We start from the raw sequence: 72,089 nt of genomic DNA on the forward strand, positions 1-72,089 counted from the left end.
GTTATTTTGTGATGTTATTTTTTGTATAATAACTGTGTTTTGAGGCCATGTTAAGGATATATTCAAAAAAATATGTCGGTGCTTTATCATAGACACTAAAATTGTATGATTTGTAATAGGGAATTAGTTTCTACAAATCACCTAATTTACAGTATTTTTTTTATTTGATCAAATATATAAGAATTGGAACACTAAAAGTGTTTGATTCGTAATAGGAAATTACCTTCTACAAATCACATATTTTCTAGTATCTTTTTTTTTTTTTTTATTTAATCAAATAGATAAGAATTGGAAATACACTCAAACTCTCCAAATATAAGAATTGGAAATATACTCAAACCTTCCAAAGAGATCCCATGTACGTGGGATTGTAGGATATAAAATACAATAGGTCTCTGCTTTAGTATATAGATAGTAGATTGCTTTAGATATATCTACGATATTTCCATATCAAACAAGGGAGGGGTTCTAGGGACATATTTTAGCTTAACACGTAAACAAACTCAAAATCGTTAGGGCATTTATAAGTTTTGAATTAGGCCAATTTTTTGTTGATATGATCTCCTAACTATTCTAAACATTCTCACAAATAATAAAAATATCCAAAAATTCAAAACTTGTTTAATGTAGTTAACAATTTACAAAATTTGGCTAATTGTAGACCGTTCATTTTCACCATTGTTGATATTGTATTTAGCAAGTTTATAATATATGAGCATATATTTTTTAAAATATTTGTGACAATGTTTAAAATAGTTAGAAAATCATATCCACAAAAAATTAGCCTAATCCAAAACTTATAAATGCCCTAACAATTTTGAGTTTGTTTAAGTGTTAAGATAAGATATGTACCTTGAACCCCTCCCATCAAACAATGTAAAATGTCCCCAAAGATGGGGATATATCCATGATACATATCAAGAAATTGAGTATCGATAAACACTCATATCCTGATATTTTGTACTATGGTTTGAAGTTTGAACTGCCCGATTCAAGTTTTGAACTGATGAACCGGTCAACTCGGTTGTTCAAATGTTAAAAAACGTGTTTAACTTTGGAGTTTTCAATTAACCTGGCCATGTTGATTCAACCAAATACTTCCTTTAGTTGCCTCAATTATAATTGAGCCATTATAATTACAGGTTATAATCATATCGCTAAATCTACGATGTGCTGGGTGCGGGCTGTACCAAAACTAATGGCGCGCGATTTTTCTCTAACAAAGAACCGCTCTGGTTTTATTTGAACTAGTGGTCTAACCTGATCCGGTCAAAAAACTAGTTCTGACTTTGACCCATATCGGGTAAGGTTGACGAAATTTAGTCAAATTTCCATCGGTTCTGACTTCTGATACTCAAATTTCATAGGGTCATACTGGTCAATGCAAATTTCAAAATTTTGCGAAAGAAGGAAACCAAAGCAACCCGAAAATTTGGCGAAATTTGGAAACCAAAAAATCCCGCTCTATCATTATTTTGAATCCTTTTGGAAACCTCAATATCCCCGCTCAATCGCTCATATATGAGGAAACAAAACCTCCCTTTCTCTCCTCTCTCCCTCACTGCCTCACTGGCTAGTACACACTCTTTTCTAACTGCTGCTGTGCGATATTCTAAACTAGCTAGGGTAAGTAGAATACTCCACTCATCTCTCCATTAATTGTTAACAAATTGTTTTTCATCTCTCTCTTAATTTATGGTTTTTCGTTTCTGTTGCTTAGATTTTGCTTGCATTGATTCTGCTTTGATTTTCTTGCTTCAAAGGTATGTTTTACGAGGATGTTTTATATTTTGTTAGTTATTGATGTGAATTTAATATATCGATACTGTTCCGGTTTTGCTTGGTTTGAAGATACTTTATTTTCATCTTATTTGTTTGAAATTAGTATCTTCATACTGTTATAATTTTGGTTGGTTCAAGGGTGTTTACTTCACAATGATTTTATTTCGCTTGAAATTATGGGGGTGTTCCAATTTCATAAAAACTCTAAAAATAATAGAGCCAAAAAAAAAAAAGTCTTGTTTCTTGAGTAAATTGGACGTATTTTCAAGTGAGCGGACAGAACGATCTAGGCTTTGGGGGGGGGTTACGCGGGACAAAAGGGAGTTTGGTTGGTTTCTGTCTGTCCTCAAGCGACCCACTTTGAAGCATTGGTACTGGAACGGACCTATTCACTCACAAGAACGAGGCCTCAAGATAGTAGAACCAAATACTTATTCACTTGCAACCCATGGTAAAGAAAATGTACAGTAGATTTAGCCATATATTAAGAAGTAGTGCGCGAGATGTGAGGGCCTTTGGATCAGTACTTTGTGATGCAATACACACGCACCTCCTGTGATGAGTGGCCGAGATGTGAGAGCGTACCATACATCTCGCGCACAGTATACTTATTCACTTGCAACCCATGGTAAAGAAAATGTACAGTAGATTTAGCCATATTAAAATGTGTCAGGTATTTAAGTTAGTTAAAATTCACCATCTGACCAAATCATGTCATATACATTCTACATATATGGTACAAAGGTTTAAATTCCATGAAAACTAGATAAATTTGTCCAAAGTATACATAGCAAAAATAAATATGCAACCCGCATAGGGTACTACCAAAAATATCTACAATATTTAGCCAATAATTAAAAAAAAAAGCGTATATATATATGCGGGGCCGAGTCCGATGCAGACTAGGACTACTTCACTTGGTCATCTATGTTTGCTTAGTGTGTTTACACTTAGGTGTTCATTCTGTGTCCGACCATACTTTTCGTAATTAGAGTAGGACTACATTAAATATTCTGGTCGTGTATAATTTTGTTGTTGTTCATCATGTATTTTGGACAATTTGTAGTTTCTTTAAGTTTGTTATATATATTAACTTGTGTAAATGGCACCACACGATGAAGCAGTGGTGTTTAGTTTTGTTACAAAGCTTTCGCACTTGTGTTATCTTTTGTGTTGTGGGTGGCAACTTGGCTTGTTCGAGGGACTCGGTCATCGAAGTCACCACAGTCGCGTCCATAACCAAGATGCCCCAAAGGGGACCCTGATAACTTTTTCTATATAAATGATGCATAAATTGCTTAGGCTTAAGAGTCACGGAAAATAAATAGATTGTTCCATGTTATGTGATTTCATTGCTACAGCTAACCCAATCCCCATATGTTGACCGGACTGGTACACATCGGTTATGTCATGGTGTTATATCCATGTCAGGATACAATACCACTCTCGCACCAAACATTTTATACTAGGTGCACGGGATGTGTTGCATTGCATATAGCCACGTCTCAAGTTTGTGAAGGTGAGATTAGGTTTGTTTACTTGTCTTGTTAGTGAGTTGTCTCTTTTGAGAGAAAGAAAATAATGTGGTAGACGGAGCAATTGAGACAGACTTGGGATGGTTGACCCAATTATGGTTGGATATAATATCCCCATTTGTTTGAATTGTATCTAAATTTCTTGATTTTGATGTACATTCTCTTTAACTTAAGTTACCTTTTTTCTTTTCTTTTTTAATCCTTGGGCAGTTCCTAGTATCTCATACCCATCATTTGGGATATGTGGCTAACTTACTAGAGTAGTTAGGGTTTCAAACAGACTTAAAAGGTAAATTGATGATATTGGAGGATAGTGTTTTGGGAACAATGCTAGGTCAGGGCTTTTGCTTGGTATAGCTCTAACTAAAGGCAAGTGATACTACATTGGTAGAAAATGGGTATTAAAAACAATAAGCTTTAATGCTCTATTGTCATGCGTACTAAACTATCAAATACTCAATATTGCTTATAAATATTATCTTCCATATCATTCATCTCTTTTTCAATTTGTAATGTATTTGAGTATGCCTGGGGATGCAATTTTGTACTCTACTCTCCACTGAATGAAAGCCTACAGTGTATTGTGGAAAAAGACTGTCTTGGGATACAACTCATTGAATGCAGGTTTGGGTCGCCCTGAACCCCTAACATTTTCATAACAAAAAAGAACAAAAAACATTACATTTACTGCATTCACACTTCTTAAACAAGCTGTTGGAGCTTGCTTGTGGTGCTCGATTTCTTGCAGTTTAGTTAACTATAAGAAAATAAGAGGTCAGATCTCTTAACACTGCATTTGACTAAGCCTTTCCCATTTACCGCTCTCAACGTAATATAATTGCTTGCACGAGTGTTCTTTGCATCATAGCATTGTACTGATTACCTCCATCTCTATGGAATCAGAAAAACTTGAAACGCTTATTGCTTGCATCTTTCCTTGCATTACCTTTGTTACGATAATAAGGATATTTAGGTCATTCTGTAAGGGTATTGTAATCAACTGCAGGGCATATATTTGGGGTATGTATATATTTGTATTAGGTTTCTAGGGTTATTGAACAAGTCAATAGAATGTAGCCTTTAGATTTGTAATACCTTAACACTATTGTCTTTGCATCAGGTGTTGGTGAGCTCTTACTATTGATTCTAAACATGCACATTTCATATGTTCTTCTAAATGTTGATTAAGCTAAAACCGTAGACCTACTAGGGCATTAGGTCTAGCTCAAGACTCTTCAGAAGCAGGAATTTCCATGGTTATGACTTCAATTAGTTACATGGAGTAAAGTATTTTACTTATAGTTCATGTTCAAGAATTAATATGTTGCAAAACGTTGCAGACTAGTGATAGGTAGAGCAATAAAAACAGTGAGATAATGATTGTAAACAAAATCGATAAGTAAGATTAACTACTAATTGTTTACTTGGACTCGAGATTAGATGCCATTACTTGGGATTTCATTGCTTCTCTTTTTCGAAATTATTTATATTTTGGAATTATTTATGTTCCGAAGTTACACACTTATCCAAAAAGCTTGGTGCCTAAGTATCATCTAAAATAGATCATCATATTTGTCCATCACTATCCAAACTGCTATTGTGTAGCTATTGGACTCCACCCTACTAGAAAATTTTCCCTAACTTCGTACCATTCATTATGTGTGCTGTGTGCAACATTCATTCCTCCAAGGCTCCATGGAAGCTGCAAAAATCCTAGCTCACTTCATTAACACTCAAAACTCACAAAGCATTATACGTAGTAAAGTATGCCATTAAAAACTCTTCGCTAAAAATTAGTATATACAAATAATTGTCTATATCAATATGTTTGACATACATGATAGTATGCCATATGAATAGTCATATCCAAGAAAGTATGTCATGAGTATCAAATCATACTCCTAGGGTTAGATTCTTTGCAAAATCCCATGGAATGTTGTTGGTGAATTCAATGGAACCATTATGTTTCGACTGTCAGATCCCAAATTCAACTCTGTAAGGCCTACCCGAGCAGATAAAACGAAGCTATCTCGCATCAAGTATGTTGAATTGTTTGATTCCCGAAGTTTGGAATGGAGAAGGTTGAACGCATCAGGAAGCAGCCCGCGGTGGCTGCAAAAGGATATCTTCACTGGTCTCTTTATGAGGAAGGCATATTGGTATTTAACATTGCCCTTGAATCTTGGACGAGGATGGCAGACTAAATCCCCACCAAAGTCGTACAAACTGTTTCAGTTTAATGGTACTATTGCTATTATGTTCAGGTTCTGAGGTGAGGAGAACAATGCTACTGAGAAATTAGAATTTAGGGTTTTACATGATTACGACAACAGGTTGTGGAGTGAACCGAGGGCGTTTCGTTGGACAAATTGTATTCACTATTCACTACATTACCGTCACCCGTTTTTCGTTGACCTTCCCACGAAAATATTGCAGTTTTTGAATGCAATGACGATCCTGAGGGTGCGATTTCATGAAGAGAAGTTATTATTTGTCAAAAGAATCCCAACCATCGGCAATCACTCCATTCTCCCATTCATGTCGGACATCAATCTTTCTAGTTTATTATCGATTCGGTTTTATTATGCTTGTTCTTTAAATAAACAATGTAGTTTTCGTTATAAGCCAATGTAGTATGCGGTTATCTTTGCAATTAAACGAGAACATAATCAATTTGTTTGTTTGTAGCAGTCCTAATCAAATAGCGAGTCATAATGAAATAGCCTAATCAATTGTAGAGGTTTGGTGTTTAGGGGACAACGACGATGACTTGGTACTTAACCGGGTGGAACACGACTGATGTGTGGACACGTGTCTTTGGGTGTAGAACGGAGAGTACTTACACAAGCTCCCTTTATTTTTTGGGCTAAATCTATCATGCGGCGAGATGTATGGTGCACGCCCTCACATCCGGGCCACTCATCCACGGGGTTGTGTGTGTATTGCATCACGGCACCGATCCAAAGGCCCCACATCCTCGCGCCGCGATACATCTTAGAGACCACGATGCAGTGCCATTGATGCAATACACGCCACTCCTTGTGTGTGAGTGGCCCCAGATGTGAGGGCCGATACATCTCATCTCACAAGACATTGATTTAGCCTGGCGACTACACCACATGGACCAGCACAAAAAAACCATCCGAAGTCGGCTGTGATTGGCTGGTGTAGAGAGAGAAAACAGGAGAGAGGAGATAGAGAGAGAGTTTAACTTGTTATTTTATTTCTACCAACCAATCACAGTCGACTTCGGACGTTTTTTTTTTGCTGGGTCATGCGTTTTAGTTCTATCCTAAAAATCCCCAACGATATGGCCACACCGTTTGGACTAAGTCTCCAACGATATGGCCACACCATTTGGACTTAGTCCAAAACGATGTGGCCATGTCATTTGGGATTTGAACTTTGAAAAAATATAAAGTTATGTTTTTTGGGCTCTTAGGTCGTTTGGGACTTAGACGGTGTGGTCAAGTCGTTTGTACTAAGTCCCAAACGACCTATCCGGGTCGTTTAAGTTTGGGGTTTCCAATTCAATTTTTGGGGACCAATGGCATACTTGTAATAATGGTTTTTTTTAGATTTTTGAAACCAATGGCACACTTGTAATAATTGTTTTTGTGGGAGTCCGACCTGGGGTTGGGGTCCGCGATCATCTAAATGGGACTCATAAACAACCAAAGCAACTAATGAACCGAACAAAATATACATTTTCAGCACCATATACAATGGATAATCACATTAGCATCCAAGATCCACATTCTAAATTTATAGGCAAAAACTAACTAAAGCACCGAATGACCCACGAAAAGATATGCGGTTTCAAGAACAAACACAAAATGGATCACCACTTTAGTTCCTACATTCCAAATCATTTTTTGGCTAGATGATATAGCAACCATTCCCTACGCCTCTCTAGCCTTAACACCATGAACACCCTTGCTTTTTTGTCATCATCAAGGAGCTCTAAAGCTTTAATGAAAGTAATGCTATCTAGGTCAGGCACATTTTCTAATTCAGCAATGATCTTTGCTTCTTCTGTATGTTCAACACTAGAACCAGTAATTTGTTTCTTCATATTACGACCCTTTTCAGAAACTAAAGCGGTTTCCATGCCATGAATTACCTCTTCCATACCCTCTCCAGTTGATTTTTCGCGGTTTCCTAGCATTGGATTGATTGCTTGATCGCGTTGATCGATTCCTCTTAGCATTAGTTGATGGGACTTGAACATTGTTCATCACCTTTTTTACCTTCGTTCTAAATAAAAGACATATTTACTTAATCGATCAGTTGATAACCTTAATACCTGACAGTAGTACGACATAGAAAATGACGCCAACAATACATGTGTTTACCAAGTTACCAACTAAGTCTGTATAGTTCATTTATCCTATTCATAATCCATAAACCAAAATGACAACTGAAAAGGGACTGACCATTTTGATCCTTACCATGGCCCAAAGCAGCTAATTCTTCATCTACTAAGTTGATCAACTGTTTGCATTTGGGGAGGAGTCTGATGCCTCCTGCTTCATTTCGGGCGCTCTTGCTGCCTCTATCTGATATATTGATTCAAGAAGAATCTGCGCCTCGTACCTAGACTGCCTAGAACGACGCATGATACGCATGATACGTTGATTTCTTTCTTGAAAGTTCAGACCATTTCCACTTCGATTTGTCTGAGCCATATTAAACCTGAAATAAAAAGTTTTTATAACTCTCTGAGGTACCAATCAACCACCCTACCTCTGCTAAAGCCTGTACAGTTAAATAAATCGCTACACATTTAGCTTGAAGAGCGAAAGTGAGTAGGTGTAATCGTTCGGGGATTAATTGGATGATTTTTCATAACACTACATTTCTTTACAAATAATTATTAAATATATTTAACTTTGAAATACCAACATAATGAAGCCAATTAAGAACCCAATCAATCAATAAACAATTAAAACACTCAATCAACTAAAATAAATATGATTAAAGTGTAGAACTTTACGTAATCGAGGGTTGGTCGAATCAGCAAAATGTTGAGTTCAATGTTTAACATTGAAATAGTGAACACAATTACTCGACTAATCGAGCCATTAGCCCTAATCGGCCGAAAGTACTTGGGGAGTTTTGAGCCGATTGATCGGGATTAAATTGTTAGTCGGATTCGGCTAAGCGTGAGTAGCAAGTACTCATTGATTACTTTCGGGAGTACTCAACGATTTAATAGCCCAGACTAAAGCTCTATAAAGATGTACAAATGCTCCAAAATAAAATGATTTCCAAAATGATATATTACTTAAGTTTGGTGATGTGGTGGATTTGGAGAGGGAGGAAATTTCCGTGATTTCGGGGAATGAAATTTTGCAAATTATCAATGGATGTCGTGCTGGTCTGGTGGGGAAATCTAAATTTGGTTAATGGAAGACCATTTACCTGAATTTTTGATTCTTGATTTAATCCCGGGAGTTGGGAAGATCTAAAATTATTCTGAATATACCTGGTTCCTCCTAGGTATTAGGATGAGGACTTGCGATTAGTACCAATGGCAAAGGCGATGAAGCCTCACCTCCACTACTGAACCCTAACATCTTCATCACTCAAAGTTCTCTCAATCCACTGATCAACATAAACTTCCCCACTCAAACTATCAATCGGGTCATTGACATTGCAAAATAAAAAGAAGAAGAAAGATCAATTTTTATTAAAAGCACGCGCCATAGCAAAGGATGGAAAAATTTCTTTCTTTCTAGCCTTTCCTTTCCTTTGATTGAAGAATGAAGGGGCGAAAACCTTTCAAAACCGAAAAGGCAAAAACCCTTACCTGCACAAACCTCGGCCTGACAAAACCTTTTCGCATTCCCATGACGAAAATGATAACTTCGCCCACAAAACCTTTTCAACACGTTGTTCCAAAAACTTTATTTTGGCTTTCTAAAGTCAAATCCCAAACAACATGGCCACATCGTTTGGACTCGATCCGGATGGTATGGCCATGTCGTTTGGGATTTGAACTTTGAAAAATTTAAAGTTCTGTTTTTTGGGTTCTTGACCCGGTGTGGCGAAGTTTTTAGGCTAAGTCCCAAACGGTGTGGCCAAGTCGTTTGTACTAAGTCCCAAACGACCTATCCTGGTCGTTTAAGTTTGGGGTTTTTAATTCAACTTTTTGGGACCAATGGCATACTTGTAATAATTGTTTTTTTGAGATTTTTGAGACCAATGGCACACTTGTAATAATAGTTTTTTTGGGAGTCCCGCCCAACACAAATTGGGGTCCGTAAGTAACAAATACTTTAGATTTTAGAATGTGGGGACAAGAGTGATGATCCATTTTGTCCATGTTGCTGAAAATGTCAATTTTGTTAAGGATAATTTCATGAGGATTTGATTACTCATTAGGTGCTTTGGTTTTTATGACTATGTAATTATTGGGTCATGACTTAATGAAGTTAGAATTTATTTTGGATTTGGTACTTCTTGTTGTTATGTTCTCTCTCAAAAAACCTCAAAGAAACCATCTAAAAGTTTTCTCTAACTCTCTCACAAAGGAAAGAAAATGTCATATCTAACTCTCTCACAACGAAAAAGTCATTTTTTCACTCTCTCTCTCTCTCTTAAATTAGATGCCATTACATGAGATTTCATTGCTTCTCTTTTTTGGATTCCACTCTTTTCTTCGAATTTCCTAAGAATCATATGAAACGAAAATTTGAACCAACTAACAAAATCCATATTCAACCAAATACTATATTTTGGAATTATTTATAGTTATTTATAAGTTCCGGTTGTTACACACTTATCCCAAAAAGCTAGGTGCCTAAGTATCATCCAAAATAGATCATCATATTTATCCATCACTATCCAAAATGCTATTGTGTTAGCTATTGTATTGGACTCCACCCTACTAGAAAATTTTCCTAACTCGTGCACCATTCATTGGACGCGTGTAACATTCATTCCTCAAGGCTCCAAGGAGCCGCAAAATCTCAAAACTCACAAAGCATTATAATTAGTAAAGTATGTGATTAAAATTCACTAAAAATTAGTATAGACAAATGTATATATATCATTCCTTTGACATACATGATAGTATGTCATCCAAATAGTCATCCAAGAAAGTATGTCATAAGTAACACCTTTAAAGGTACTATGTTTCAAAACGCTATATGTGATTATAAAGAACATACATAGTATCTACATACCCAACGCTGTACGAATGTATTATGTAAAAATAATTAATGGAGCGATAATTAAGAGGATAATTAATTGTTAGATCTTAATTGTCCAGAGTTTATATGGGCCTATAAATAAGAGTAATACTCGGCACACTCCAGAACTATGATCAATCACCGCTGATAGTCCACTGTGATATGAACAAAGAATGTTCATAGCTCATAATATGATTAACTCTTAATATCACTGTTCATAGTCCAATTGTGGTAACTCTTAATATGATTAACTCAAAACCAAAACTGAAAACTCTAATACGCACTACCAGCCTCCTTATATAGGCTTAAATACCTCGATTACCACAAAACTTGAAAATTTTCAAAATGGAAAGTTTTGGGATAACCACATATTAAGAAACTACTAATCAAAATATAACTAACACAAATGGCCAAATAAAAACGGACTCTCCTATCAAAAAGATATAGCAAAACAAAACTTTCCTAAAATGGCAAAAAAACGTGATTTATGAGAATTTCTAAACGATGGATTTAAGGCCCTGAGGAGGGTGGTGCCCACGCAAAGCAATGGGTTATGCTTATTTTGACGCTTTCTGATCAAATATGGCCGCGTCCATGTCTTTCCTCACTTTGTTGCCCGCTTTTCCAGTTCATTGACATATGCCAAGTTCATTGACATATGCATTGGCAACTTTAGACGCATCACATATGCCAAGTTCAATGACATATGCATTGGCTAATGCATCATCAATGGTTGTTCACATGAACAATGAGTGTTCATAGGTCATGTTAAGATATGAACAATGAGTGTTCATAGCTCATATTGGGGGTTTGAACAGCGATTGTTCATACCCCAAATAGGTATGAACAACCACAAAGATAATCACTTTCATATATCAAGTAGAGGGTCAAAAATACCAAAATGCACAAAGCATGTGCACCCTTCTAACACATATCATAGATTATGTATTAACCTACAAACCAAGCAACCTAGCAACCAAAAATACTTACATTTCTACAAATTACGCCTTATTTTTCTCTTGGACAATTTCTCGAGTCTTATTTTCCACAGTTCTACACATTCTTCCCTGGATTGTTTAGGGCTATTTCTCCGGGATTTCCATCTCCGCTTCTTCTTCCTCCCTTTGTTTGAGAAATGTTGGATTCAAAAATCAATATCAAAAATAAAGATTTGGAAGTCAAAATATATATTATATACCTGTAGGATGCCTCATCATATATAATGTTTTGCTCCTCAATTAATATTATATCCCTCTACTTCTGTGGATAAATAAATTCAATAATAACTCTCATCAACTATATAGGTCATGTTACATTTCGTAAATACTAGCCAGTTAGCCAATCCCTCAAGATCGCATTGATTCTGGAATCCAGGAAAAGGAAAGCAAACGCATTTGTGTGTAGCTTTGGTGTACATATGTGATAATGCTACCTTTTGACAAGACAAATTTCAATGCTTAACTGTTACAGATAGATATTCGAAAGTATGAGATGGTTATTTGGTATGTCTGACTTCCTCTAGTCTGTATTAAAAAAACAAAAAAACAAACATTAGTGCTATGATCAGATAAATCAATCATGTTTGATCAGTTCACAAGTCGCTTCAGTGAATGTTATTAGGTTGCAATTACTGAGAGAAAAACTTAATGTTAAAACTAGCTATCCTGCACCAAAATGAGCTACTTCTACAATTCTCTCTTGATGTCATCTTTTATTTTTTCAAAATATTAAATTATTCTCTTCACCTTTGATTTACAGAACTAGTGAGTGCCCCCGCTTATTTAATTTGTTAATGCTTATAATCCATATTTGTGAAGCAGATTCTCTTGTATCCCTAGTAATATTTATTTTATCCTTTGGAGCTGAAATGCTATACATCTTTTCCCATTTGTTCTTGTTAATAATTCTTTAATTGAATTGGTTTATCTTTTGTAGCAAGCCCCAGTCATAGAAGAATCAACTGATTTTATAGTAGGGAGCTTATTATGGCTATTCTAATCGCATCTAAGAACCATCAAGAATGGGAGAAAAGAGATAGAAAAATATGAGGTTAGATACTGTGCATCATGTGCTACTTTAAGTAATTGTATCCTTCAATGAATATGTCAACCTGGAGGATGTCTTCCCAGCAATTTATTCATTCAGAAGAAAAAAAAAGATTTTAAACATTTCTTTTCATCGCTTTTATAGAACAGCTTGACCAGATTAAGGAGATTATGATATTAACTTAATAGGCTTAAAAACATCTGGCTTAATAGATTTTTGATATATGGTAGCAAAGTCCAAAAGAGGAGCCGGAACCTCCACATCAAAAGGCTTGCAATGTGTTTAATTCGATTGACCACTGCCACAACATTTGCAAGTCGAAGTTTAATGACACTAGAGTAGATAGCTAAATGTAGATGGCTAAACCCACAAGACACTTAATGATTTGTTGTAAATGTGAGAACTTGACACTGATCAGAACTTGTGAGTAATTGTTGTAAATATTTACTCTGCTTTGCCCCAATAATAGCTCTATTTTGCAAAAGGTGGAATAGAATTTCACTCACTTGAAATTACTCGAAATAACAAGAAAAATACTCCCCAAAGCAATGTGAAGAGTCTAAATCAACCACCGCACATCTAGGCGTTAAAGGAAATTTTTTGTTTTTTTTTTTTTTTGTTTCTTTTAATACCATTTTTTCATTTCACATTTTCTTATTTGTGTCATACTTGATGTCTGTTTTGATGTGTATATTGATATAATGTAGCTTTTACTCATCTGAAGCGAGAAAATCTGATGGACACGTGTGTCCAAAGATATGACTTTTGAACCTAATTCTAAAGCATATGTTGATTTTGGGTTCGCAACCTTGCTCCTTGCAAAGAAGACAAACTTTACAAAAGAATTCATGGAGAGGAAACCTTCCTCTAAACCTAGGGTTACATTCCATTGGACGCGGGATAAGATTTGTCGGACACGGCAAAATATCAAAATTTGAGGTAAATTACATACAATATGTGTCCCACCACGGACACGTGGATCACGTAATATCCGACCTACAGTTTATTTCAAAATATGGTGTCCATGTAACCTAGCTCTAAACTGAAACTTTATTGTTTATCAAGCTCTAACTATGGCCAAAGGCCTACAACTCGGTTTATAACTTTCTACAATTTTGAAAACAGAAACCCAGTCTAAAAAATAATTCTTATGGAAATAGAAACATGAAATTTGTAATAATAAATACTGAAATAGCCAAAACACCCTCAAAACTAATTAGACTAAATTTCAAAAGCCCGAAAAATACTAATATTAATAGTGACTAATTTGGGGATGATCAAGGGTTGTAACCCTCGGATAGTTAGGATACATCAAGATCTAACAGCTTTATTAAAGAAGGTGAAAAGAGTGTTGTAAAAGAGTGTTGTGAATTAGAAGAGTCCTTGCTAAATTCAGATAACCAACCAACTCCCATCCTGCTCCCACACAGCCATTCACACAAAAGTATATATATTAAGGCGACGAGTCAATCAATCTGATTTTGGGCACAGTCAAACATTAAAAGAAAAACGATTCTTTATAGTTATGTACATGTTATGCATATTTTGTTCATCTTAAGCAAGAAGAATACTAAGTGCTTAAGTATAGAGGTGCAAAAGAAGGGTATTAGCTAAGTCCTTGCTAAATGCGATGGCGCCAAAAAGTACTAGAATATAATTCCAACCTTCACTTTCCATTTACTATATGTGATGCCCGCCATCTAAAACAGGTTATTATGAAGCATGCGGGAGCTTGTTCTTTGTCAGATTCATATTGCTTGATTAGTTTCTTTGAGCTTACCTCTTCTTGATTTGGATTTTCTGTATTCCTGCTTCTAATCTTCCTGAATGATGAGTAGATTCCTAGTGGTACTCGTGTATGCTAATAGGAAGATTTTAGTTAGTTATGGTTCGTTGATTACCCCTAGTTGGTTTATAATTTCCTGCCTGCGTGGATTTGAGCTGTGCAGGTTCTTGTTATGACACCCCAGATACTCTTACATAATTTATTCCACCGTCTTATCAAGATGGAGCTAATTGCACTTTTGATATTTGATGAGTGCCATCATGCACAAGCTCAAAGCAGTCATCCTTATGCAGAAATTATGAAGGTTGTCATCTCTCTCTCTCTCTCTCGTGTCTATGTGTGTGTGTGAACTGGGAGGAACTCACAACTGCTTTTATGACCCATATTATGTTTAAATTATCTGTAGGTGTACAAAACAAATGCCACAAAAGCGTCCTCGTATATTTGGTATGACAGCATCTCAATTGTTAGGAAAGGTAGTAGAATTCTACCATAACTTATATGGTTACAATCTATTTTTTTTCAATTCTTTTAACTGTTTCACAGTCTACTACATTTCTGCTTAGTTGTGTCCGTGTTCTCCTGCTGGTGCTCTTGCTTTTTAGCAAGTTGACATAAATAATTGAACTAGTTAAGTTCAACTGAATCAAGAAAAAGGAAATGTTGCTTAAGACTAAGTATTTAGATGTACAAATGTGTGGGTCTTCACGATCACTTACAAATACACGGAGTGATTTTTCTTGGCAATGAGGGATGATTTTGGCCCACCCACACCTCGTCAAATTTCTACCTGTAGGGAGTTTTCACAGGATCCACCAGTAAGAATCTTCCCGTGCATCATGATCCCAGCCGAATTACCAGCTCTGATACTACTTGTTAATCCACACAGACAGGTTATGCCGTATGGAGCAGACTGGCGCAATTAGCATACGGCATCACTCATCTGGGGTTTTAAATCTTTGAAGACTTTTGGCACTAGTCGGGTTTTTTAGGGTCACTTACATATGTGGTGTGATCTCCGCGTTTGCAATCTGAGAGAATTTCAGTTACCCATAGCTTGATGCATAAAAAAATGTTTTAGTCGTTGGGGAGATCATGACACTGATAAAATTATGCGCTTCGGCCTTGTTATGTTTTTGATAATGGCTGACCTTTGTTTGTCTTTTACTTCTCTACCATTACCTTTTTAATTTCAACTCTTGCATGCATTTAAGCCTTTGTGATGTTTCATGTAGATTATTACTCTTTCAGGTAGGGCCAATCCAGAGATTTTATCGAAATGCATCAATAGTCTTGAATTCTTATTGGACGCAAAGGTGGGATTTTATCTCTAAATTTGATTCAAACACACAAACACACAAACACACAAACACACAAACACACATCATTTATATTTTTCTTGAGTTTTGTAGGTTTATTCTGTTGAAGACACTGGAGAACTGGAAAGATATGTGGCTTCTCCAAACGTCAAGTGTTATTATTATGGCCCGCCGGGGATCACAGTTTTAAAAATTTGACTTGGAGGAGATAAAAGAACCGTGTAATTTGTAGTATTTATTTGAATCTTTCCTTTTTGATCTCTGTTACCCTCAACCAGTCTTTGCTTACTGCGATTCCTATTTTCTTAAAGCAGTGTATAGCAATGGCAGGGGACAACCAATGGCGATAAAATTCTTTAGTAACAGAAAGAAACTGCTGCTGAGGCTGCATGATAATCTGATGTTTTGTTTGGAAAATCTTGGGCTTTTGGGGCCAAACATGTGAGTGACTTTTTCATAAAAGACTCCGATAACTGGTGATTAAAATCAGATTTCTTTATGCTATTTTGTACCCATGTCCATATCAACCTTAATTGCCAACTTCATCTTTGTAGTTTCAGCATTTTGTGTTTCCTGCATTTTCCTGTTATGCAAAAGTTTTTAATTTGTCTTAATGTCTTATCTGTTATATTGACCGTTTCAGAATATATCTCTTGTTCTGAGTTTGAATATTTTCTTTGTTATTCTTATTTTAGAATGGTGTTTTGTATCCTTGCACTATTTACAAGTCCCAAGTCAAGCTTCCAAAGAGTTGGAGTGGGGGGACACCTCCAAGATATAGTTGCAGTTGTTGAGTGAATTGGTTGTTTCCTGTATCAAAGGAATGGATGGTAAGCTGATCCTGGAAATACATGTGACACCAAAGTAGTGCCTTCCTTTAAAGAGCCGTTCCCAACATATGCCATTCCATTACATGGCAGTTCAAGATATGGTTGCAGTTGTTGAGTGAACTGGTTGTTTCCTGTATCAAAGGAATGGATGGTAAGCTGATCCTGGAAATACATGTGACACTAAAGTAGTGCCTTCCCTTTAAAGAGCCATTCCCAACATAAGCCATTCCATTACATGGCAGTTAACCTAATGGATGGGCGGTGTCACTGCATCAGAAGAAGATAACTGATAGGGTAATGCATAATGTTTAAGTAGAAGGAATGTGACAATATCAGAAGACATGATAGATGTTGACTCAAATCAGTAGTATATTCAAATGGAAGCTTATTGAAGTTGGTAAGTCAATTAAATTATCCCCACTTAGAGATTGGAACATACAGGAACTATGGTGCTAGCACCCTAGATCTCATTAAGAGTTGCTTAAAATAGTTAATGCCACCATTAGCATAGGGATTGGAGAAAAATGTAGGAAAGTCATTCCTTAGTAGCAGGTGCACTATCAGCCCTTTCAACAATCTTAGAAGATCTTGCGAAGAAAACCGGAGCAGCTGTTAAGCTAACAGTGTTATCTAGATATAAAAGACTTAACCTAGATCTCGACTTGGTATGATCCCTATGCTAGCTTGAGCAACAAGATGGGAACAATTCCAAATCCTACGTAGTTTTTGAGTAGATCTGTTTTTTTATGTTTTATTTATTTATTTATTAGCTATTATTTTCTTATGTTTATTTTTTGTTATTTTTTTTCATTTACTTATTTAGACAGTAAATGAAATCAGAGATATAATTTTACCCCGTTAGCTTACTATGTTCAAATCCATCAATTTGAATGAATTGATAGAATTTTAACCTATACATATTTAACCTTCTAAATTCTTCCAACAAGTTATTCTTTTTTGATAGTATTTATACATTTGAAGTTTTAAACTAGTTGGTGGTTGTTTTATTGGTTTGAGGTAGTTGGTCTGTTCTGGCTTTGTAATAATATGGTATAATTACCCCTTGCATGTTGCTGATTTCTCTCTCCTTTCATCCATATCTCTCTCCTGTTGCCTCAATAGGCGTTCGGTTCCTCATGAGTGGCGATCGATCTGAATTGATTGAAATGATTGACATCGAAGAGCGATTCAACAGACAACTCTCTTACTGATCTATATTTGTCTCAGGCTGCTTCTGTTCTCGACTCGGAATCAATCAGGGGTATGAGTTTGCATTATGAAGATGATTAGGTGTTATAAATGTTGTTATATCGGTTATAACTAACTATAATAGAGTTGTATTACTGATTTATAGATGGTTATGGATTTGATTCATCTATGGAGGCACTCAAGGAACCATTTTTCTCAAAGAAGATAATGGCCCTTATTCAAATTCTTTTCTCTTGTCGGTTGGTATTTTAACTTATATGTTCTCTATAAATAGATTCATGACTGTTGTGCTGTAGAGTAGCTCAATTTGTTTCCTAACTAATATATTTAACTTGAAACTTTCTATTTGTGGATTTTTACTTTTGCAACTGCTGTCTTCACACTATCGTAAGACTATTACATTTTGTGGAAATGAATAAAGCTGTCTGAAAGTATTGCTGAAATGGATGTTACTTTTCAGAATCTGAAGGGATTAGCAAAAGAAACATCGGAAGTCTAAACCATTATCAAGTAGTACTATCCTTTTCATATGTTTAAAAAGTATGTTTAGTGTTTCATGTTCTTGTACATCATACATGAAACAATCAAGGAAAGTGATGTGAATTGAAGGCGGAAGCAACTTCAATCAACACACCACTAATAAATTAAGGCTTATTCTAATCCCAATTAAATGGAAAATGAGGATTTTAGTATAACCTAAAATCAAGACACTTTTAATTCGAAACTCGCTACTAGATTCTCAATAACTCAACCCCCCTAGTTTGTGACCAAAGTCTTATTTATACAATTCAATCCTTGTAGTCCAAGGAAACGGGAAACCAAAATAGAAAGCAACTAAAACTAAACCAAATCCTACTACAAAACAATTACTGATTAGATTAGATTACTAAATACTAAATATTACTAATTCCATCATTCTCCTAAGCCATAGAAAAAATTGGTTTCGAATTTTGAAGTTTGAACAATTCACACAATCTAATATGTTGACAGATTTATGATTGTCTATTTACTTCTTGTTTGGAGATTACATTTTTCTATTTTATATACAACTCATCCATTGAAAACTTCATTATTTGTTTGATTTTTTTGCTTGGAAGTGATAAATATGCAGTTTCTATTTTTGTTTTCTGAGATATCCTCAAATCATTCATGAAACTTTTCTTCAACAATTTTTTTTTTCAGGATACGACAAGATATGAAATGCATAGTTTTTGTGAATAGGATCATTATTGCAAGAGCATTGTCATACATACTCAGGAAATTGAAGTGTCTATCATTTTGGAAGTGCGACTTTCTTGTAGGATATCACTCAGGAGTCAAGAGTATGTCTAGGAAAACCATGAACTCTATCTTAGAGAAGTTCCGTTCTGGAGAGGTATTGCTCGATCCCACAGCAGGTCTTATTGCTATGGGTCATTGCTAAAGGATTTCAATAAAAGTGTCAGCTGATATAACATTATATCCTCTTACTTAACTACCGCTTCATTTGGCAGCTGAATCTACTGGTTGCCACTAGAGTGGGCGAAGAGGGACTGGACATTCAGACTTGCTGTCTAGTTATACGTTTTGATCTGCCGGAAACTGTTGCTAGCTTCATACAATCCAAAGGCAGAGCTCGCATGTCAGAGTCTGAATATGTATTTCTGGTGAATAGGTGCTTCTTTCATGCCTGTGCTGCCTGCAAACCATAGGTTTAGACCTGAAATGTTCATCTTAAAATAATTCATTTTTCAAACTTCTTGGTTTTGCAGAGAAACGAGGGTGAACTTAACTTGATTGAGGATTTTATCTCTGAAGAATGTCAAATGATGAAGGAAATTGCGTGTAGGACATCTGGAGAGACATTTGATGATCTGGAAGAAGTAACCTACACAGTTTGTTCCACTGGTGCCTCCATCACTGCAGGATATAGTGTTTCATTACTCTATCATTACTGTTCCAAACTCCCGCATGATGAGTATGTTATTTGGATCCTCTTTCAGTTTCATTATTCCCTATGTGATTCATATTGAATTTGGTAACAGTTTCCTGTGAAATTATGTTTTTTTTTCACCTTTCTAATTTTATGCATTGATTTTATGTGTAGATTCTTCATTCCGACACCGGAATTCGATTTCGAATATGATACAAAGGGGACACTGTGTCGGGTAATTCTCCCCTCCAATGCTCCAATTCATCAAGTTGACTGTCCACCCCAGTCTTCAAAAGAGAAAGCTAAAAAGATTGGTTGTCTGAGAGCTTGCAAAGAATTGCATGCAGTGGGTGCCCTGACCGACTATCTTTTGCCAGGTCAAGATGATGAACCGGATGAACGATCAATGGAGTTGGAGAGTTTTGAAGGTTTACTTTTAGCGCTTCTAGAATATAAGTTCTTTTCTCATAATTCGTTCTGACAACAAATTTTGTTTACTACATTTCCTGTTGCAGATGAGAGTTCACGAGGAGAACTTCATCAGATGTTAAGTCCCTCTGTACTAAAAAATACATGGACAGATTCTGAGAATCCTGTTCTCTTAAATTTTTATTTCATAGAATGCCTTCCTGTTCCAAATGATAGGCTATACCAAAAGTTTGGTCTTTTTGTCAAAGCTCCACTTCCAGAAGAAGCTGGGACAATGGAACTGGATCTGCATCTCGCCCATGGTAGAATTGTAAAAACAAAGCTTGTCCCTCAAGGAGTTAAAGGGTTTGAGAGAGATGAGGTAGGAAAATCTACTTCTTAATACAAGAAACATCATTTGTGTTGTTTTTCAGAATATTTATATGAGGGACCTTTTTCCTTGTACAGATTATCCAAGCACAGAATATTCAAGAACTGTTTCTCAAGATAGTCCTTGACAGATCAGAATTTTTTGCTAATTTTGTCAAATTGGGAAAGAATGCTTCATCTCAAGCAAGCCATTCAGCCTTTTACTTATTACTTCCTGTGAGGCAGAATGATTGTGAAGGTAGACTGACCGTTGATTGGAAGCTTATCAGGAGATGTTTATCTTCACCAGTTTTTGGAACCCAAAAAGATGTTCTAGATTCTGTTAATGTCCCTGATGGAAGCTCCCTCATACTTGCTGATGGCCCTGCGAGTAAAAGTGACATTGTGAACAGTTTAGTATTCACTCCACACAAGAAATTATTTTTCTTTGTTGATGATATTCTTCCTGGAATTGATGCAAACAGCCCTTTTACGGATCACTCTTGTTCAAATTATGTAGATCACTATGCTCAAAAGTAGGTAATCTTTCTCCAGTTATTCCTTTTCATATTTACTGTTACAATTACTATTCCTCTGTTATGCACTTATTTTCGTCTATACGGTCACTATAATAGTATAATGTACTGCTGCGATTTTCATTACTATAACTGTTTGCTGTACTCGTTATAATTTTTTATTGATGACACAAAAATTAGAGTTAAGCTCAGGTTGATGTCAAATGATTAGATGATGATTACTCTGGTAAGGTGCGCTTTCACTTAAAACTAAACTTATGAGTACAAACTAGTATGAACTTTTGGGTACTAAGTCTGTAGGTTGGTGGGACTGATAAAGTTCAAACTAGGGGTGTACGATGTTGGTTGGTCGGGTTTGGGACTAAACCGATGACCGAACCGACCCTATCGGTTTATACTTTTCTAGATCGAACCGAACCAATTGGGTTCTGATTTAACCGACATTAACCGACCGAACTGACCGGTTTTCACATATTTTTAAATTAAATCAATTAAATATGTATATTTTAATATATATTATATATGGCCGGGTCAGTTTGGGTTTGGGACTAAACCGACGACCGAACTAACTCTATCGGTTTTCACATATACTTAACCAAACCGAACCGTCGATAAGCATACCGACCCAAAACCAAACGGTTTGGTTAGGTTGGTTTTGTCGGATTCGCGGTTTTATGCACACCCCTAGTTCAAACACTATTTGTACACATAAGAATATTTGTGCACACATTATTCTATGGAGTATTCCGGTGATCTTCATAAGAAATATGTGGGACAAAGAGATAGTACACATCAAGGTCAAGGGTAGGGCGTGGTGGTGGATGATGTGTGGTTTTTAATTTTTTTCTTGTTGTTTACAAAGAATCTAGGCTCATGGAGTGCAATTAGCAAAACTTAAAAGCTACAACCTCAAACCACATATCTTCTTGACTCTGTGACTCCTTGGTTACTTCCCACTTGATTACTTAAATTATTTGATTTCTACACTTTTTTAGCATAATTATGACAAAGAAAAGGACTTACTAGAGAACGGGGGCATTCCCATCGAGGAAAATCTTACAAATCACTTTTGTTTAAGATGATTAGGCAAACTGATCAAAACTTGGTCTTTCTATTTTCTGACATCCTTTCGAATAGTCGACGCTGACATTTTATTATATTCTTCAAGAAGGGATCAAGAATTCAATTGTTGTAACGATATGGTGCAACTTTACTTTTTAGTGCTCATGGGAATCGAGACTAGTTTTTGCATTTAATACTTGGCCCTTGCGTATTTGTGGTGGACTTTATGACTCTTTGGTTACCATACTATAGTGAAACAAATGTTAAGTATTCTTAAGCCCCTTGCGAAGACTTTACTTATCAAGGAAGTTCTCATAATTGGCATTTTTGCTGCTTGGTATATTTTCCTTTCCAAGATAAAAGAAATAATAGAGTGAAGCAAATCTTCTGATAAAGGTCCAACACCTTCCACATACGTGCTTGTTTCGTAGTTAGATAAGAGATTTTCTTCTGAAACTAGAAAAATGCATGAGACATTCTATTCATCGCAAAGTTTCCAAAATTAGGATATTTATGTTTAGGAGTTATGACAGATTTAGTTTTATGTAGCTGTATGTCAGTTTGCGATTCTCACCTCTTTGCATGGTTAGTTTTACATTGCTGTTAGTTAGAAATATTTGGTTATTACCCCGACATTATGGGTTGGATCACTAGTTCGACCGACCCTTGTGGAGCTAAATCAGAGATTGTTTATGGGCAGACATCTCATATTTGAGAACTTATGACATTATGATCAAACATATAAAAAATGTGTCATTTAGATCATCCTTGAAATTGCCTAGCGGCACAAATAGCCACATATGCTGCAAAAAAGTATTCTTGCAAAAATTTGGTCACATTAATGGGGTTTATGTCATTTACGTTATGATGTAGAACATTAGTTGTTGTTGTCAGTGTCATGGGCATGCGCCCTTAGTTGAGTCCAAGCCCATAGTTTGAGTCCATTAGTTAGTTGTGACACATGTCGTGTTCCTATTGGTTTATGCTTTCTAGGGTTAGTATAAATAAGAGACTTATAGTTAGGGTTTCAGGAAGTTGTTTTAGTTGTGTTTATGTGTGTTATGAATTATTGAGTGATTATCAATAAAGGTGAGACTTTTAAGGTTTTATAAAGTGTAGATTTTGATTAAGTGTTGCTTCTGTTACTTCAATCTATATTATTTAGTATCAGAGCGTGTTAATTTTTGGGAGATTGGTGCAAAATGGTTCACCGAAACACTGTTCACGGTAATGTGCACCCGGTTACTGTTTACTCGCGAATCCAATTTTATTCTTGTAAATCAAGATATGTCTACAACGTCAGAGATGAAGAATTCATGGAGAACTCATGGATTCATATAAACCCCTAGAATACGGGTTGCTCGATTAGAAGATTGGAGAGAAGCCTTGATGCAAAATAGGTTTGATCGATTAGAAGAAGCGACTAGTCGACTTAGGAAGGCTATGATGGAGCTTTTGCAGCCCAAACCCCCCAGCGTTGGTGGAGCTTCTATAGCCCTACGTAAAACACCGGTTGTTGTTGATGACAACAAAGAGAAGGAAGGAATTTATGAAGTCGTTGTGTCATGTCTTGAGCGTGATAACAAACGAAATCAGTAGGTTCATCACCTTCCTTTGCAACAAAGACGTCCTGCTAACCAGATTTATGAAGGTCTTGTTCATCCAATTCAGCAAGCACAAAGTGGTGGTTATATTGATTATTTTCTAACCAATTTTGAGAAGGTTTTTGCTCGCAGCCACAAAACACTTTAACGCATATTTCGTGATTTCCAGTATCCGTTGTGTTTCAAGAAAAGAGTACTAGCTGCTGTATTGTGGTGTCATGTTATTCGTTTGAGCCGATATTTGGGCAAGATTCGAGGTTGAATTTCTCAGAACCTTAAGAGGGTGATGTATACAAGTTTGAAGAGTTTTTGCATATTGGTGGGTTTTCATGTCAACAAGCTTGTGGACAAGCTTCTTCAACATGGAGAGAGTGATGTAGAACATTAGTTGTTGTTGTCAGTGTCATGGGCATGCGCCCTTAGTTGAGTCCAAGCCCATATTTTGAGTCCATTAGTTAGTTGTGATACATGTCGTGTTCCTATTGGTTTATGCTTTCTAGGGTTAGTATAAATAAAGGCTTATAGTTAGGGTTTTAGGGAGTTGTTTTAGTTGTATTTATGTGTGTTATGAATTATTGAGTGATTATTAATAAATGTGAAATTTTTAGGATTTTATGAAGTGTAGATTTTGATTAAGTGTTGCTTCCGCCACTTCAATCTACATTACGTTAGCTGTTACCGACTTTGGTAGCATTTCAGCACTTGTAAGTAGTTGTAAATAACTCATTAGTACTTCCAGAGATGGAAAAAAGTGTAGCATTCTTGAGCTTGACTGCGAAATTTTCTGAGTTGTATTATGAATCTATTTGTGTTGTTTGATTTTCTAATGGTGAATTTTTGGATATTTTTTATTTGTGACATTGCTCGACATTTCCCTTGCTCATATATACATTTAGGTTGAATATTTTCACATAGTATATTTTAATACTTCCATATTATATACTTGTGCTTTTGTTATTGTTTTTGTAGTATGTAATATTCACTATACTAATAGTTTCTTTAACACGTTATTGTATATCATGAGTGAAAGTTTGCTCAAAGTCGACTTTCTTGTGCTACGGTTATTAGTAATTACATAGTTGTCTGTTATAAATGTTTTTGGTGACAGGGGAGGAGTCACTGACATGAATTTTGAATATATCAGTTTAATATTATTTCCTTTAACGGAACATCTTTTGTCTTGCAAAATCAGGTTCAACATTCATATTTTACATCCCAAACAACCATACGAGAAGGCAAAACAACTTTTTTCATTGCACAACTTACTGCTGTCGAGTGCAAGAAAATACAGGTTAGAATTTAACTTCCAATTGAGCTTGTGTGAAAGCAATATATACCCTTTTTTGTCCAGTATGATATATATATATATATATATATATATATATATATATATATATAGTGGGGCTATTAAGTGGGTGTCCATGGGCCGGACTTCTCACTAAATCTGGAAATCTCGTGAAGTTTCTCTTACGTGGTATAGCTAGTGGGACCCAAAATTCTAAATAACAAAACTACCATATTTCTTTTTCTCTCAAGTCGAATACTGGCTCTCTCTCACCATTAAATCTCTTCGCGAGCTTCCCTTTCAATATCCGTAACTAGTGATCTCTTCATACAAAGGTCATCCAAACATGTGTATACTCATCTTTAACATCTAATTCCTTGGTAATTGATTCTTTACCAATAAAAAAATGGGTATATACTAGATGATCTTATAGCCATGTCTGGAAAATCAAAAGGATTGAAAACAGTTGTGAGTTTCCATTCAATGAGATATAATTGGGGTTTAATTATTGTCTTGTGGGACTAGTTTGTTCTTCTTCCACTAAATTGGAAATCAAGTGAAGTTTTCATTTTTTTGTATGGGACCCAAAAATTTAAATAACAAAACTACTATATTTCTTTTTTCTTTCTCAAGTTGGATGTAGTCGCGAAACTAGACTTTGGTTAAATCTTTTTTAAGTTTTCAACATGTTCTAAAACTAGTGATCTATTCATCAAAGGTCATTAAACATGTGGATATTCACTCCTCAATCTTTAACATCTAATTCCTTGGTAATTGATTCTTTACCAATAAAAAAAAGGTTATATACTAGATGATCTTATAGCCATGTTGAAAAGGCCAAAAATATTGAAAATCGATGAATATTTCCATTCAATGAGAATATAATTGTTTAATTATTTACGGATATATCTAGTTTGTTCTACTTCCACCAAATTATTTAAAGGACTTCATTTTTTTGTATTGATTTAAGATTGGAAATTCAAACTTTGGTGTTCTTGAAATTTCCTTTTTATTTTAAAATGGTGGAAAAAGTCAAACTAAGACTTTGGTTAATCTTTTTTAAGTTTTCAACATGTTCTAAAACCAGAGACAGAGGAAATATTCTCTTGATTAAAGGTGGATATTCACTCCCCAATTTGAAAATCACAAGAAGGATCTATGGTGATTTGGTTGGCATGAAAGAAAGGTTCATAGTTTATGTATCCCTGATTCATTGCTAGTTGAGAGAGAGATTACTTGAGGAGAGAGAAACACATGTGAGGAGAGAGAAATAAGAGAGAGGTGGAGATTTAGTCTTAAAGAATTAAATACATCTCCACTTTTTAAGGTATATCTACAAGAAACCCACTTTTTTATGCAAACTCAAGTGAAATTGAATACAAATCAAAACTATAACTTTATCCAGATTAGAGAATAAGAACTCAACTCGCTTGTTAAAATCTACGATTTAGCAAGAATTTCAATAATAATCACTAGAACATTCGAAAAGCTTGGTAGAGGGGTTCATCTGTTATGTACCATAGGTTCCATCTCTTCTTCTTTTAAGTACGTTGTACGAGAGAGAAATAAGATGGAGAAGAAAAGGTTTAGTAGGAGAGAGAAAAGAATAAGGCCTATCAACATTTTGACTTTCTACAACGGTTTTCTCTTTTTGTGTTGGGGTCCACTTAATGTGAAATACATGACTCTCTTTTTATTCACATCCGTTTAAGGACGTTCGTCAGAGAGCCTAGTTGTATATATATATAGGCTACACATCTTATTTTGACATCTTATTTTGACATCCACAACTTACACAATGAAGTAAGAGCTGATTTTCTGGGAATATGTTCTCCATACAATAGAGATTATCTCTACAAAATATCAAGACATTTGAACATGTCTAACCTTGTCAAAAGTTGTGTTTAAGTTCGATATTTATCTAACGGTCCACAATTTTAGCACTATTTTTAATAAAGCTAGACATTCAATTTTTGGTGGAGATTCTATCCATGGTAGAAAAATCTCCTCTACCAAAAATCAGCCTAGTTTAATGTGCAAGTTCACTTTTAGGTTTTGGATATCAAGATAAGGTGTCAAAATAAGATGTCAAGGTAGCCTGCCCCTATATATATATGAAAGCCCGACTCCTAAAAAGACCTTAAAATAAGTATCAAACTAAGTACCAAATCTAAAACAACCCACAACTTCACCTACAAAATGAATTAAAACTCAATTTTTTGTGGATATAATCTACTGACCATAAAGATCATTTATACAAAAATCCTTTTGATATTATTTAACCTAGATAAAAATTATTGTCCACTTTTGAAAAAATATCTAGCGGTCCAGAAATGTTGAGTTTTTGCAATCATTTTTTACTAATACTAAAAATTGTTAAACGAGCTGAATTTTTGTAGAGATGATCTTTATGGTCAGTAGCTCATATCCACAAAAAAATTAGGTTTTAATTCATTTTGTAAGTGAAGTAGTGGGGTTGTTTTAGATTTGGTACTTAGTTTGGTATATATATATATATTAAAATAAGTGGGGCTCTTGAGCGGACATCTGTGAGACAGAACAAAAAATTAGGTTTTAATTCGTTTTGTAGGTGAAGTAGTGGGTTGTTTTAGATTTGGTACTTAGTTTGGTACTTATATATATATAAATAAGTGGGGCTCTTGAGCCGACGTCTGTGAGACGGACTTGTAAAAAAAAACCGGAATCTCTCTTATTTTTTTTCTCACGTGGTATAGAAAGTGGGACCCCATGTAACTAATTAAGAAAATTCTCCTATTTCTTTTTCTCTATCCACTCGTATATCCTCTCTCTTTTCTCTCTCACCATAAACACAAAGGGAGTTCATCCCTCTCACCCAAATTAACAAAGTCTTTCTTTTTTCTTTTTTGTTATTACTGATTTAATATTGGAATTTGAACATATATTATGGAGTGTTCCTTTTTTTTCTTTTAACGAATTGGAAGAAACTTGACTTTGGTTGATCTTCTTACTTTTAGTTTTGAACATATTCTACTAAAACCAGAAGAAGTAATGCTGTTAGAAGAGCACAATAAACATTCTCTTGATTAAAAATAGATCTTGACTCCACAATACACAACAAAGAAGCTTTCACAGTCCATTTAGACCCATTTTGCTTATGGTTTTGTAGTTATTCTTCAAAATAATTAATAAGCAATTGAATGTTTACTCATACTTATATTTAAATTCACTTTAATAGAACTTGGCTGGAGAGAAAGAAAATGAGGAAAGGTAGAGGAAGAAAGTGGGAAACCATACGAGTGTTTTCTTTTTTGCTTATGTTTTATTTCTTAATTATGAGCAGAGAGAAAGTATGACATTATGTGGGAGAGAGATATTTATTACATTAATAGGAGAGAGAAAATAGGTGAGAGAATTACGTGAGTTACATTGTTTTGACTCCCAAAACCCTTTGTGAGATGAGATTATATTTTGATATTTCAGTTTTTATGTGAAGTTTGTTTAAGGACATCCTTTAGAGAGTCGGACTATATATATAGGGGAGGGATAGAGCCACATTCATTGCGCATAAGAATGTGGCTCTATCCCTCCCCATATGTATAATCCGATAAACTAAAAGGCGGGTGCAACACAAGGACTTCCCAGGAGGTCACCCATCTTAGTACTACTCTCACCCAAGCATACATATTGTAAAATAGTTTGATATATCAGTTATGCTGGTTTTGCATGGGTGTAATGTCGAGGAACTATATTTCGATTTTGATGAATGTTTCAAAGAGGATCGAGAAAGAAATTTTGAGGAAACGTTTGTGTACTTTTGCAAAATATTTGTAAAGCAAACAAAACTATTAATAAGATGTTCATTTTTACATAAACTTTCAATTTTCTGAAACTTTCGGTGGCCAACGAAAACTAAATTTCATAAAAATTTTGTGAAACTTTTGGAAGTTTAGTTCCTTCTTCCGTGTGTAATATATCAACTATCCCTTAAATTTTCTTTTTTTACTCGAGCTCGATAAGGGAAGGATGTTGGTGTTACATATAATAAGATGATATATACATTGTGTACCATCATTTGTTTCCTTGATCAGTATGTGAACTGCTTGTAATTGCGTAAATGCATCTTTGCATCAGTTACAACTTTCACTATTATCTATACAAATCAATTTTTGCCGATTCCCTTATCATCTGTAGATTGGTAGAAAATGAGACCTTGGCCACAACCTTTAATTGTCTAGGTTTGACAAAAGGACAAGATATTGACTCCGTCCAGAATATTGGAATGCTGCAAATCTGATATTTTAGAAATGCAAATCAAATTCTAACATCTCTATATCTAGGCAACTAATCATTAATAACGGGATTAGTTCTTGTCTTATTATTTTGTTTCTTGACCTTCTAAATGGTGAAAGCAGAGGCACGTGCATTAGATGAGCACTTTGTGGAGTTACCTCCTGAGCTCTGTTCATTAAAGATAATTGGGTTTTCTAAAGACATAGGAAGCTCCTTGTCCTTGTTGCCTTCAGTTATGCATCGGCTTGAAAATTTGCTTGTTGCAATTGAGTTGAAGGGCATCTTTTCACTTTCATTTCCTGAGGGATCTGAAGTTACAGCTGATCGTGTAAGCTTTTGTCATTTAGTACTTTAATGTACCATTTTCACAGATTCTACATTATTATCATTAAGTAATAATTATACTAAATTGTGATTCAGAGATTTTTCCTTCCCTTTTTTTTTACCCTGATTATCCACTGTAATCCACTGAAACTATTTTGCAGGTCCTTGAAGCAATTACTACTGAGAAATGCATGGAGCGTTTTTCTCTTGAAAGGCTTGAAGTGCTTGGTGATGCATTCCTTAAATATGCTGTTGGCAGGCATGTGTTTCTTTTGCATGAAACCATTGATGAAGGACAACTGACACGAAAGCGTTCTAGTATTGTAAAGAATTCCCATTTATACAAGCTGGCAATACAGAGTAATTTACAGGTACAATGAAATACTAAGAACAATTATCGTGGGTTTGCAAAATCTAGTATTGCAGTTTGACACTAGTCTTTAACTTTTTATGTTTTTGCTTTTGCTTGTTTTTTCCCCCCCTTTTTCTTCTGTGTTACTTTGGTTTTCTTGTACAATGGTAGAGATGAATCCACACTGATTATTGAAACATTTCGTTTCAAATAGAACACTGGAATTGCTAAGCAGTTAAAACGGAAATTTTCAAACTTTTGAGCCACTCAAACATATGTAATAGACTAAAATATTACCAATTTATTGTTTAACTTCCAAGGTTGTCTTTGTTTCAGGTTTACATTCGTGATGAAAACTTTGATCCTTCTCAATTCTTTGCACTGGGTCGTCCCTGTACAGTCATTTGCAACGAAAATACAGAAAATTCAATTCATTTTCAACAGAGAAGTGGAAATATAACCAATGGATCAGATTCTATTAGTGTAAGATGCAGCAAGGGACACCACTGGCTGCAAAAGAAAACTATAGCTGATATTGTTGAGGCCCTCGTTGGAGCATTCCTAGTTGACAGTGGTTTTAAAGCTGCAATTGCATTTCTTAAATGGATTGGTATACAAGTGGACTTTGAGGCCACACAAGTTTCAAAAATGTGCTTGGCAAGCAAGAACTACATGTCAATATCTAGTAACATAGACATCCCTGCCCTGGAAAAATCGTTAGGGTACACGTTTCTGCATAAAGGTTTACTTGTGCAGGCATTTGTGCACCCTTCCTACAATAAACATTCTGGAGGCTGCTATCAGGTAAGTAATTTAGTTGGTCCTATAGAATAATTGAATTACCAGAAGCTGAACGTTGTAGAACTTAGTTATACTTGTATTCTGAAATCCTAATTGTTGCTTAAAGCAGAGGCTGGAGTTTCTTGGGGATGCTGTTCTGGATTACTTAATAACATCATATCTGTTTTCAGTCTACCCAAAACTGAAACCAGGTCAGTTGACTGATTTACGATCAGTGACTGTAAATAATAACGTGTTTGCCCATGTAGCTGTATGCAGATCCTTCCATAGATACCTTATCAATGATTCCGACGACCTCTCCGAGGCAGTGAAGAAGTTTGTAATTTCCTCACTGACATCTGCAGAAAAGGACCCAATAGAGGGGTCAACATGTCCAAAGGTACATTTCTTGTACGTAAAGTCATGTCAACTGCTCTACAGTGTTCGAAAACATGGAGTCTCTCACCTTTATGAAACAAGCAGCTTTAGTTTGTCTTGTGATTCACAAATTTTTGTATAACGAGTCCATTTTCCTACTCGTATATTTTAGTTTCATGCAAAGTTATGTATCTGAAATAAAGTTTGGGAGGCTTGCATAACCGTTGTGCGCATTATGTAGGGATGGAAAGTTCTGGGCAGTACCCGCTTTACATTATCTTATTATTCTTTGAGAAAAATGAAACTAATCACTTTAAGAGTGTTATTTTCTATACTTAATTGATTGTGTTTTATCTCAGTATCTATTTATGGCCATTCTGTTGAATGGAATGTGCGGAGGATCTTGTTTTGCTAGTGTATCAACTGTATTGAAAATTACATGGTCTTACTTTATTGATCCAGGCCCTTGGCGACTTGGTAGAATCTTGTGTTGGGGCAGTTCTACTGGACACTGGATTCAATTTAAATATTGTTTGGAAGATCATGCTCACCTTTCTGGATCCAATAATGAAATTCTCAAACTTGCAACTGAATCCTGTTAGAGAACTGACAGAACTGTGCCAATCTCGTTGTTGGGAATTGCAATTTTCAGAATCAAAGAAAGGAGCAGTTTTCATAGTTCATGCTCGTGTGACTACTGGGGGTTCAGTTGAACCCGAAGGTCATGCGACTAATGTGAGCAAAAAGGCTGCTATGAGAATGGCTGCAAAACAAATTTTCTTGAAGTTGAAGGTAATGTAATGGATTCCCTTTACTTTCTTGCCGTATTATTATTATTATTATTATTTATTTTCTAATGTTCAGTTGAAGGTATATCCTTTTATTGAATTTATTCCGTTGTAGTGTGCCTATATTTGTATTCGCTTAGTAGGTGAATGTCAGGTTTGAAGTCCCTATAAAACAATAAAAGCTTGGGTTTGAGTAATTGTGTTAATAATGGACTTTACTTTTAGGTTTTACATCTGAATTGAGCTGCGATGCTATGAGGTACCCTTATAGTAGTATATTGCGATAAGGGGTAGAGGTAGCACATTTATATTGGCCTCTACCATTCCTTTCAAATCCTTTTTCCATTCTCTTTGTAACTCCCATAACTTTCCCCTCTTTTCCTCCACTGGGATAAACGTGTACACCACGATGACTAATTATTAACTCCAGTGTAAATTTTTGGTACTTATTGTAAAGTTTTCATGCTTATTACAATTTACACATACAAAGATCTCTAGTAGACAACAATTCTATAATACCAGAAAATGAAAAATCCAGTGGGTAAAATTGATATTTTTCTAGAACTGAGTAGTTGAATTGCTTTGATTTCATCCTTTGTATTTTTATTATAATCTACATTTACCCCAAACATTTATTTTACTGGTTTCGAGTTGTAAATTTGTGATACAGATGGGCCTGGACTTTCGAGTTCTAATGCTGGTCCAGTTACCCATGACGTACCTAAGAAATGAAATTAATCACGTCCTTTTTGAAGACTACGTGGCACAGTTTTATATGTAACACGGGGATAAATCATAAATGAGATTACGGTTCTCTGGTTAGAAAACGGTCAAAATCTCTATCGGACAATAACTTTTATCTCTCGTGGTGAGTCTTCAAATGGGAGAAACCATCGTAACTTGTTTTCAAACAGATGTGGGAAACAAAGCATGGAGGAAGAAGAGTATCTCACTCCTCATTCAACCTTCAAGGTTAGGAAACAAAACGCCACAAAAAGAAGAAAAGTAGGAAATGATAATGTTGTATTTTTTGCTCACTGTTTGTTTTTAACTTTTTATGTTATTGGTTGCGATGAAAAACTAAATATGTTTCATGACTAGTTTCGATTATATACAGTGTTAATGTTTAGGGATTTGTGTTGGAGATTATGGTATTTTACCCAGTTTAGGCGGTGCAATTTTATTTTCATGTTGCATTTCTATCGTGAGTCTTCACACTTGTAGAAACTGTTGTGACGACGAGTATTTTGTTATACAGGCACGAGGTTACAATCCTAAGAAGAGTGGTTCATTGGAACATGTTCTGAAATCAAGCAAGAAGCAGGAAGCAAAGCTAATTGGTTATGATGAAGAACCTACGGAAGAGGTTTTCTTCGATCTTATTCAGCTAAAAAACTTAGTGATAGGAGACGGTTCTTCAACTTCTGCTGCCAATACATTGGACCCTCAGACTGTGAACGAAGAAGAGCCTAACTACATCTCAGGATCTAGTACTGACGGCAGGAAGCCAACAGTTGCACTCGAGGCACCAGTACAGCACCTTCCCGCGATCCGTGAAATTAGCATCTCTGTTGACGAAGTGCCTACACACATTCGAGCATCCAGTTCCAACAACAGGCAGCCAACAGTTGCACTCGAGGCACCAGTACAGCACCTTCCCGTGATCCGTGAAATTAGCATCTCTGTGAACGAAGTGCCTACACACATTCCAGCATCCAATTCCATTGACAGGCAGCCAATAATTGTGCTTGAGGCACCAGTAAGGCACCTTCCTGTTATCCGTGAAGATAGCATCTCTGCCACTGTTTCACATAATGGAGGTACAATTCAGATTTGTGTGAATATTGACTTATTTTCTGGCCCGAGCATTTCAGTCTACGAGTTACCAAAACCATATTATTTATTAATACCATTGTCTGATCTAATTCTACATTTGACTTCAGGTGTGTCACATAAGCTATCAGCAAAGTCGCGTCTCTTTGAGATATGTGCAGTCAATCACTGGAAGGGCTCCGTGTTTGAATGTGTGAAAGAGGAAGGACCAAGCCACTTGAAGTTGTAAGTCCGAAATCCATCCCACTTAATGTTTCATTATGTGTTTCAGTAAATGTTTTATAGTTAGTTTAATAAGATATATTTTGTTTACTTGAACTTAAAGTCACTCAACTAGCATGTTCTGCGATGCTTTCAAAGTATGAGGACTGATAATTGAGGTTGAATGTGTTTAGCTGGGAGATACCTTTTATTCTCTTTTAGTAAGTAAACAACTAAGAAAACTATGAACGAGACATTTTCTTTTATTCTCTTTTAGACCATGAAGTCAACACAACTTTGTAAAATCTTTAAAAACTATGAACGAGACATTTTCTAGGCATATGATCACCTGGGGAATCAACACTGCGTAGCCAACATCTGTTGTGAGAATTCCCATTTCAGTTTTTAATAATCTGAGCGGTTTCTGTGCAGGTTTACTTACAAGGTTACTGTTGAAGTAGGAGAAGTTACAAGGATATTTATAGAGTGCTTCAGTGAACCTCGAGCAAAGAAGAAAGCTGCAGAAGAACATGCCGCAGAAGGAGCACTATGGTGCTTGCAGCACCAAGGGCTCATGCGCGACCATCAAAGAGGAATATTGACTCCTGTTTAGCTAACTTTTTTGTTTCGAAGAAACAGAGGTTTCGACCCACCCGTCTTGTAAATCATAGAAGTGCGGCGATAGTAGGCAAAAGTCTCCAGTTGTGGTCGTTAGGTTGAAATATACAGTTTAAATAACAGATAACATTTAATCATATCAATCATTATTTATATCATTTATACTTTGTTTCATTTTCCCATGTTTGTGTTGGATGCTTTCTTTCATCAATTAAAGTTAACGGAGTTTTCACTTGCCTGACTTGGCTTTCACTTACCAGCTTTTCTTACAAAACGAAGTTTGTGCACAGGCTTGTGTGTCCTGATGTATCGATAGGAAATGAAGATGCTGCTACTACTGGCTCTTCATTCATTTTGATGGGTCCCAAGATTAGTCTCTTGGACTTCTGATTGTCAGTGTCATCATCTGTGAGTACTTAAATGGTGATAGTTGTGTTTGGATCTTGCCTATCGTATGCATAGAGAAATCTGATGGAATTCTCTACATCTATCTATCCTTAAACAAAAAAACCAAAAAAAACAATGATCTTTCCTTTCCCTGCTATGTATTTTTTCCCATGTAGTTTGTGTGTGATTCTCCTGTACGGTCGCAGGTGATGTTACATTTGTTTGTGCGTAATATTTTGCATTTTTGCCCCTTCTCAAAAAAACCAGAATCCGTCCATTTTTGTTTTAGAAAGTGGAAACAAAACTATTTTTCAGCTACAGTTCTTTTCATGTTCAAGAGGAAATCTTCAACCGCAGTCGTTTCTTCTCTTTGCTCCTTCTGTTCTCTAGCACTGGTTTTGATTAATGATTAGCAACCTATAAATGCTAGACTGCTAGTTAGACACATGATCAATGCCAATGAATCGGCTTAAAAATGATTCATAGTACCAACAGTACAACAACTAGAACGTTATCAACTGGAAAAGAGTAGATTACTGTTTTTTTTCCCGATATATATAGCCAATAAAACTCGACATTTTCAAAGCCAGAAAAGAGTAGCGGACTTGTGAATATGAGTGCACTACTAGTAAACTACCCTTCACTCTGCTCTTCCATCAACTTCCCTAGCTTCTATTCATCATGTTCACTCAACAACAAGTCATCTTCATTGGTAGTTGCTGTTTCATCTTCTGTTCGATGCTTCTCTTCTCTCTCTCCTCACCCACCTCTCAGGTTTTACTTCATTCCTCACAACTTCATTCTTCTTCTTCTTCTTATTATTTTTCTCTTGTTAAAATTTTAATGTTTCAAGGGTGGGTTTTTGCAGGTACGCAATTCTTGGAGCTGGTTTTGCTGGATTATCAGTGGCTTGGCATCTCTTACAGGTCCCCTTTTGTCCTTTTTATTCGAAACACTTACTTGCACTGCTACAATCTACATACACACATAAGAAATTCGTTTTGAAACTAATTTTAATGTGAATGTTAGTTATTTGAAAATTGGGTTGAGGACTTGAGGTAAAGAAATTTGAGATAAAATGTTTTTTTTAAGGACATAAAATTTGAGTATTCAATATTATCATGGTGATCATAGGTGCAACCGAAGGTGTGTTTTAGAAGTCCAAGAACCTAGCTACAGCCTAAATGAGCCGCCCCAGACTGCATAGGGTCAATCAGAGTCCTGATTCGGATGAATTGTATTCCTCCAGTTTAGTGAGGTATTGAAGATTGGTGTGGATATCTGACTGGCTGACCTAAATTATAAATAACTGGCTCATTTGGCTTGATGACCAGCAGGTGATCGACCCGTGGGATTCATCCGTCGGTCCCTGCCTGAATATGATGACAACACTCCACACTGATTGTGAGACCTCTCCCATGGTTACCAGATCCACTGTGTATCTAGTCGAGTATGTATCACTCAACCACACGAGCCAGAATCCCTTTGTGTTGTATCGCAGGTTGCTTCCAAATGCTTCTCACCGAGTCCCTTATAGGAGTTTTCTACAAACCATTAACTTTTTAAGTAATTTGTATTAGCTTGTATTGCAGACTGTCTCGAAAGACTCACATTTATGCATCGACATTTACGATGAAGTTGGCATTGGTGGTGGTGCATCTGGGGTTGCTGGAGGACTACTTCACCCTTATTCCCCTAAAGGTTCCCCATCTACTTTTCTAATTTAGGGTATGGAAGGGTGGAAATTTGTTGATTTTCCTGTTCTTTCACTCAATGCCTTTATTTCTCAGGGAGAGATAAATTTTCCTTCTGGGTAATTTATTTTACTCTTTTTCCTCTTTGGCAGCTAAACTTCTTTGGAAGGGTGCTGAGTGTTGGGAAGAGTGTTTGAAACTGTTAAACATTGCAGAAGCAGCTGTAGCTTCTAGGAAAGATTTCAATCATGATGGTGAGGAAGTAATCGTATGGAGAAGGTTTGCTATCACTTCCCTTTTGTGTATAATGTTGTTTTTCTAGGTGATGTACTTTCTGTCCTGCGTTTCTCCTTAGTAATTCCTTACTAATTTTATAGTCATAGATAAAAGCACAGGGTAATCAAGGGAAATTGTTGAGACTTTTCTTTTTGGGAGTCCAATTGACACGACGAATTACTTAATGACCCTGATGACACAACATCATGCTACAGCAAAATGATTAATGCAAAAAATGTCATAAATAAAAGCGCAACTGTTCAATTGAATACTGAGTTTTTACCCCATTTTTTTTTTTTTCAAATTGACGAAACACAACTTAGATGCTACTTGAAGTATTGCATGCTCATAAATTTCCTTACTAATGTTGTAGGTTCCTTAATATCACACCTTGAAGAAATTTGACTCCGCTAGTCATATTGAGCTGTGTATACTGTATGACCTTTCCCACTATGACTATGAGTGCCCAGCTAACTGACTTCCATAAACCTGATACACAGACCTTACTGAAGTGTGTCTCATTCCACGTGTGCCAAAAAACATAGGGTCAATATGGTAACTGATACTGCAAGTTCCTATGACATATATAAGCTTTTAGTATGTATTGGGCTTGCATGATATGCAGGGTTTATGTTCACTAAGCCACCCTAAGGTTTTCTGTAAAATTGGTTGCAGCAATGCTTTGTTTTAATGATCTCATTTTCTTTGTCGATGGTCTCTTTCAGACATCATCCTATTGATCTTGACTGTTGTTTGTAATATCTGCATCAAGCAGCTGTTGCTTCTTGTCTTGTAGACGTGTAATCATTTTTGAAAACCTTTCAGGGGCATCTTGAGACCAGCAACAACCGTGAAGAATGTGGATATATTAACTGAGGTGATTTACCACCATCTTAGGGTATTGAAATGAAATTTAATGAAGTTTTTCTTGATGATATTGACATGTGTTTTATCATGTAAGCAGAATGCTCGGGACTGCCTTAGGAGTTGTAAATTAGAATCAGTAGACGAGGATGGTGCACAAAATCTTGTACCCAATTTATGTGTGCCTTTCAACTCAGCCATTTACATGCCCCAGGCTGTTAATGTCCATCCACAACGCTATCTTCAGGTTTTTTGAATAAATACAATATGTGTGTGTGCATGTATTTTCTCCCCCTCATTTTTTATTGCATAGATGTATCTAAGTGGTTATCCTCCGTATGCCCTTTAAATTATATTGTAGGCACTCTTCTTAGCTTGCAAGAACCAAGTGTTAGATTTGGCTGCATCAGGGTACGAAGGAAAGGAGATTTACTTGCACAAAAAATCTGTTAACTCACTCCTTGAACTTGCAGGTAGTCGTGAAAACAACCTTTTCAACTCTAGTAACTCAACTTTTTCTTGCTGTTTGTTGCTATGTAATACTACTAGCTGACGGCGTGATTGCTGCCATGATAAATAGGGGATTACAATGCGGTGATAATTTGTTTAGGTGCCAACTCAGACACACTACCTGAGCTCTCTGGGTGGCTACCGTTGAGGACGTGTAGAGGTGTTGTTGCTCACCTACAGTTGCCAAATGATGTTAGGTACTCTCCTAGTTTGTTTAGTGTTTTTAAATTTTTTATATTGTTGCAAAGTGTCATATTCCAGAATCCTGTGATTCAGAGATGAATATGGAGCCCAAAGCCCCTCAATCTTGTCCGATGCATGGATTGCTGCACAGGGTCCCCGCAATTTGGTAATTGGCTCGACATGGGAGTGGAGATCAAGAAATTATTCTCCAAAAATCTCTGCAGAAGAAGCTTCATTGGCATTTGACGAGTTGCTACTAAAGGCATCTGATGTTTACCCAAGTATAAGAAAGTGGGATTTCACTGGGGCAAGGGCAGGCCTGAGAGCCATGCCACCGTTAACTCCCTTTGGATCAATACCAGTATTAGGTTGTGTTGACGATGCCATCATTGGAAACCGCAGATGTAAATACTGGGTATTTACTGGGTTAGGTGCACGGGGGCTGCTCTACCATGGTTGGTTAGGGAAACTCATGGCCCAAGCTGTACATTCCGGTAATGAAGATGTACTCCCTCTTGAATCAACCTCTTGGAGAAAGATAAGGCAATGAGTAAACGGTAAAAGAATTTTCTGTCTCTCTTTTGCAAGGCATTTTGTGCTCCAATATAGTTGTTTGAAATCTACAGGCCATAACTGCTTTCTGATCTATATCCACTGTGTCTCACTAGTCACTAGTCACTTCCTCGTGTGTGTTGCGCCACCAATTTGAAGTTGGAGATATCTACACTTCACAACATACCTAGTGGTCGAGTTCCCATATCCACTGTACAACGTACTCACAAGTCACAACACTTAGTGTTGTTTGTTGAACTTGACGCTTAAGTACCATCAGTCCAAAAAGCATTGCCTAATAAATCAAACTTTCGATGATTGTTAAAAACGATTTTCCTGAAACCGCTACGTAGTATTCCAACATAAAAAGGACCAAAATGTGAATGTCATATGGCCATATGGGTGTGTGCTGCCATTAATAATATGTCAAAAGTTGTCGTTTGCGCAATTGCGCCAGTACTAGAGAGCAAAATGTGAATCTCCTGGTCCTAATTAACAAAATATAAGTAGCCCAATAAGCATCATGGTTTTTGCTAGGAATTTCACTAGTGAGAGAAAAGTTTATTTGGCGGAATGACTGTCATCACTACTGTACGTCTGTACTCGTGTACGGGGTATACGGTGTAACTTAGATTGTTGACGTTCAAACAATTTGCGAAAGTTAACTACTTAACTAGTGCATGAGATAGCAAGAGAAGGAGCGAGAGTTCTGATTTCTTGAGCGAGCTTGCTTGCCTGAAGTCCGAAGTTTACCACTTCTAAATGGGGGAGAATTGAGTTGACAAAAACACATAAAGGAAAATTTGTACTATTCAGTCAATAAAGTGAATAAACCTCATTAGACAGAATGATGGATTCTTTCGAATTTCCATGATTACTCAGTGGTTCATCCACATTAGAAGTATCATTGCCTAGAGCAGGATCAACAGTTACATTGGCAAACCATTCCTGAGCCTCCCTTCTATTTATACTTCGTGGGGTTATTCCTATACTCTAGTTGCTTTTCACATTCTTTCCGTTGGTTTTAACGACAATCATAGAGTTGAACTAGTTGAACACAGTCTTGAGGTTATAGTACTGACCTACAGCTGCCTTTCGCAATACCAAAAATAAAAATAATAAAACAAGCATAAAGCTGGTAACATGACCATGTTCTACAAAGGTTGGCTTCTGTTTGCAATACAGTCTCTAACAAGGCAGCATCGGCACAAAAAGTACTACAAATTCTTCCACCTGATAATTTTCATTGGCTGTTCTCATACTTGCTCGTTTTATATTCATCCACATACGCTCGTTTCTCTGGTCAATGTCTCAACTTTCCTGGAATTGCAAAAATGGGAGCTCTGCAAAGTTACCATGTGTTTGTCCAAGAGGAAGATAACTTGCATGGAAGAAAGAACATCACGACATCAATATTTCGTTGTACTGAATATATTTGTGGAAGAACGAAACTTTGAGAAGTATTTAATAGAAGGGAGTATTATATGATGCTGAAAGTTTGTTGTAATGGAAGCGTGAACACCATGTATTTTAAAAAAAATCCTGGTCTCATGGTGAAATCCAAAAGATTATGTTTTAGATTCGTTAACAGGTCGAGATCAGAAGGTACCAATGAATAATTTCTAGCTAAGGCAATAATCTAGGAGCCACTTAAGGCTTTCCAGAATTCCAGGACAAGCTTAGATAGTATATATTGACTATGTAATGTATACTACAGAATGATCACCTCCGATCCTATCAATAAGATAATATATGCAATTATGCATCCTCAGCTCTCCCTGATTTTCTACCTTTCAGCTTAAATAAGCAATAGAGTCACATAAATAAATAAATCAAAGTCAGCAAAATGGCCCATGGGAGTCACATGCTCCAGACAAACTAGTGCCCAGGTGAGTCCGTGAGTCACATTCTCCACATAAAATTATTGCAAGGCCTCTTAGGTGCAACATTATAAGTGGAAAATTGTACATTGTGGTCTCATTTACAAATCTTTCGGGTAAGAACTACAAAGTTGAATCAGAGTTGATCATTATATTGTATCCTAGTGGAATTAACATGGGGTGGATAGATATATATTTAGAAGATTCTTTGCTCCTCAGCGTTAAGGACTGAAGTCTTATTTTTCTTCTCCACGTTTTCTGTATTGTATACAAAAATGAAAACAACTTGGCACGTTGAGTAAATTAAGATCTCAAGTAGTATGAATTAAATGAATAATTTGGTCAATGATTTTATCGTAGATGTGGTGCACGAGAAGGGTTTATTTTTATTGTTTAATTTTATTTTTGCCAATTCAATGCCTAGAAATGCTTTGCGGTGCATGTGTATAAGGAGACGATGTGATGCACGATTATTCATAGCTTAATCACAAATATTTACTCCATAGGTAGTATTTGTTCGACTGAAATCGGTTATGTTGAGCTGACTACGTGAGTTATTTAGTGAACTTGAATCAAGTCGGACGTAGTTCAAGTTTTTGATTGATTGATTGGATAGGAGATGGAGATAGATGATCGAGAAGATGGAGAATTGGCCTCCCCTGAGAATGGAGAAGACGTCTCTTTTTATAGAAGTAGATCCCCTTTTCTTATTTGTATTGATGATTGCTTTTACTCATTCCGTTACAAAATAATGATCTCTCATTAATGATGTTGTTGACTAGCTTTTCGTGATTCGTTTCCTAGGCGTTTGGATGACTCGACCTTAGGTCGTATGCATGCATGCTGCTAGTAGTCGAACATTAATTCCGCCACGAGTGGTTGAGAGTGGAGGTAATCTTGACATAGCCCCTTTCTTTATATCCTTTGTTTGTAGAATAGTCGTGTAAAGAAAGATAATAAAGGAGATCGCGTGTCTTACTTAGTTAAAAATGGAAATTGTTGCGTTTATTGCTTAGAGCTTTGTTGTGAGTTGATGTGGTAGGTCCTATGTCGTAGTGCACAAATCGTAGCTCGTAGTGCATAGATCGTAAATCTTGTAGCTCGTGGTGCATAGATCGTAGTTTGTAGATTGGATTTGATTGATAATTAGCTTTTGAGTAGTAATTACAGTTGAATCAAGCTTAACCATATCAGAGGCCTTAAGTTGATTTGTGGTCATTTTGGGGGTACCGTGGATTGGATTTGACTGATAATTAGCCTTTGAGTAGTAATTACAGTTGATTCAAACTTAACCCTCGCGTTGGTGTTAAGTTGATTTGTACGCCTTTTGAGGGCGTTTTTGTTGATAGTTAGCATTTTGGGGGCGTCACTATGGTTGATAGCTAACCTTTTAGGGGCGTCACTATGGTTATTAGTCTTGAATTGATGGTATGTTGCTAGGCCAGTTTTGGAGCTTTGAGTGTTAAAGTTGTTTATTTAGCCCCAGTGTTGGAGTTTGATTGACATGTTTAGATGGCAATAACTTGTCCTAGTTCTAGCCACCAACTTGATTGGCTTGCAATAAACTGCAAATGAGTGAGCTTCCATTTTGCAATTCAAGCGACTCACTGGCTTGTAGTATATGCGAACCGTCGAGGAGGGAATTGCGTGCTTTGAATTGTTATAGTTGATTTGGGAACACTTAGATACTTCTCGGTTTGGAATTGTTGATTTCTTGATTCGACAAAGTATTGCTTCTCCTTGATTTGTTATTTCAATTGATGATGGATATGCTGACAATCTTTTATGTGCGGTATAACTCCATGGCGAGCAAGCTTTTTAGATTGATTGACATCATCGACGCGAGCTCTGCAGTGTGGCCAGTCTGGAACGACCTGGAATATTGATGTTAGTTCAAGCTCTAGTGGTGATGACAACTGTGTACAACCGAATCGATGATGATTGTGTTCGAGTTGAACTGATAGTTGGAATATTGGTTGCTTCTTCCAGGTTGTATACCTGCTCTGACCTGACTTGAGGATGACTTGATCTGAGGACGACCTGACCTGAGGATGACTTGAGCTAAGGACGACTTGATAAGAGGATGAGCTGATCTGAGGATGACCTGACTTGAGGATGACCTGTCTTGAGGATGAGCGGATGATCTGAGGATGACCTGAGCTGAGGCCGACCTGAGCTGATGATGCGTTGATCTGATGGACGACCTAGTTGATGGAAGACGACATGATTGATGACGACCTGGCTGATGGAAGACTAATGGACGACTAGGCGGAGGTCTTTGCATGAGATCTGGCTGAGGTTTTGATATAGCTCTGTGATGAGTTGTGTTGGTGTGAGCTTCTCCTCATTGATATAGGTTCATAGATAGATTAGCATGTTCTGAAATTTCTGTTTGATATTGGTTGAACCAACACATTAGTTGACCTGGTAAGCTGGATTTCTGGATCTGTATTGTCATTGATTCACCGTAAAGGAACGTATGACATGGTGATAGTTGCAACCCTCGGGTCGGTACTGGATCGACTGCAAGTGATCTGTAAGTATGAAATATATTTTACAACATAGAAGTGTGCACAAATTATCCGAACTAATCCAAAGATTAAAAATTAGTATAAATGAAGGATAGTTGAATGTAGACTTATCTCTTAGAACGTTGACTTTTCGCTTGATGCCATTGATAATCCACACCAAGTTTTGAGCTGTTCTTTCATGGTGGTTTTACCAAATTTCGTGGGCTTGAGAAAATGGTTTGAATGCTTTTTCTTAAGAAGACGAACCGGCAGATGACGCCAATGTAGAGGTAGTATTTGCTCGATTGAATTCGGTTATCGAGTTCTTTAGTGAACTCGAATAAAGTCGGACGTAGTTCAAGCTTTTGATTGGTTGATTGGATAGGAGATGGAGATAGATGATCGAGAAGATGGAGAATTGGACTCCCATGAGAATAGAGAAGATACCTCATTTTATAGGCGTAGATCCCTCTTTTGCGCTGTCTTGATGATTGCTTTTACTCCTTCCGTTATGAAGTAATGATCTCTCATTAATGATGTTGTTGACTAGCTTGTAGCGGTTATGTTTCCTAGGTCGTTTGGACGACTTGACCTTAGGTCGTGCATAGACCTAAGGTCAAGTCGTCCAAACGAAATTTCCTTGTACAATCAGTTTAATTTCCTTGTCCTTCCCGGTTTCCTTCCGTAGCCTTTTGCACTACTGAAAGCGAGTACTCTTGGACATGGCAGCTGAAGCTTCGCAACTTCACGTCTTCTTCTTTCCACTCATGGCTCACGGTCGTATAATTCCATGCATAGATATAGCCAGACAATTTGCTGCTCGTGGTACTAAGTCTACAATAATCACCACACCTTTAAATGCGCTTCGCTTTGCGGATAGTATAGATGGAGACAAACAAGCTGGCCTAGATATTGAATTTCAAATGATCCCATTCCCTGCTGTAGAAGCCGGGTTACCTGAAGGATGCGAAAGCACGAGTTCTCTTACATCTCCTGCTATGCTCATGAACTTCTTCAAGGCTCTTGGCACGCTTCAACAACCATTTGAGCAGCTGCTTCAAGAACATCGTCCCGATTGTATTGTAAGTGATGCGTTCTTTCCTTGGACAACAAATGTTGCTGAGAAATACGGAATACAAAGGCTTTGTTTGCATGGAGCGAGCTACTTAACTCTCTGTCTAATTGAAAATATTGAACGTTATGCCCCTCACAAGAAGGTTACATCCAGTTCAGAAGTCTTTGTGGTGCCTGGACTTCCAGACCAAATAGAGCTGACAAAGTCACAGATGTTTAATGGCGGTGTCTCAGACAATATATCTCCATCAACCGACGACAAATTGGAAGAAGTAGATGGAAAGAGTTTTGGGGTTTTGATGAATAGCTTTCAAGAGTTGGAGCCTGATTATGCTGAATACTACCAGAAGGAGATGGGAAGAAGATCATGGCATATAGGTCCAGTTTCACTCTATGGTAGAAACAACATTTACAAGGCTGAAAGAGGGAATAAATCCTCCGTTGATGACCACCACTGTTTGAGTTGGCTCGACTCCAAGGAACCAAATTCAGTCCTTTATGTCTCATTTGGGAGCGTTTGTCGTTTCGGCACATCTCAACTGCTTGAGATTGCAATGGGCCTTGAAGCTTCTCATGTACCTTTTATCTGGGTTGTAAAAATGGACAAAAACAAGGCAAATGAACAATTCTTACCCGAAGGTTTTGAAAAGAGAATGGAGGGGAAGGGGTTGATAATTAGAGATTGGGCACCTCAAGTGCTCATACTTGACCATGTTGCTGTTGGCGGGTTCATGACTCATTGCGGGTGGAACTCAATACTTGAAGGCATTACCTCAGGGGTTCCCTTGATCACATGGCCAGTTTTTGCCGAGCAGTTTTACAATGAGAAGCTTGTCACTCAGGTACTGAAGACTGGAATCAGTGCAGGCAATAAAGTCTGGAGTCCTTGGGTACAAGTAGAATATGTGTCAGTGACAAAGGATAGGATAGAGGCAATTGTAACTCAACTCATGGGTAATGGAGAAGCAGCAGAAGGCATGAGAAGGCGAGCTACAGCGTTGGGAGAAAAGGCAAAGAAGTCTGTGGAAAACGGTGGATCATCTTACAATCAATTGACGGCTTTGATTGAGGAATTGAAAGTACATTCTCATCAAACCAATATAGACAAGCCGACACAATGAAACATTGTTCATCGTGGGACTTGGCTTTCCCTCTAGTATGTTATTTTAAATAAGTGTATAACAGTCTCTCTCCCTCTCTTTTATTTATTTGTTATTATCGTTTTTTTTTATGAAGTGAAAATTTTATTCATGACAAGGACAATAAATTATACAAAAGGTTTAAACAAGCGCCATACAAATTACGCTGCAAGTCCACTATCAACAGAAAACCCTACCATCATAAAAACAAATTAACCCATTAGAGCCTGCAATCATCACGTTCAGGGCCCTGTCACCATTACCTCCCTTTGGATCAATACCGGTACAGGGTTGTGTTGACGGTGCCATCAGTGGAAACCGCAGATGTAAATACTGGGTATTTACTGGGTTAGGAGCAAAGGGGTTGCTCTACCGTGGTTGGCTAGGAAAAGTCATGGCTTAAGCTGTACTATCAGCCTTATCAGGTAATGAAGATGCACTCCCTCCTGAATCAACCTCTTGGAGAAAGATTTTCCGTCTTTCTTTCAAAAGGCATTTTCCGTCTCTCTTTCAAAAGGCATTTTGTGCTCCAATGTAGTTGTTTGAAATCTACAGGCCATAAGAGCTTTCTGATATATATCTGCACTTCACAGCATCCAAGAGGTTGAGTTTCCGGATCGACTGAATAACGTACTCACAAGACACAATACTTCGTGTTGTTTGTGGAACTTTGACGACTTAACTACCATCGTTCTAAAACACATAGGTGCCTAATATATGGATCGAACTTCCAATGATTGTTATAAAGGATTTTCCTAAAACCTCTAGATAGTAGTATTCCAACAAAAAAAAAGACCGAAGTGTGAATGTCATGAATAATATGTCAAAAGTTGCAGTTCGCGCCAGTACTAGTGAGAGAAAAGGGAAAATGACCAAAAAAAAAAGGCTAAATCTACCGTGCGCGAGATGTACTGAAACTAATGGTGCGCGCGTTTTCTAGCCACACATTTGCGAGGGTAGAACCGGAACAAACCGGGTGAACAAGTCAATGCAACAAAAAAGTCACATAAACTACTATTCCGGGTCAACAAGTTAATCCAACCAAAATGTAACAAAAAGTACATAACATTCGAGTATGATATATATAGTGTCATATATGAGATAACATTATCAGTCATATAAAAAGTGAGATAACATTCGAGTAAGACATATATAGTGTCATATCTATCTGTGATTGTTGGTATCGAACGATAAAACTCTAATTAACACATATATTCTAAAAGTAACATAACATTCGAAAGTATGACATATATAGTGTCATATCTATCGCTGAGTATCTAAAATGATGTGACATAACTCCTAGGAGGTCGGAAGATCTAAAATTATTGTGTATAATTGCCTGGTTCCTCCTCATATGATGAGGACTTGCCACGATTAGTACTAATTACAGATAATGAGATTAAGAAACCAATTCTTGATTGTAATGCGTGGGGAGAAAGGGACTATGAACATCTCATTATTCATAGCTACCGAACTATGAACAATTCTACTTTCCGGTATGTTTTCAGATATCAGACGCATTACTTAACAATCAATGTTCATAGTCATGAGCTATGAATATTCTTTGTTCATACCACAATTCGACTATGAACAATGATTGTTCATAGTTCGGTAGCTATGAACACTCAATGCTATGAACAATGAGTGTTCATAGTCATGAGCTATGAACATTCTTTGTTCATACCACAATTGGACTATGAAGAACAATGAGTGTTCATACCACAATGGACTATGACAATGATTGTTCATAGTCATGAGCTATGAACATTCTTTGTTCATACCACAATTGGACTATGAACATAATGTAAGGTTGAGAGCTTTGCAGAGGAATATGTCATATGTTAACACATAACATTCTAGTATGACAACAAATATAGTGTTATATCTATCTGTGATTCTTATGATATACTACCAAATTAATATATTATAAAACTCACATAACATTCGAGTATGACATATATAGTGTCATATAAAACTCACATAATATATTAGCGATTCTAGCGCTAATAATACTACCAAAAGTATAAAACTCTTATTAGCATATATTATAAATAGTGACATAAAAATTGAGTATGATATATATAGTGTCATATCTATCATATAAAACTCTTACTAGCATATATTATAATTTCATATATTAGTAACATAATATTCGAGTATGACATATATAGTGTCATATCTATCGTGATTAGACCCAACATATAAAACTCTTATTGACGATCAAATAAAACTGAAATAAAACATTCGAAGTATGACATTTATGAGTATAGTCATCGCTGATTGATTGTAGCTTTTATGACATACTACCAAACGTAAAACTCTTATTGAATTAAACAATTGGACCACCCATAAAGTATGATATACTTTCTCGTTTATAGAATATGAGTATGATATACCATAAAGTATGCTATACTACATCCTATATGACATTTTTATAACATATATCCATGCTTTTACAATGCAATACCGTGTAGTAGGTCACGCACCCTATGTTACTCTTAACATGAGTAAAACTCGCCACACCCCGATTGTCTCTCTACACACGGCACGTTTATTCCAAAAAAAACTGGTGCTCTCTCCACACCCCATTTTTTTGTTAATATGACAATTATAACCTTAAATAACTCTCTCCACACCCCATTTTTATTAATATGACCATTATAACCTTAAAAACTCTCTCCACACCCCATTGTAATTCAAACGAGCTCTTCACCGTGCATTTCTTACTACTCCACTAACACTCCTACCACTCATGCTCTCAAAATTTCTCCCCTCCCTCTGTTGTTCTCGTTAGGTTAGTCTTGAGTCACCCACAAAATTGTTGTTATTCCCACCAAATTTTCACTTTAAGAATGGACTCATGTCTTTGGAAGCAACGCTCAAGATAAATTCTCCGCCAAAATCAAAATGATAACTTTGATTAGTGTTAAAAGTGACATGGAGTCACTTTTAACACTACCGCAATCAAATTATTATTCCGATGATGAACTTTACAACAATGTTGAAATTAGCTATCCCGATATGACCAATCATTTACAACAATTGAGGTAATAATGTAATTTGAAAGCTTGTATTTTTATTTATTTTATCAATAACTTAGCAAAACAATTTTCGCCAATAGTATCTAAGATCAAGGGTTTACGCAGGTCTTCAAGATCGCCACTCGTTGATCCGATGGTGTTCGACAGTTGGTATGACTGTTGGAGTTGTGGTTGTGATATCAAGGTCTGATAATTTAGGACTTGGGGCGAAGACCTAGAGTTTTCTTGAGTTGCGAAAAGGAGTGGAAAATTTAGACCATCCGTAAAGCCGAAAAAATATTGAACAAAAAACCAAAGAATATAGGCAATCCAGTTCCAAGAAATGTGGTCGTCCATTTGTGTTGAAAGGGGAATTACTTAAACGAAGGTGGATGGATACCGAAAGTGTTATGTGTGGAACTCATAATCATACTATTGGGGAGCATCTTATAGGTCGCGGCATTAAATAGGAAGGTTAAAAAGTGAAGAAAAATTGATTGTTCAGATTTGTCTTTGAGTGGTGTTAAACCGCGTGATATTTTACCCCTTGAAAGAGAGATGACAATAATTTGTCAAACAAAAGCACTTTATACAATTATCGTCACAAGAATCAGTTGGTTCGGTTGAGTGGAAGAAACCAAATGCAAGAATTTCTAAGAAATTTAGAAGAATTTGGGTACACAGAGTTTCATAGGGATAATCCAGTAACAGGTGAATGTAGAGATTTGTTGTTTGCACATCCCCAATCAATTCATTTGGCAAAGTGTTTTCCCGAGGTCATTGTCATGGATTGCACGTACAAGACGAATCTGTTCAAGATGCCATTGTTTGAAGTTGTTGGGTTCACATCCACGATGAAGACATTCTGTATTGCTTTTGGGTATTTGGAGAGTGAGAAAGAAGGTTCTTACCTATGGGTTTTGAAGAGGTTGCGTGATATTCTGGACTACAAAGCTACTTCTGTAAAGATAATTACGACTGATTGTGAGTTGGCACTTATGAATGCGATAGCTATAGTGTTTCCTGAAGCTGCACACTTCTTGTGTCGAAGTTCACATCGAGGAACATCGAGACAAAGGCCAAAAACATTTGAGAAATTTGTTGAGTATGAACAATTTATGTTTATTCAAAAACAGTTGATAACAAAATTTCGTCTTGAAGTTGAGTACTTGGAACACCTACGTTGTTTTAAACTTGAGTACGGAGATCATTATGGTGTTGTGGAATACATAGAAGACCAAATGGCTTTCAAGTACAAAGAAAGGTTTGTCTCGGCTTTGATAGATCTCCATATGCATTTTGGTACTTCGAAAGCAAGAATCGAATTGAAAGTATGCATTCCTCTTTGAAGAGGCATTTTGCGTTCTAGCAATAATGGTAACTTCGCGAAACTTTAATTTGATTAATAATCTCCCGACAAACCAAGTGACGTAAATTGAAAGTTCTTTTAATAGGAGCTTGAATCTCTGGGATCATCGTTACAAACAAAACACATATGTGCAACTTAGAGGGTACATTTCTAGAGATGCATTGGATTTGATAGCAAAAGAGCTAATAAGGTCTGTTAGAGTTGGGACAGATGAAATTCGTTGTCGTTGTGTTTACAAGAGTATGTATGGGCTTCCTCAGGCGCATGAGTTATGTGAAATTGTTCTAATTGGTAGGGGAAGCATCCCCTTATCTTTGATACACCCTAGGTGGAGACAGCTTAGTAGCACTCCGATTGATCTTCCTAATGGGTCCTTTGATATTCAGCCCGAGCTTGCACAGATTCAGAAGAAGTTTCAGTCGCTCTCAGATGAACAAAAGGTTTTGATGCTGAAAAAGTGTGTAGAACTAGGTGATCCAAAGGCAACTTTCAGGCGAGAGCCTCGGGTCAACACCAATGTGAGGGGTAGGCCACCTGGAATAAAAATTGGTGTGAAGACTTGTAAAGATAAAAGGGACACAAAGAGAGAGCCTTCAACTTTCGAGTGCACAACAAACAGTTGAGGAACAAATTGTAACTCAAGAAAGCAAGAATAGTAAAGCCAAGAAGTTGGTACCATGCAAAAGAAAACCAAGAAGAACTCATATTCAAGTGTTTGTAGATTTACCTGAAATTGAGTCTAAATGGGATGATGGGCTACGTGACTTAAATCCATTGATACGAGACTTCATTGTGGATTGGCAAGATGTTGAACCGAATGGACATTGTGGATTTAGCGATTGCACGATGCTTAGTGGTCTAATGGAGGTGATGCATGGATTACCGTGGAGGGCTCTTATGTTGACAGAGTTGATTTCCCATGAGGCAGATTATACTTCAATGATGGGTGGAGAAGAACGAAAAGAAGTTTATCAAGACAAATCTACGATGTACGTTCCATATCGATGAACCCCAAAGAATGGTTTGAACTTCCTTCAATGGGATTTTTAGCCGCTAATACTTTTCGGTGTGTCCTTGTCGTCATTGGGGAGAAAGAATGTATGTCATACTTTCCTTTGTGGATCGCTCCTGATCCAACTCGTGTCCAGATAGCGGCAATAGGCCACATTGGAGGAGGCACACATTTTGTGAAACTCGTGCTTGAAGATGATAGTCCTATTCCGCCACTTGCTCCAGGGTGGGAGTCATTTGCATGGACAGAAGCTTGGGATTGGGCAACTATAATGGAACCAAGGATCGCGGAAGTGGTATAAAAAGGGTTCCAAAAAATGTTATGGATTTAGACCTTTCGTGAACTATCCTTGTAATCGACGGGTTTTTGGCTTTAATATCTATTTTGTGTATGTGTATATACCGCCATAAATTGCAGAATGTATTAGAATATGTCAAAATGGTATTAACTAGTTTTTGTTAAGTGCTCAGTAAATAGCATTAAAATGCAAGAATATATATGGTAAGTGCTTTGTCGGTTTAAGGTAGGAACCAAAGGCGATCGAGCCGGGTGAGCTTTATCACTTGTGTTGTGACAAAAGAACACCAACTGCCTTTACAAAGACAAAGTGAACGAGGGACTGATGGGTTCTAGAACAAGCTATCTTAATTGTAATAAGAATTCGTGGATTTGCTTAACTAGCAAGGATATTCTGTCATCGCCATACCAATGCAAAGAGATTTTTTTTCTCTTGTAAATAAACATAAGTCGAGTATGTTTATGATGCTCGCAGATGTACTCTGAATCTCGCTTTTTATAGCTAATTTTGGCACTTGTTTGAACTTGCATTAATTTAGTGAATTGGCAATGGAACGAGCAACCCAGAGTCCAATACACATCTTAATCTCTGACAAATGTTTCTTAATCACGTTTTGCACAAACTTTTGTTTTTCAAACATTCTCTTACAACATTTTTTATAAAGAAAATGTAACGGTGCCACCAATTCCCATTGTTGACAACTCCTCCACTAGAAATTTCATTGCCAACCATCGTAGGCTTAGAGTAAGTTCATCTCTTTCATTTTGATTTAGTTATGACATTTTTCATGCTTGTCGAAGTGAGCGGAGTTTTAACGATCTTTGCGTAAGGGGTATGCGGACAAAACAAAGTTGGTTGGTTTCGCCTCGCCCTCAACTTCTCTCTCATTTTTTCTTCCCCAATACCCTTTCTCCTTCACCCACTCTCTCTCTCCAAGAGACTCTGGCCACTCCCCCACCGCCATGCAAGATACTACTTGAATGTTCTTAGAATTTGTTGTTTCTCGCCAAAATTTTATAACGGGTCTAAATATATTTTATACCCTTATCTTATCTTCTTTTAATGCTACTCTATTGTCCTCCATACTACATAGTGGACTTTAAGTGTTCATACTCCTAGTGGCTCAAACAGGGGGTATCTCAAATTGACCCATGAACATTCAGTGTTCATACTCCTAGTGGACTATGAACACCGAATGTTCATACTTTTGTTGGACTATGAACATTCAGTTGTTCATACCATTGAATTATGAACAGTGAATGTTCATACTCTTTGTCGGACTATGAACAATGAATGTTCATACTCTTGTCGGACTATGAACAACTAATGTTCATACTCTTGTTGGATGCCTTATACATTGTCGTGATGTAAACTTTCTTTGTTATATAGTGTTGTGCATAGCTTATTCGTCCGGCCCATATAATGTCGATATAAGCTCATGAAAGTAGATATGACACTATAACTGCGCCATACTTATATGTTATGTCACTTCTTACAAAACTTCGGTATGTCACTTACTTTAAGTGACATACTTTCGCAAGGTAAAACTCCAATCGTTGACATCATTAATCGCATATGTCGTGATGCTTCCACAATGCCATTTCTAGTTGCATATAATTTGGCATAAAGTATGATACTTTTCTGTTTATAAAACTATCCTTAATTCTTATGTACCGGTAGTAGACCACGACTCAGACTCTATCAAATTTTGCATAACATACTATACTATGTTAATTAAAAGCAGATTTACAATTATGTTTACATAATAATACATTCGCTGCGTTGGGTATGTACTTTGTTATGTATGACGGTATGCTATGATATTTTCCATGACATACTATACTATGTATGTTATTTATAATCACATACATCATTATTTTTACATAGTACCTTCAGAAGGTGTTACTTATGACATACTTTCTTGGCTATGGACTATTCGATGACATACTATCATCAACATAATGATATAGACAATTATTTGTTTATGGCTCTTTGTTTATACTAATTTTTTTAGTGAAGCGCTTTTAATGACATACTTTACTACGTATGAGCTAGGATTTTTGGTGAACACGGTTTTACCCGGCCGGGTAAAGTTGCTGCTGTTTTAGTGGGGAAGAAGTTAGCATTAGCATTAGGATTGCTGGAACCATCATTATGGTTTGACTAGAAAGATGCCTAAAGAAGGTGATGCAACCGCCCGCTTTAAATATTTTATGCGTAAGAGTGCCGAGAATCCCCAGTTTTACTACGCTTATTGATCTAGATCAAAATGGGACTGCAGTAAACTTTTTCTCGGGTTGATGGGAGGTCTCGAGTGCAAGATGAGTATTTCGGGATGTTGTCTCTTTTGATACCACATAACGCATTTAATGCATACTCTATGCCTTTTGCCCTTTTCCCGAGTCAATCAAAGATGCAGTCGATTCAGCTTATTTGGTTCGCTGTTACTGTTATTTGATGAGACGTAAGATACATTCATATGGTTGTTTAATTAAGGCCCGGCTTGCAGCCATGGGTGGTCAGGTCGCCAACCGCAAATCATCACTTACCGTGATAGAGCGATGATCGCAGCCATTGCAAAAGTGTTCCCCGATACTCGCCATCAAGCATCGCTCTTTGGCATATTATGCAGAAATTTCAAGAGAAGCTATCCTTTACTAAAATTGATCGAGACAACGGTAACCGACTGAATAACACTTTTTCTCTCCTCATATTTTTTTTGGCTTTTTTTTTCGGGAAGGGTAATTGTATTAGATAGCAAAGAAAAAAACAAGATACATTTTGTGAGGGCCCGGTAGACCACTCCAACATACATTTCCTAAATTTTAAGAAATAAATCTGAAATAAGTAGAGTGTTGATTCTCTAACCTATAAACAAAATTGGGTCTATTCTCCCACCATTGCTTCCGCCTTTTGCTAGTGGTCTCTCCTCGATAAGATTGCTGGTTTTGAAAGAAGATGGTGTACAATAATAGAGAAGAATGAGTTGTCCGCAAATCCTTGGTTGTCGAAATGTATAATATGCGGGAGAAATGGGTTCCTTGTTATCTCTCGCTGACACATTTTTGCCGGTATGCATAATGACCGGGAGGAGTGAATCGATGAATTCTCGCTATTTAACCAATTCGTGAAATTCGAAAGCACTATGCTGATGGAGTTTGTACATGGTAATGAGAGATCTTTGGCTTTGATTGCTAGGAATGAAAGAGATGCCGACACCGCGACCGAAAGCATAGTTCACTTAATTGTGGCTAAAGATGCTTTCCTCCTTATGCATGCCGCTAAGGTCTATAATGATTAATGCATTCAATATATTTAAGGAGCAATTAGAGAAGGCAAAGATGGAGTACAAAATTGATGGGGACGAGATTGTCAACAATGGAACCGAAGCTACTTGGTGAAATTCAGAGACCCCAGAAGAAGTCCGCTTGGAAAGTGAGTTTCAATAGAGGAACCTTAGAGGAGACCGGAATGTAAGTATTTTCAGTTTATCGGGTTACTTTGTGGTCACATGTTAAAGATTTTTCAGCTGCTATTTAAATCAAGAGATTCCAAGGCATTTTCTTTTGAAGCGGTGGATGCAAAAGGCACACACGATAGAGCGGAGTTTCATAATCGATTAGTGGTCGCCATGAAAACCATGAACTTTTGAGAGTGGCTCATTGTATCAAGGTTGCTTCTCAAGTGGCTTACGACGCGGGAGTAGTGTTGAGGCTTATTCATATTTTATAGAAAAGATGGATGAAATGGCTAAGCATGTCTCAACGTTGAATATAGCTTCGAACGAAGGAGACTAAGATAATGAAGTTGAAGAGTCTTTCTTTGATACCTCACAGGTTATGATTGTGATATTAATGTTTAATTTGATGGCATATAGGTTTAGTGTTTAATGTTATTTGATTTATTATAATGTTTAATTTGATAAAAATATATATATAATATATATTTTGACTTCCAAATCTTTATTTCAGATATTGATTTTGAATCCCAACATTTCTCAAACAAAAGGGAGGAAGAAGAAAGCAGAGAGATGGAAATCCCCCAGAGAAATAGCCCTAAACAATCCAGGAAGAATGTGTAGAAACTGTGGAAAATAAGACTCGAGAAATTGTCCAGAGAAAAATAAGACGTAATTTGTGAAATAATGTAAGTATTTTTGGTTGCTAGGTTGCTTGGTTTGTAGGTTAATACATAATCTATGATATGTTAGAAGGGTGCACATGCTTTGTGCATTTTGGTATTTTTCTGACCCTCTACTTGATATATGAAAGTGATTATGCTGTGGTTGTTCATACCTATTTGGGGTATGAACAATCACCGCTCAAACCCCAATATGAGCTATGAACACTCATTGTTCATATCTTAACATGACCTATGAACACTCATTGTTCATGTGAACAACCATTGATGATGCATTAGCCAATGCATATGTCATTGAACTTGGCATATGTGATGCAAGACAAGTTGCCAATGCATATGTCAATGAACTTGGCATATGTCAATGAACCGGAAAATCGGGCAACAAAGTCGGAAAGACATGGACGCCGCCATATTTGATCGTAAACGCCAAAATAAGCATAACCCATCGCTTTGTCGTGGGCACCACCCTCTCGGCCTTAAATCCATCGCTTAGGCATTCAAAATCACGCTTTTTTTGCCGCTTTTAGGAAAGTTTTGTTTTTGCTATATCTTTGATAGGAGAGTCCGCTTTTTATTTGGCCACTGTGTTAGTTATATTTTGATTAGTAGTTTCTTAATATGTGGTTATCCCAAAACTTTCCATTTTGAAAATTTTCAAGTTTTGTGGTAATCGGTATTTCGCCTATATAAAGGCCGGTAGTCTCAGATTAGAGTTTTCAGTTTTGGTTTTGAGTTAATCATATTAAGAGTTACCACAATTGGACCATGAACAGTTGATATTAAGAGTTAATCATATTATGAGCTATGAACATTCTTTGTTCATATCACAATTGGACTATGAACAAAGCTGATTGATCATAGTTCGAGTGTGACGAAAGTATTACTCTTATTTATAAGCCCATATAAACTACAGACAATTAAGATCTAACAATTAATTATCCTCTTAATTATCGCCTCCATTAATTATTTTTACATAATACATCTGCATCTGGCGTTGGGTATGTAGATACTATGTATGTTCTTTATAATCACATATAACGTTATGAAACATAGTACCTTCGAAAGGTGTTACTTATGACATACTTTCTTGATGACTATTCGATGACATACTATCATGTATGTCAAACAGTAATGATATATATACATTTGTCTATACTAATTTTTAGTGAATTTTAATCACATACTTTACTACGATAATGCTTTGTGAGTTTTGAGATTTTATGCCCCCTTGGAGCCTTGGAGGAATGAATGTTGCACGCCAATGAATGGTACGAAGTTAGGAAAATTTTCTAGTAGGGTGGAGTCCAATACAATAGCTAACACAATAGCATTTTGGATAGTGATGGATAAATATGATGATCTATTTTGGATGATACTTAGGCACCTAGCTTTTCGGATAAGTGTGTAACTTCTAACTTATAAATAACTATAAATAATTCCAAAATATAGTATTTGGTTGAATATGGATTTTGTTAGTTGGTTCAAATTTTCGCTTCATATGATTCTCTTAGGAAATTCAAGAAAAGAGTGGAACTGTAAAAAAAGAGAAGCAATGAAATCTCATGTAATGGCATCTAATTTAAGAGAGAGAGTGAAAAATGACTTTTTTCGCTGAGAGAGAGTTAGATATGGCATTTTCTTTCCTTTGTGAGAGAGAGTTAGAGAAAACTTTTAGATGGTTTCTTTTGAGGTTTTTTGAGAGAGAACATAACAACAAGAAGTACCAAATCCAAAATAAATTCTAACTTCATTAAGTCATGACCCAATAATTACATAGTCATAAAAACCAAAGCACCTAATGAGTAATCAAATCCTCATGAAATTATCCTTAACAAAATTGACATTTTCAAAAAATGGACAAAATGGATCATCTCTTGTCCCCACATTCTAAAATCTAAAGTATTTGTTATTTTAATTTTGTTTATTTTTGGCAGACTTCACAAAAAAAACTATTATTACAAGTGTGCCATTGGTCCAAAAAAAAAAAAAAAAAAAAAACAATTATTACAAGTATGCCATTGGTCCCAAAAAGTTGAATCAAAAACCCTTAAAACTTAAAACGATCCAAGGATAGGTCGTTTGGGACTTATTACAAAACGACTTGGCCACACCGCTTGGGACTTGGTCCAAACAAACCAAACGTGGCCATTTGTCGCTTGGGAAGAAGTCCAAAAAAGAACTTCAAAAAGTTTTTTCAAAGTTCAAAAAACTTTAAAACGACAATGGCGACATGGCCATATTCGGATCGAAGTCCAAAACGATGTGGCCATGTTGTTTGGGATTTGGACTTAGAAAAAATTCCCTTTAGAAAAACAATATGGCCACACCGCTTGGACTAAGTCTCCATCGATATGGCCACACCATTTGGACTTAGTCCAAAACGATGTGGCCATGTCATTTGGGATTTGAACTTTGAAAAAATATAAAGTTCTGTTTTTTTTTGGGCGCTTCTTCCCAAACGGTGTGGGTCGTTTGGGACTTAGTACCCAAACCACCTATCCGGTCGCTTAAGTTTGGGATTTCAATTCAATTTTTGGGGACCAATGGCATACTTGTAATAATGGTTTTTTTTTAGATTTTTGAAACCAATGGCACACTTGTAATAATTGTTTTTTGGGAGTCCGCCCAACACAAATTGGGGTCCCAGTCATCTAAATGGGACTCATAAACAACCAAAGCAACTAATGATCCAACAAAATATACATTTTCAAAGACCATATACAATGGATAATCACATTAGCATCCAAGATCCACATTCTAAATTTATAGGCAAAAACTAACTAAAGCAATCAATGACCCCCGAAAAAAGATATGCAGTTTCAAAGAACAAACACAAAATGGATCACCACTTTAGTTCCCACATTCCAAATCATTTTTGGCTAGATGATATAGCAACCATTCCCTACTCTCCAAATTTTAACACCATGAACACCCTTTGCTTTTTGTCATCATCAAGGAGCTCTAAAGCTTTAATGAAAGTAATGCTATCTAGGTCGCACATTTTCTAATTCAAAGAATGATCTTTGCTTCTTTCCTCAGATGTTCAACACTAGAACCGTAATTTGTTTCTTCATATTACTTAACCCTTTTCAGAAACCGCACAGTTTCCATGCCATGAATTGCCTCTTCCATACCCTCTCCGTTGATTTTTTCGCAGTTTCCTAGCATTGATTGATTGCTTGATCGCTGCGTTGATCGATTCCTCTTAGCATTAGTTGATGGGACTTGAACATTGTTCATCACCTTTTGCCTTCGCTCTAAATAAAAGACATATTTATTTTTAATCGATCGGTTGATAACCTTAATACCGACAAGAGTACGACATAGAAAATGACGCCAACAATACATGTTTACCAAGTTACCAACTAAGTCCAGTATAGTTCATTTATCCTATTCATAATCCATAAACCAAAATGACAACTGAAAAGGACTGACCATTTTGATCCCTACCATGGCCCAAAGCAGCCTAATTCTTCATCTACTAAGTTGTTTCATCACAGATTTGGGGAGGAGTCACAAGTTGCCTCCTCGCTTCAGCGGGCCGCTTTTGCTGCCTCTATCCGATATATTGATTCAAGAAGAAACCCGCTACTGCATACCTAGACTGCCTAGAACGACGATGATAACGCATGATACGCTGATTTCTTTCTTGAAAGTTCAGACCATTTCCACTTCGATTTGTCCGAGCCATATGAAACCTGAAATAAAAAGTTTTATAACTCTCTCGAGGTACCAATCAACCACCCTACTCTCTACTAAAGCCTCAGATAAGAATCGCTACCGCTTTGAAGAGCTTAGTAGTGAGTAGGTGTAATCGGTCGGGATTAATTGGATGATTTTTCATAACACTACATTTCTTTACAAATAATTATTAAATATATTTAACTTTGAAATACCAACATAATGAAGCCAATTAAGAACCCAATCAATCAATAAACAATTAAAACACTCAATCAACTAAAATAAATATGATTAAAGTGTAGAACTTTACATAATCGAGGGTTGGTCGAATCAGCAAAATGTTGAGTTCAATGTTTAACATTGAAATAGTGAACACAATTACCGGCTAATCGAGCCATTAGCCTAATCGGCCGAAAGTACTTGGGAGTTTTTTTGAGCCCGACAGATCGGGATTAAATTGTTAGTCGGGTCGGCTAAGCAGCGAGTTGCGAGTACTCACTGATTACTCGGGGAGTACTCAACGATTTAATAGCCCAGACTAAAGCTCTATAAAGATGTACAAATGCTCCAAAATAAAATGATTTCCAAAATGATATATTACTTAAGTTTGGTGACGGTGGAGACCGAGAGAGAGAGGAGGAAATTTCAGTGATTTCGTGGGAATGAAATTTTGCTAAATTATCACGCGGTCGAGGGGGGTGGGGAAATCAAGCGTTGGTTAATGGAAGAAAATTTACCCCGAATTTTTGATTATTGATTTAATCCCGTGAGTTCGAAGATCTAAAAATTATTGTGAATATACCGCCGGTTCCTCCTCGTAGGATGAGGACTTGCCCGATTAGTACCAATGGCAAAGACGATGAAGCCTCACCTCCACTACTTAACCCTAACATCTTCATCACTCAAAGTTCTCTCAATCCATCGATCAACATAAACTTCCCCACTCAAACTATCACCGGTCATTGACATTGCAAAATAAAAAGAAGAAGAAAGATCAATTTTTATTAAAAGCACGCGACTGATAGCAAAGGATGGAAAAAATTTCTTTCTTTCTAGCCTCGCCTTTCCTTTGATTGAAGAATGAAGGGACGAAAACCTTTCACAAACCGAAAAGGCAAAACCCTTACCCGCACAAACCCTCAAAACCGACAAAACCTTTCGTGATTCCCATGACAAAGAATGATAACTCGCCCACAAACCCGTCCAACACGTGTTCCAAAACTTTATTTTGGCTTTATTTTAGGCTAAATCTCGCAGGCGCTGAGATGTATCGTATAGCCATCACATCCGGGCCACTCACACACAAGGAGTGAGTGTATTGCATCAATGGCATCGTGATCTATGGTCTCTAAGATGTATCGTGCGCAGGATGTGGGGCCTTTGGATCAGTACTTCGTGATGCAATACACACACAACCCCTGTGGATGAGTGGCCCAGATGTGAGGGCGTACCATACATCTCGCGCACAGTAGATTTAGCCCAAAAATAAAGGGAGCTTTGTGTAAGTACTCCGCTCTACACCCAAGCACACACGGTCCACACATCGTCGTGGTTCCACCAGCCATATCAAGTCATCGTGTCGTTGTCCCCTAAACACCAAACCTCTACAATTGATTAGGCTATTTCATTATGAGTGCTATTTGATTAGGACTGCTACAAACAAACAAATTGATTATGTTCTCGCTTAATTGCAAAGATAACCGCATTACATTGGCGATAAACTAAACTACATTGTTTATTTAAAGAACAAGCATAAGAAACCGTAATCGATAATAAACTAGAAAGATTGATGTCCGACATGAATGGGAGAATGGAGTGATTGCCGATGGTTGGGATTCTTTTGACAAATAACAACTTCTCTTCATGAAATCGCATCCAAGGATACCGCCGCTGCATTCAAAAACTGCAATATTTTTCGTGGGAAGGTCAACTAAAAAACGGGTGACGGTAATGTAGTGAATAGTGAATACAATTTGTCCAACTAATACGCCCTCGGTTCACTCCACAACCCGTTGTCGAATCATGTAAAACCCTAAATTCTAATTTCTCAAGAGCATTGTTCCCTCACCCCTTAACCCGAACATAATAGCAATAGTACCATTAAACCTAAAACAGTTTGTAACGACTTTGGTGGGGATTTAGTCGCGGTAGCCCAATCCTCGCCCAAGATTCGAGGGCAATGTTAAATACCAATATGCCTTCCTCATAAAGAGACCAGTGAAGATATCCTTTTGCAGCCACCGCTGGTCGCTCCCCGACGCTGCTCATCATAAAATGCCAAGTCCAAGTCGCTCAACCTTCTCCATTCCAAACTGGGAATCAAACAATTCAACATACTTGATGTAGATAGTTTCATTTTTTTATCTGCTCGGGTAGGCCTTACAGAGTTGAATTTGGGATCCGACAAAATAAAACATAATGGTTCCATTGAATTCACCAACATTCCATGGGATTTTGCAAAGAATCTAACCCTAGGTGTATGATTTGATACTCTTGACATACTTTCTTGATATGACTATTCATATGACATACTATCATGTATGTCAAACATATTGATATAGACAATTATTTGTATATACTAATTTTAGTGAAGCCGCTTTTAATGGCATACTTTACTCACGATAATGCTTTGTGAGTTTTGAGTGTTAATGAAGTGAGCTAGGATTTTGCAGCTTCCATGGAGCCTTGGAGGAATGAATGTTGCACACAAAGACACATAATGAATGGTACGAAGTTAGGAAAAATTTTCTAGTAGGGTGGAGTCCAATAGCTACACAATAGCATTTTGATAGTGATGGACAAATATGATGATCTATTTTAGATGATACTTAGGCACCAAGCTTTTGGATAAGTGTGTAACTTCGAACATAAATAATTCCAAAATATAGTATTTGGTTGAATGTGGATTTTGTTAGTTGGTTCAAATTTTCGCTTCATATGATTCTTAGGAAATTCAAGAAAAGAGTGGAACTAAAAAAGAGAAGCAATGAAATCCCAAGTAATGGCATCTAATCTCGAGTCCAAGTAAACAATTAGTAGTTAATCTTACTTATCGATTTTGTTTACAATCATTATCTCAATCGCTTTTTTATTGCTCTACCTATCACTAGTCCGCAACGCTTTGCAACATATTAATTCTTGAACATGAACTAAGTAAAATACTTTACTCCATGTAACTAATTGAAGTCATAACCATGGAAATTCCTCGCTCAAGAGTCTTGAGCTAGACCTAATGCCCTAGTAGGTCTACGGTTTAGCTTAATCAACATTTAGAAGAACATATGAAATGTGCATGTTTAGAATCAATAGTAAGAGCTCACCAACACCGATGCAAAGACAATAGTGTTAAGGTATTACAAATCTAAAGGCTACATTCTATTGACTTGTTCAATAACCCTAGAAACCTAACACAAATATATACATACCCCAAATATATGCCCCGCAGCTTGATTACAATACCCTTACAGAATGACCTAAATATCCTTATTATCGTGAACAAAGGTAATGCAAGGAAAGATGCAAGCAATAAGCATTTCAAGTTTTTCTCGATTCCATAGAGATGGAGGTAATCAAGACAATGCTATGATGCAAAGAACACTCGTGCAAGCAATTAAATTACGTTGAGAGCGTAAATGGGAAAGGCTTAGTCAAAAATGCAGTGTTAAGAGATCCGACCTCTTATTTTCTTATAGTTAACTAAACTGCAAGAAATCTGAAAGCACCACAAAGAAGCTCCAAAGCTTGTTTAAGAAGTGTGAATGCAGTAAATGTAATGTTTTTGTTCTTTTTGTTATGAAAAGGTTAGGGTTCTGTATGCTTACCCAAACCCGCATTCAATGAGTTGTATCCCAAGACAGTCTTTTTCCACAATACACTGTAGGCTTTCATTCAGTGGAGAGTAGAGTACAAAATTGCATCCCCAGGCATACTCAAATACATTACAAATTGAAAAAGAGATGAACGATATGGAAGATAATATTTATAAGCAATATTGAGTATTTGATAGTTTAGTACGCATGACAATAGAGCATTAAAGCTTATTGTTTTTAATACCCATTTTCTACCAATGTAGAATCACTTGCCTTTAGTTAGAGCTATACCAAGCAAAAGCCCCGACCTAGCATTGTTCCCAAAACACTATCCTCCAATATCATCAATTTACCTTTTAAGTCCTGTTTTTGAAACCCTAACTACTCTAGTAAGTTAGCCACATATCCCAAATGATTGGTATGAGATACTAGGAACTGCCCAAGGATTAAAAAGAAAAGAAAAAGGTAACTTAAGTTAAAGAGAATGTACATCAAAATCAAGAAATTTAGATACAATTCAAACAAATGGGGATATTATATCCAACCATAATTGGGTCAACCATCCCGTGTGTCTCAATTGTCTGCCTCCCACATTCTTTTTTTTTCTCTCAAAAAGAGACAACTCACTAACAAGACAAGTAAACAAACCTAATCTCACCTTCACAAACTTGAGACGTGGCTATATGCAATGCAACACACATCCCCGCACCTAGTATAAAATGTTTGGTGCGAGAGTGGTATTGTATCCCCGACATGGATATAACACCATGACATAACCGATGTGTACCAACCGGGTCAACATATGGGGATTGGGTCACCTGTAGCAATGAAATCACATAACATGGAACAATCTATTTATTTTCCATGACTCTTAAGCCTAAGCAATTTATGCATCATTTATATAGAAAAAGTTATCGTGGTCCCTTTGGGGCATACCGGGTTGTGGAACGACCTGTGGTGACTCGATGACACGAGTCCTCCCGAACAAGCCAAGTTGCCACCCACAACACAAAAGAAAAGATAACACAAGTGCGAAAAGCTTTGTAACAAAACTAAACACCACCGCTTCATCGCGGTGGTGCCATTTACACAAGTTAATATATATAACAAACTTAAAGAAACTACAAATTGTCCAAAATACATGATGAACAACAACAAAATTATACACCCACTTAATATTTAATGTAGTCCTACTCTAATTACTTAAAGCTAGTATGGTCGGACACGAATGAACACCTAAGTGTAAACACACTAACAAACAAGATGACCAAGTGAAGTAGTCCTAGTCCAGATCGGACTCGGCCCCGCATATATATAGCGTTTTTTTTTAATTATTGGCTAAATATTGTAGATATTTTTGGTAGTACCCCTACGCTGGTTGCATATTTATTTTTGCTATGTATACTTTGGACAAATTTATCTAGTTTTCATGGAATTTAAACCTTTGTACCATATATGTAGAATGTATATGACATGATTTGGTCGATGGTGAATTTTAACTAACTTAAATACCGACACATTTTAATATGGCTAAATCCATCAGACATTTTCTTTACCATGGGTTGCAAGTGAATAAGTAAGTAGATGTATGGTACTACTCACATCTCGCCACTCATCTCAGGAGGTGTGTGTGTATTGCATCACAAAGTAATCGATCCAAAGGCCCTCTCACATCAAAGACGATACATCTCAGCAAGACTACTATTTTAATATATGGCTAAATCCCACATTTTCTTTACCATGGGTTGCAAGTGAATAAGTATTTGGTTCTACTATCTTGAGGCCTCGTTCTTGTGAGTGAATAGGTCCGCTCCAGCACCAATGCTCCAAAGTGGGTCGCTTTGAGGACGCATTTAAAACCAACCAAACTCCCCTTTTGTCCCCGTGAAAAAATTTAGATCGCTCTCGTCTCGGCCACTTGAAAATACGCCCAATTTACTCAAGAAACAAGACTTTTTTTTTTTCGCTCTATTATTTTTAGAGTTTATGAAATTGAAACACCCCCATAATTTCAAACTTAAATAAAATCATTGTGAAGTAAACACCCTTGAACCAACCAAAATTATAATAAAGATGAAGATACTAATTTCAAACAAATAAGATAAAAATAAAGTATCTTCAAACCAAGCAAAACCGAACAAGATCGATATATATTAAATTCACATCAATAACTAACAAAATATAAAACATCCTCGTAAAACATACCTTTGAAGCAAGAAAATCAAAGCAGAATCAATGCAAGCAAAATCTAAGCAACAGAAACGAAAAACCATAAATTAAGAATGAGATGAAAAACAAATTGTTAACAATTAATGGAGAGATGAGTGGAGTATTCTACTTACCCTAGCTAGTTTAGAATATCGCACAGCAGCAGTTAAAAAATAGTGTGTACTAGCCAGTGAGGGAGAGAGGAGAGAAAGGGAGGTTTTGTTTCCTCATATATGAGCGATTGCAGGTGCCGACTAGCAAAGTCGGTAAAACCTTTGGGTGATGAGAGGTCTGGGGAGAAAAGGGAGCCAAAGATCAAAGAGTTACCGATCTTTTGCTTACCAATCAAAAAAATATATATATATATATATATATATATATATATATATATATATATATATATATATATATGAGCGATTGAGCGGGGATATTGAGGTTTCCAAAAGGATTCAAAATAATGATAGAGCGGGATTTTTTGGTTTCCAAATTTCGCCAAATTTTCGGGTTGCTTTGGTTTCCCTCTTTCGCAAAATTTTGAAATTTGCATTGACCAAGAAGATGACCCTATGAAATTTGAGTATCAGAAGTCAGAACCGATGGAAATTTGACTAAATTTCGTCAACCTTACCCGATATGGGTCAAAGTCAGAACTGGTTTTTTGACCGGATCAGGTTAGACCACTAGTTCAAATAAAACCAGAGCGGTTCTTTGTTACTTAAGGTTTTTGAAAAAAAGGTTAGACCACTAGTTAGAGAAAAATCGCGCACCATTAGTTTTGGTACAGCCCGCACCCACAGGCACATCGTAGATTTAGCGATATGATTATAACCTGTAATTATAATGGCTCAATTATAATTGAGGCAACTAAAGGAAGTATTTGGTTGAATCAACACGGCCAGGTTAATTGAAAACTCCAAAGTTAAACACGTTTTTTAACATTTGAACAACCGAGTTGACCGGTTCACCAGTTCATAACTTGAATCGGGCAGTTCAAACTTCAAACCATAGTACAAAATATCAGGATATGAGTGTTTATCGATACTCAATTTCTTGATATGTATCGTGGATATATCCCCATCTTTGGGGACATTTTACATTGTTTGATGGGAGGGGTTCAAGGTACATATCTTATCTTAACACTTAAACAAACTCAAAATTGTTAGGGCATTTATAAGTTTTGGATTAGGCTAATTTTTTGTGGATATGATTTTCTAACTATTTTAAACATTGTCACAAATATTTTAAAAAATATATATATATTATAAACTTGCTAAATACAATATCAACAATGGTGAAAATGAACGGTCTACAATTAGCCAAATTTTGTAAATTGTTAACTACATTAAACAAGTTTTGAATTTTTGAATTTTTTTATTATTTGTGAGAATGTTTAGAATAGTTAGGAGATCATATCAACAAAAAATTAGCCTAATTCAAAACTTATAAATGCCCTAACGATTTTGAGTTTGTTTACGTGTTAAGCTAAAATATGTCCCTAGAACCCCTCCCTTGTTTGATATGCAAATATCGTAGATATATCTAAAGCAATCTACTATCTATATACTAAAGCAGAGACCTATTGTATTTTCTATCCTACAATCCCACGTACATGGGATCTCTTTGGAAGGTTTGAGTATATTTCCAATTCTTATATTTGGAGAGTTTGAGTGTATTTCCAATTTTTATCTATTTGATTAAATAAAAAAAAAATACTAGAAAATATGTGATTTGTAGAAGGTAATTTCCTATTACGAATCAAACACTTTTAGTGTTCCAATTCTTATATATTTGATCAAATAAAAAAAATACTATAAATTAGGTGATTTGTAGAAACTAATTCCCTATTACAAATCATACAATTTTAGTGTCTATGATAAAGCACCGACATATTTTGAATATATCCTTAACATGGCCTCAAAACATAGTTATTATACAAAAAATAACATCACAAAATAACAACAAAACAATAATGACAAATATTTTAAAATATGTATTCTAAATGAAACTAACGTCGAAAAACAATTAATGGGGAATCGAAAACTGGATGCAAATGTATCGAACTAACCTCAAATAATATTTAACAATAAATTGAAACCGGATGCAAGTGCAAACATTAAACTAATCTTAAAAAGTAATTAATATAAAACCGAATATGGATACAACTACATTAAACTAACCTCAAAGAATAATTAATGTGAAATCAAAACTTGGATGGAAATACATCAAACTAACATGAAAAAATAATTGTTGGAAAATCGAAAATTGGATGCAAATGCATTGAGCTAATCGCTAACCCTCAAGATTAAATTAACGGAAATTGGAAATTGGTTGCAACTGCATTGAACTAACCTCAAAGAAAATTAATTATAAATTGGAAACATATAATGCAAATGTGTGGAACTAATCTTATAAAATAAGAGTTAGTCTTCAAGGCGCATGTTTGTATGGTATGCATGCAAGATGGGCCTTTGGATCAAGATTTCTTTGATGAAATACACCCACCCTCGCGGTGTGATCGAGTGGCCCAGATGTATCTCACAAGACGATACATCTCGCGCACCATAGATTTAGCCATAAAATAATTAACGGGAAATCAGAAACCGGATGCAACTGCACTGAACTAATCTAAAAAAAATACACTAGATGCAAAACCTCAATAAGTAATTAATGGGAAATCGGGAACTGGTTGCAAATTAATTTAACTAACCTCAAACAATAACTAACCTCAAATAATAATTTACATTTATTGAATTTGGATTAATACAATAATTATTTGGATGCAAGTGCATGGAACTGACCTCGAAGAACAATTAACACAAAATTGAAAATTGGATGCAAATGTATTAAACTAACCGAAAAAAGAATATATAATTAACGATAAATCATAAATTTGATGCAAACCGCATTGAACCGCTTCTCAAAAAATAAATAACGGAATTGAAATTGGATGCAACCGCATTGAACTAACATCAAAATATAAATAACGGAAATCATAAACCTGGATGCAAATACATTGAACTAACCTCAAAACATAGTTGGGTTATATGTTGTGGGAATATCTCGATAAGTATACAGTTTGCATTTAAAATGGTGTTTATCTTATCTCTTTCCCAGATGTTTGGGATATCCTTGCTATTCAAGTAGCTTCAATATATATGAACTTCGCCTTATTAGGTAATCTCACAAAACTTCAATCAAACTTCTATTATTAAACAACAAAATGAAGTTGAGGGGTTTTATCAAAGGTGAGTTATTTTTTTTTAATGGAGAGTGAGATTTTTCACGTTATAAGAAATTTGGTCGAGTAATCAATATAATTTTAATATATAATAGTTATGCATATTTGCAAATATTTTTTAGAATAATTAATATAACAAACCCCCTTGTAGATAATATTTGAAGATTCCACATAGCGAGCCATGCATAATTTAAAGAATAATTAACGGAAAATCGGGAACTGGATAATCTTCGCTGATCCCACATAGTAAATTAAGCATAATTTATTTTTTATGTCATGTTTGCAAGGGCATGTACTACAAATGGATTAGTAGAAGTTGGTATTACACACCACATTGGATAATTATAAGAAAGTCGGAAACTCGATTCAAATACATAACTAAGCTCAAAGAGTAATTAACGGGAAATCGGAAACTTTATGCAAATGCAATAAACTAAACTCAAAAAGTAATTAACTAGAAATCGGAAACTGGATGCAATTGCATTAAACTAACGCCGAGAATAACTAACGGGAAATCATAAATTGGATGCAAATCCTTGAAAATATATTTAACGGGAAATCGGAAACGGTATGCAAATACATCAAACAAAGTTCAAATAATAATTAATGGGAAACCGGAAATTTGATACAAATGTATTAAACTTAACTCAAAAAATAATTAATATAAAATTAAAACCTGAATGCAACTGCATTGAACTAACCTCATAGAATAATTAGTGGGGAATCAGAAACTAAATGCAAATGCATTTAAATAACCTCAAAGAATAGTTAACGGGAAATAAAAAATCGGATATAATTGTATCGAACTAATCTCAAATCATAAATAATCAGAAACTAGATGCAGATCTATTGATCTAACCTTAAAAAGTTGAGCATGTCTTTAGTGCTAAAGGTCGATGGGCCTTTGGATCAAGATTTTGCATTGCAATACACACTCACCCCCGCCTGTGTATGAGTGGCTAGATGATGTGATGGCACACCATACATCACGCGCACCATAGATTTAGCCTAAAAAGTTATTAACGGAAATCGAAACCGGATCCAAATGCAATGAACTAATCTCAAAGACTAATTAACTAAAAATTGAAAAATGGATGAAACTGCATTGAACTAACCTAAATGAATAATTAACGGGAAATTATAAATTTGATGTAACTACATTGAACTAACCTCAAAAAATAATTAACGGGAAATCGGAAACTTGATGCAAATGCATTAAACTAACCTCAAAGAACAATTAACATTAAATCTGAAATTGGATGCAACTGCATTGAACTAGCCTCAAAGAATAATTAACAGAAAATAAAAAACTGGATGCAACTGTATTAAACTAAAATTAGAGATTAACTAACGGGAAATCAGAAATTGGATGCAAATGCATTGAAATAACCTCAAAAAATAATTAACTATAAATCGGAAGTCGGATGTAATTGCATCGCACTGACCTCAAAACATAAATGTATACTGTTTCGGCAGTAAACTGCTTCAACACAACGAGAGCAATGGTAAATAATGAACTAAGAAACAGAGGAATTTGATGTTGGGGGAGATGAAACTGAACCAAATAATGGTTGCCTACGTACCCAAGATCTATTATCTAGGGATCAAGTTTCAACGTAGTTCCTTATGAAAAATAATGTGGTATTTATATAGGTAGAGTAGAGAGTCCTTGTAGCTCAAGTAATCTTGTTGCTTGAGTAATTGTGATAGAATATAACTGTCAACTGATAATTATCTCTTTGATAAGAAATGAATCTGGACATAAATCAATGTACATTAGTGGCAAGCCATGTGGCTAAGGTTCAGCCTTAGACACATGAGTTAATGGGTCTGTATATTGATCCATGATATAGCTTAATCGGGCTTTAATTGATTAAACGAATAAAATGGAGACCCCTAATAATGGACGTTTGCCACGTATGTGGGGGTCGAAACATATACCTTTTTAGCCTTCTCACATGAGTAATTAGGAACCCAAAATGAAAGTGAGTTTATGTAACCCCGTGATTTAAAATGGCTAAATCCATCGTCGGGCGCCGATGTATGGTATTCACATCCGGGCCACTCACACACGAGGTGAGGGTGTATTGCATCAAAGAAGTATCGATCCAAAAAATATGTATTTATTTATTAATTAATTAATTTAATTATTTATTTAAAAATTCACCTGGATTGATTTGGGATATGTGGGCCCGATTTATGGGCCCGAAGTCGGTGGTTGGGCTTGGGTTTCAAACCCAAATATATATTCATACTTTTCCAGATAATAGGGTTCTTAGAAAAATAAAATAAAATAAAAAAGAGAAGGGAGATAAAAGCTTGTTGGCTAGAGCGTTGGAGCGCGACGATTCGGATTAGGAGGGATTCATCGAGCTTTTAATACAGGTGAGTGGTTATATTGATGGTGCGCAGGTAATGTGGGCCTTTGGATCACTATTTTTTGCCAAAAGTGACTCTTGGTATGAGTGGCCCAGATTTTTGTTACATTGATAATCGACTGGCGATGGTAGATTTAGCCTATTTTTAAGGCTAAATCTACCCTACGCAGGTCGTATGGTGCGCCATCACATCTCGGCCACTCATACCAAGGGGTGCGTGTGTATTGCGAGGTGAGTGGTTATATTTTTAAATTGGACTCGAGATCTCTACAACCGGTACGAGATCATCTCAGAAACCGTGTTATCTCGCCGTTGATCCGAACCGGAGATGTGTGTGTGCTCGAGATAAGAGATGTGTGTGTGGTACGCATCACGAGATCAATCTCGTACCGGTTATAGATTAAATCTGAAACTATGTTGTATTGATCGGTCGGGCTTTATGGGCGTTAATGGCGCTTAAAGCCCAACATAAAGAAATCGCATGTTTGTCCGTTTGAACTTTTTCTTTGCCGTGGTTTGGAATTTATTGATTGATGTCGGGGGGAGTAAGGGTTTTATGTTTGGTTATGGAGGTTTGAATGGGTGGGCTGTTGAAGCTTTAAAAAGGGCTGTAATGGCGTCGCAAGATCGAAACCGTCCGGATTATTGTTTGAACTCTCTTTTTTGTTGGGTATGGTTGGTTGTTGATGTATGATTGAAATGCGGATTGGGTGGGCTGTCAAGCCCGTGGAAGTCGTTAAATGGCGCGAATTCTAGATCTAGTTTTGATGAAGTATATGAATTGAATGATTTGAGGTTTTTGGTTTTGTTAAAGTTGTAGGGGTTTTTATGGGGGTTAAAATCGGTTGGTTGAAATGGGTGGGCGATTGGAACTTGATGGTGATCGATTTGGTGGCTGGTGGAGGGAGCTGGTGGTAGCTGATGGAGAAGATGACCGGCTGGGTCTTGGGCCGGTTTCAGTTTTTGGACTTTAGTTTTTAGTTGTTTGGGCCAACATTAGATTGTTTTGTTTGGGCCGGTCCACATTAGTTTAAGTTGTTGGGCCAGTTAGTTTAAGTGTTTGGGGCCAATTTATAATATTGTTTGGGGCCAGTCCATAGGACTTAATAGAGATCCAAATGGGTCTTTCAACCATAGTACAAAATATCCCGATATATCCCGATATTTGGGGATATCTATCCATATTCCAGAAAAAGATATATAAATATCACGATATGTTCAGAGATATATACGACTGCAAATATCGGTGATATTTCAACGATATTTGTAATATTTGCGATATTTGGGGATATTTGGATATATTTTGCGATATTTGGGGATATTTTGTGTATATAATAATTTTATTTAATATTTACCATTATATTTCAAATAAATATAAATAATGTATCATGATATATCAAGAAATATCCACAATATCCACGATATTTTTCGATATTGGATAT

General features: G+C 36.4%; 3 protein-coding genes across 8 annotated transcripts; all 3 read left to right on the forward strand.

Moving 5' to 3' along the window:
- Positions 1-14,508: 14,508 nt before the first annotated feature.
- LOC147475173 (dicer-like protein 4) lies at positions 14,509-34,599 on the forward strand. Its single transcript, XM_086585299.1, has 23 exons — positions 14,509-14,649; positions 14,752-14,821; positions 15,597-15,661; positions 15,758-15,847; positions 17,677-17,755; positions 17,849-17,942; positions 18,886-19,078; positions 19,197-19,357; positions 19,457-19,660; positions 19,790-20,043; positions 20,131-20,405; positions 20,492-20,928; positions 24,787-24,814; positions 24,858-24,885; positions 29,274-29,479; positions 29,637-29,846; positions 30,164-30,631; positions 30,738-31,007; positions 31,448-31,777; positions 32,578-32,745; positions 33,032-33,593; positions 33,717-33,831; positions 34,240-34,599. The coding sequence occupies exons 1-23, from the start codon at positions 14,518-14,520 to the stop codon at positions 34,418-34,420; spliced, it is 4,620 nt and encodes a 1,539-aa protein (XP_086441425.1). The 5' UTR covers positions 14,509-14,517; the 3' UTR covers positions 34,421-34,599.
- Positions 34,600-34,875: 276 nt separating this feature from the next.
- On the forward strand, positions 34,876-38,985 carry LOC147475174 (uncharacterized). 6 transcript variants are annotated; one of them, XM_086581893.1, is made up of 9 exons: positions 34,876-35,586; positions 35,681-35,738; positions 36,405-36,513; positions 36,659-36,785; positions 37,608-37,659; positions 37,747-37,893; positions 38,008-38,119; positions 38,227-38,353; positions 38,433-38,985. In XM_086581893.1, exons 1-9 carry the CDS (start codon positions 35,426-35,428, stop codon positions 38,887-38,889), a joined length of 1,350 nt encoding a protein of 449 aa, XP_086438019.1. In that variant the 5' UTR covers positions 34,876-35,425; the 3' UTR covers positions 38,890-38,985. The 6 variants fall into 6 exon arrangements, with proteins under 6 accessions (XP_086438019.1, XP_086438016.1, XP_086438020.1 ...); XM_086581890.1 differs by having other exon boundaries at positions 34,909-35,586; positions 35,666-35,738; positions 37,744-37,893; XM_086581891.1 differs by having other exon boundaries at positions 34,922-35,586; positions 35,666-35,738.
- Positions 38,986-43,943: 4,958 nt separating this feature from the next.
- Positions 43,944-46,210, forward strand: LOC147475175 (scopoletin glucosyltransferase-like). Its single transcript, XM_086583502.1, has one exon. It carries the CDS (start codon positions 44,004-44,006, stop codon positions 45,474-45,476), a length of 1,473 nt encoding a protein of 490 aa, XP_086439628.1. The 5' UTR covers positions 43,944-44,003; the 3' UTR covers positions 45,477-46,210.
- Positions 46,211-72,089: the final 25,879 nt, after the last annotated feature.

This window comes from Coptis chinensis, chromosome 9 (genome assembly GCF_015680905.1).
Source record: "Coptis chinensis isolate HL-2020 chromosome 9, ASM1568090v1, whole genome shotgun sequence".
NCBI classification, from domain to species: Eukaryota; Viridiplantae; Streptophyta; class Magnoliopsida; order Ranunculales; family Ranunculaceae; genus Coptis; species Coptis chinensis.

Excerpts from the sequence above, each read along its gene's own strand:
- LOC147475173 (XM_086585299.1), top strand. The coding sequence starts at position 14,518 with ATGACACCCCAGATACTCTTACATAATTTATTCCACCGTCTTATCAAG. Across the intron at positions 14,650-14,751 it reads CTTATGCAGAAATTATGAAG|GTGTACAAAACAAATGCCAC; the intron begins GTTGTCATCTCT and ends AATTATCTGTAG. Across the intron at positions 24,886-29,273 it reads TCGAGTGCAAGAAAATACAG|AGGCACGTGCATTAGATGAG; the intron begins GTTAGAATTTAA and ends TGGTGAAAGCAG.
- LOC147475174 (XM_086581890.1), top strand. The coding sequence starts at position 35,426 with ATGAGTGCACTACTAGTAAACTACCCTTCACTCTGCTCTTCCATCAAC. Across the intron at positions 37,660-37,743 it reads ATGTGGATATATTAACTGAG|CAGAATGCTCGGGACTGCCT; the intron begins GTGATTTACCAC and ends TTATCATGTAAG. Across the intron at positions 37,894-38,007 it reads ATCCACAACGCTATCTTCAG|GCACTCTTCTTAGCTTGCAA; the intron begins GTTTTTTGAATA and ends ATTATATTGTAG.
- LOC147475175 (XM_086583502.1), top strand. The coding sequence starts at position 44,004 with ATGGCAGCTGAAGCTTCGCAACTTCACGTCTTCTTCTTTCCACTCATG.